Source organism: Wolffia australiana, chromosome 13 (genome assembly GCF_029677425.1).
Source record: "Wolffia australiana isolate 7733 chromosome 13, ASM2967742v1".
NCBI classification, from domain to species: domain Eukaryota; kingdom Viridiplantae; phylum Streptophyta; class Magnoliopsida; order Alismatales; family Araceae; genus Wolffia; species Wolffia australiana.
In genome coordinates, this window is record NC_135847.1 from 1,741,970 (window position 1) to 1,814,058 (window position 72,089).

Consider the following 72,089-nt stretch of genomic DNA (forward strand, 5'->3'; position numbering starts at 1 on the left):
TTCATCTTGAAATATCATCCTCACATACCATACTTAAATAAGTAAAAAAAATATTATCAAGACAAGTTATGAGACCGTAAAATAATAACAATAGTATTCATCAAACTCTTTCCTCTATTATTATTTCATTTTTATTCCATCATTTTATTTTATGATCATTTATTTTTGGTATATCATCAATTTCTTGCTAAATATTGAAAAACAAAATGGAGCGAAAGTAGTAAGTCAGAAATCACGTACAAAGTCAGAAATGTTACGTAATCAATCAAAGGTCCAGCTGATCACGATGTCTGTATTGTAAATATGCCCTTACGAAGAATCCTGCCAAAGTAATAGGAATCAGACCTAACACAATTCCAAACTTATCCACTGCTCTCGCTCGTAAACACGTGCCTTCAAGGTTATTTGAAAGATAAATAGAGTTGTAGCTATGAGTTAGGTCTTACGCGAGGAATGGACGTGATTGATACAGGAGCTCCTCTAAATGTTCCAGTCGAAGATAGAAAGGAAAAAATACTTTGGCTTTACTGTAATTTGATTGAACTCAACTCCACGATAGAAAGAAGATTCTAGTGATTAAATCTGGGTCTAGAAAGCTATTTTGTGTTAGGCTGTTTTTTCGCGAAGGTTACTATTGGTTTATTCAAATACCCTTTCTACAAGATGATGTATTGACATGAAATGATGAAATTATATCTATCTTCTAACGATCAAAGGGTTTTGATATGTGCAACTTCTTAATATCCCCATCTTATTCATTTTATCATGATCCTTTTTTTGAACTTCAATTACTTCCCAAGGCCACAAATTACATATAAAGAAATCAATAAATATGATATTGCCAAGCTCAAATTTTAGGGTGTTTAATTTGTCATAGACCATTTAGAAATTCAATAAAATTTGAATATTTTATGGACTATTAAAAAGTATGGTTAGATACCGATGATAAAGAGTCATCTCGACATCAAAGTATGATGAGAAAATTAGAAAATGGAAGGAAAATAAAGTAAGTGTGATGAATATGACAATGTAAGTGAAAAGAAACCTTACATCTGATGGAAACATAAGTGGCCAGCAATCCAAACACGCATTCCTTATCACATTCATAGTTCAATAATACAATGTATTCATTATAGTGCAATGTTCTAAAAATTTATATTTGAAGGATACTCAAGAAGGACGTCAAAGTATTGCAGTAGAATAACACTATATAGTCTAAGTCATATGATCATTATGGTTGGTTTTGTAGCCATTAGTGTGAAGACACCAATGATAGATAGTGGGTGCTTGTTAATAGAAATAGTTCACTAAATTGATGTGTACAAATTCTTTCATGATATTATACCAAATTATCAATCCGGCTATTTCATGTCACAGTTCTATAAGTGTTAGACTCGAGACACCAAAGACGTCATGTTGGATGGATGGTTATACTTTTAATAGTCTTAGTTCAGATTCAAAAAGAAGTTAACAAAGATGATTGAGTTGTCAAGATGAAATTTTTTGTCCTTGGTATATGAGGATACAGCTCAAGGAAGATCGTGCGATGAAGTCCTTGGCCAAGGTTGTGGAATTTTGGAGAAGAATTCTCAAGGATTTTAAAATGCATCAGTATTAAATTAGTGGAATACGAATAAGGGTTTAACAGTTGACCATAACCTAAGTCAGCCTAGAAGTACCAATAAAATGAGGGACAACACATACATGGTAACTAATGATAGACATTCATTTGTATCTTCTAGAGCATATGGTGTATATTGGCACCCCACAATCTAGAGACTCAACATCTGAATCAGGTTCCAAGGCCAATAAGTGTGTTATACATCACCAATTAATCTATATGATTATATATTAATTTAATTTAGAAGACCAATAAATGTCATTGGGCTGCTAGAGTCATTATCTCAACTAACACATAGGTCTAGAGGGTCACACAAACATTATTTTCTGGACGTCAGAATCTATACTCAACGTTTGGTGTTTTTTGTAAAAAACACCACTTAGTATGAATTGGGGAAGGCTTGGGATGAAATTTACCCAAACAAAAATTATTCTGGGCCCTTCCTATCATCTCCCTTTTGTTTGGTTTCTCTTCATTTTTAATGTGATCAAGATGGCGTAATGACAAGAATGGAACACAAATGGAGATCATCAAACCTGAAGCATGATATTTGACATGCTAGGGATTTCATGAATACATCTCGAGGATTCACACCTGAGAAGATCAAAATGTCTCACTTAAGTATCCAAGAAATCAGATATTTTATCCGTGCTAGGCGATTCGATCATTAAGTTTTGAACGTCATTTTGATAACGTTTACAGTCTTTTAGTGTGTAAATCACTTTCATTTCATCTAGATCAAGGGCATATAATCAGATAATATCTCCATGTGCCACCAGGACCAATAAAATCTGAAGATACTAGAAAGTCCTTTCACCTATATTTTTTCCATCAACATTAATCAATATTTTCAGCAAGAAACTTGATGGATCTCAGACTCCCTTTATTTCACAAGGCCTACCAATGTAGAAGCAAATGTAAGATGTTTTTACATACACACATGGGTCTATTAATAGATTCAGAACTATGCATAGAGAGGGAAATCATTCCTGAAAATTTTAATGTGAAACTCCCAAATCGTTAAATATCACATTTTGAAATTGGATGACTTTGAGACATTATTTATGTCTCCTTTGTTGATTCATGACTCAGATCTCAAGTGTGTAAGAAGATTCCTTATATTTAAAAAATATTCCATCACTGGCTTTTAATACATGTATCGTCGATCAAAAATATGTCCACAACTTTTCAAAAATTGGAGCACATGATTGGTGTACATTTCTCTATAGTTTTCAGTTTTCTCTCCACACTTTGACGTATTCCTACGTGGGAATTCAAATAATCAATCATCATTATGGAACATATCAATGTAAGTTGAGTTCCTCATACTAATATTGCCATCTGCTTCTCATACAGCAGCTTATCCACCCATTTCACCCTTCATCATCTCCCTTTCTCATCATTCCAATGTGCACTCTATTACATTTATAAATATTTATATACATTTGTTATTACATCATCCCTTTGCACTTTTGCATTTTTTACCTCATATCCTGGCTATTTATATATTCCCATCATTTCACACGTATTCATAATATCTATCATTTTTTACCTTCTCATCTCAAAATCATCTTTCTCTTTATTTCGTATATTATAAAATATATGTTCAAATCCCCTTATCACAATTTAAATTTTCATTAATTCCTCAATCAACGATAATTGTGGAAAAAAACCTTGCTTAGAATTATTTAATCATGTTTTTAAGTATCAATATCCTATATAAATTTTTATACATTAAATTAATTATCAATATAAAATTATGACGCCTAAATTTATTTCATCATCAAATCACCTTGTTTTCTTATTAGTGACTCAACGATTGCACATTATGATTTATCCTACAATATTTATTAAATATTCAGGATTTTATAACATTTTTATTGTTGGAGATAGATTTTATATAGAATAATATAAATCCAATAATTATTTATATACTGTCAGCTAGACACATCAATACTCCAAAATTCATCTGTTGTCAGAATATTGATCATTTTTTGCTCTTAGCTTCTGCATTAAGATGAATCCGCAGTTTTCAATCAACGGATCTCAAATTTTAAGGTTAAATTAAAATTCTTAAAGCTGCGTCATTTTTGGTATTGTGCGTATTTCATTTGGAAACAACTAGATTGATTTTGAATACTTAATAAACAAGCATTTAAAATATAATGAACATAAGGAATATACTTAATTTGACATAAAAGAAACAATAATTCTGTGAACTGTACAGATAAACTGATTCAGAATGAAATCATGGATTATTTTTGGTGGTGTATTTCATTATCTTGCAAATGATATAACAAATTCATTAAAAAATGGACATTCATACTTGTGGCATTGTCCTTTCCATTTTAATGATTTTGAAAATTTTTAATGATTTAAAAGTTTGACCAATAAGATATTACCTCATAATATTTAATTCATAAAAAAATTGATTTACAAAGTCATAGGTTTGACTTGGTTGTGTAGAAAAATAAGAAAATAAAAATAACTCATTATTTTGTTTAAAATTGCTATTTTTGTTCATTTTTAAACTCTTGAGAGGTATAAACTATTCATAACGTTTAACATGACATGAAACAAGTCTAAATGTGTTGAAAAATGCTTGAAAAGTGAATAGATTTCCACAACATTGAATAAATGCGTTTATGACTATAGGGTTTGAATAATTTCTACGACATTTAGGCACTTTCAATCAAATTCATTAGCTTTCAATGAATAGATTTAAATATATACTAAAAATGTCAAATGAACTTGAATTATAAATATATTACCTTGATATGGTTCTTGTGTCAATAAGGCATAGGATCCTAGTTAAACTAGTTCTTCGCCTGAGTGAACTGCTCCATCTCAACAGAAATATATTGGAAATTAAATCCGTTCAACATAACTAAGATAATAGATCAGTTCACATGAAATTACAATAAAAAAATAAAGGATCATTTTAAAAGATGCCTTAGAGCAAGATATAACCCATGCAAAGCTTAGAATCTTCAAAATGGTAAATCTTATAGGAGGACAAATAAAACAGACATTAGGTAATGCCTGGATGATTATGGCTTTACACACATTCAATGATGTCGAACTTTTTATTACTCCATGATGCTTATAATGTAATGTGGATATGTTGTACGTATTATGTCTCAAAAAATACAATAAATCATGCCAACTTTAAAAATTATGATTTTGAAAGACCAAGATTTCTTCAAATTACAGGAATACTGGGACTAAAATATGCGAGACTTATCTTATTTCTCTTGTACCCATTTAATCATTTTCATTTATAAGTTAGCTAACAAGGTTTTTGAGAAACAAAGTTTAATAACTAGTATTATTTTAGGTCTTAGATAATGTTCATTAATTTTTTTGGTTGTATGAAGTTCCGTGCATGATAACAGTAATTGTCTGGAGCAGACATGTCGAAGAAAGACATTGTATTAATTGTGTGGAGCAGGCAAGCTATTTGATGTTCAGTAAGCCATCATCTCTAATTATCTGGCCAATGCCATTTTAAAACCATCAGTGAGACTAGTGATTCATACATTTGAAGATCATATATTTAGCGGCTAGAATACAGTGGTTAATACTATGTTGAAGAGTTACATGTTTTCTTCAAATTAATAAAATAAGGACTTACATGTCAATGCAGCTCCGCACTATATTTGTTTGTATATGATATTATCTAAAAATAAATCAAGGTATTAATGAGAGGACGAAACCAAGAATAATAAAAAGTATAAAATATTATAAAATAATTCTATCTATACATTCATTCAAATTTATCACGACTTCCCAATATATAAAATGCAAGCTCCACAAGTTTAATCAACATATAAATCCTTTGATTGTGGAGCTTAAATTTAAAGTGAATGTAATAAATATTTATTTTAAAATCTCTTTATTTTTATAAGTTCAGATGTCATTTGTATAAGTTTATTTTCAAGTTAAACCTTCCACATAGGGAGAAATATATAATTGGAGCTTTGATTGACTCAAGCAAGAGTATCATTGACCAAAAAATGGATGGTCAATGAGAACCCGATATTTAGTTACATAAATGTATATTTTTAATTTTGTATAGTTACATAAATGTATATTTTGTATAATTTTGGAACTTTTGTATAATTTTGGAACTTTTGTAAATTTTGTATATTTTATACAATATACAAAATTTTGTATAATTTTGTATATTTTTAATTTAGTTACATAAATGTATAGTTACAAAAAATGGATGAACAAAGACAATCTAGTTTCATAAAACAAATGCCATAAAAAATGTTTTGGTACATATTTATAGCCATAAACGGGGATTTGAGCACACCCGTTGCCTTTAACATGGCTACCAAGTGGTGTGCAAGGGAGGAAAAGATAAGCATGAATCAATGTATATTTTTAATTTTGGTTTAAATAGTAATATTGAATTATTTTTAACTTCAGTAAATTATTCCATGCCATCCATGTGGGATCAAGCTTGTAGGTTGTCATTGATTTTTCTGAGAAACAAAATCCCTATTCAAGCTTGGGGTTGTCGCAAATGGCACTTGATAATTATCCTGGCCATTTTTTTCTTCATTTGGAACTTTATACATCATGAACTCTTCACTAATGATTAACATATGCATATTGGTCCCCACATCAGTTTACGATGATAGTGTTGCCTGTATTCTCTACAACCGGAAATGTTGGAACACTTTTTTTTCCATAATTAGATCGTTATTGAATGTTTTCACCAGCTTATCATCTAGTACTTCATCCACCAACTATCCTCACAACATTTGAGTGTTTTGAGACAATATTTATATTTTCAATGCACTCTAAGCTTAGACCTTTTCTACACATCACCATAGCCTACCTACTGTTGAAAGCTATGGCTTTGATTTGGATGAAAATTAAGGATTCCTATAGCATAAGACTTAAAATGTAAGCTTAACAACATTCAAAACGTATTGATCAAATCACTTGTGCTTGGATTAGATGGTCATTTCTTGGTGTCACGAGTGAAATGTGTCGAGTGGTACAAGTGTGCAACGTCTAAATGTATCCACAAGGTCTCCCAAACGTCAGCTCTCATCCTTCACTTAAACTAGCCCCATTCTTGTCCCATTGTCATTGTTATGCCATTTCGATCACATCATGAAAGATGGAAGCCAAGGGGAGGAGGGAAAAGAAGGAGGCCCTGAAAAATTTTGGCCTAGGTGAATTTTTTTCAGGACCTTACCTAATTTATACAATGGTTGTTTTCAGAAAAAACCCTAAAATTTAGTTACATCTTTCAATGTCCAAGGTTGTGAACCCATAGGCCCATGTATCACTTGCGTTAACATCTCCAATGGTCTACTAACCGTTATTGATCTTTAATATTAATTAAATTTATCATAATATGGATTAAGTAATCACATTTTCTGGCACATGGGACATTGAGATATGCGTTGTGCTCTAAGAGATACAAAGGAGTGTACCTTTTAAACCTATCTATCATCAGTTTCCTTGGACCTATTGCCCCTCATCCACTTGATGCTCTAAGGACGACTTAGGGTATGGTGAAGTAGCAAATCCTAATTGGTCATCGAAGTTAGTACTGATGCGTTTGATAATCATCAATGAACTCTTCTGCGATATTCCACTACCTTGGGCAAGGAATTCATCAGATCATCGATACTATGGATGGCCAATTCCATCTTGACCACTCAATTGTCATCGTAAACTTCTTGCTGACCCGAACTAACACCATTTATAATTCCAAGATTAGGAAATTGTACATCATAGTCGAAGTACAAGATATCTTTGGTGTCTCAGGTTTAAGTATCAATTCATTGAACCCTTTTGCAAAAGAGCATCCACTATCTATCCTTTAGTGTCTTTACACTAATCACTATGGGATTCACCATACTAATCATATGAATGGGATTAGATAGCGCTATTCTGTCTGGATACTTTGATGTCCTTGTTGAGTATATTTTTAATAAGAAAATATAAAACAAATGATTAAAGACTAGTGATTTCCATAATATGATCTCATCATAATTCATTAAATCAGATTATATATCATTAAAATCACACATGGATTATAATAAATAGATTGTACCAATGAATGTTGAACAAGAAATGAAATGTGTGATTGATTTGTCAATCACAACACAATCACTAGAAATCTCATTTATCATAGAACCCCGTATAGTGGATCATTTATGATAGATATCCATCCTCAACTTTAATATATTTTCTTCATTTTCTACTATATCATAATTTCAACTATATCATTTCAGAAAACACACTAATCTCTGGATGAATTTTGAGTTTGTTAGGTGCGACACGCAACGACACGAGGCACGACTTTAGGAGCAAAAGGGGCGTAGCATGAATGTCTTGGATAGTGTTGTGTTTTGATGGATTAAAAAAAACTCTCTTGAAAACCTTCTCTCTCTTATCTTAGGAAAGTGTGTTCACGTCAACTGTCATGTCTTGCCATAAGCTGGGCTTAGGGAACCAAGTTTACATGCAGTTGTCAACTTGCTCTTTATCAAGTGGGATAAACTAACCAGCTTACTTTCAGAACCCCTAATTTTCTCAAATATTTATACGTGATATGAATTAGATCCTAAATATTACGTTTTTCTCTTTCGTATGATAAAATCCCTCTACGAGGACAAAGTGAATGATTGTTAGTCTATACCAAGTGAGAAATATATGCATATGTTCTCTATCAGGGAGGGATAAATTATAGATTGACAGAAGGAGGGTAAATACATTTCAAGGGAAATACACAAAGGGAGATAAATAAGTTCATAAACTTGAAATTTGGAAAGAGGGATAGATGATATATATAGAAACATATTTTATATATATAGAAGGTCCTTTATTTATCTGCATATTTTTAATACTCGAAACTCGACTACTGGGGCCCACCTCAGTCTTCCCGCCTATCTATAGCGCGCAGTCAGTTTGTTGGACTCAAATTGTCATTGCTCAGAGCTCGCAGATGAATGTCGTTCATGGATCGGGGAGCGGAGCTCGTTCAATCGTTCGCTCGTTTTCTCATCCGTTGCTACTCGCAAGATCTTCGTTCGATTCTCCTCGCCGAGGATGTGATGCTTCACTATCCTCTCGTTGTCGAGTGAGTGTGATATTCTCTTGCTTTGTTCGTGCATTTTCATGAATTTGATGGCATTCTGTTCGTTTTTTCAGTTTTTCAGAGCTTCTGGAATCTGATCCTCCCTTAGCGCACCTTTTATTCTCGAAACCGAGTGGTCTTCTTCCGCTCTTTGATCAGGCTGCTCGATTGTCCCAGGTAAACGGATTTATTTTCTACTTTTTATGATTTTCGACGTGTCGTATGAAATTGTACGATGCGTGATGAAAAAGGGAGTCATCCTGGATGGTTCTAAGGAGCTTGTTGGAGCAGCATTTCCAAAGGATTTCGTGCATGTTCGAATCAACGTCTGTGGCTCCCCTTTAGAGTGCCAAGGTTTCGATCGTTTCATTTCATTGATTTTATTGATTTCTCGGCGTAATTCCTTTCCTTGGAGATCGAACGTCGTCTTTTTGAGCAGAGGCGTCACCCCGTATTGGAAGACTGAGAGTAAAGCACCGGGGAATCCTCCTCACCGTTAAAGGGACTGTCATCAGGTCTGGGGCTGTCAAAATGATTGAAGGAGAGAGGGAATATACGTGCAGGAGGTGCAAATATCGGTAAGTTCGTGACTCCTATTTCATTTCTACAAATCGCTGTCTTTCTGGTTCTCTTTGCGGACGAAAACGGCAAGCAACGATGATTACATTTCATAAATTGAGTGGAAACATGATTTCTCCTCTTATATGTTTGAGCAGAAGTCATATGCTAGTTCATGGGCCATTAAGTAGCATTGACCCGCGAATGTGAACCCCTATGTAAATGGGCGAAAAGGGAGGAGTTTCTTGAGTTCAGAAGAGAGTATCTTGACTCAAGGGATAAGGTGTGGCATTTAGAACGACTGGCATTTCTGTGTTAGTGTTGGTCGGCCACTGTGTTCTTGTTCATCTTTCTCTCGGCGCTCTCTCTACGTTCATCTTTCTCTCTACAGATATCCATCCATCTCTCTACGACCACTCTAGTTCGCCTCAATGTATTCTCAATAAAAGATCAAAGGTATCTGTGACTGGGTTCTTGTAACATTCTTACCACATTCTCTTCAAGAAGCATGCGGCTGGAAGATTATGTTGTGAATTTGTGAGATATTGATGGAAAGTTTGGAAGAATTCATGGTCGAAAGAGAAATATTGTTACAGAAGATCAAGTTAAATAGTACATTACCTAGTCTTCATTTACCCTTACCTATTTATGAATATGTGCCATTCTCATCATAAATGCGCTCAAATGAAGATCAGTGTAATGAATAGGGAGGCATGATGTTCATTGGATAGAGTATTAATGTTGAAAATAAGCCAGGTTTCTGTGTCGCTTTTATGATGTCTGTATGCACCTGTCGATGACATCAGATTTGAAGTAACAGGTCATACCTAGCAGTACTGTACATTAAGGAAATAAAACAATGCAAGCTTGACGCGTAATTCAAGAGTTACCATGACAAGATTTGGAAATATTTTTTAAATTTCTGGGCATGATAGAAGTGGGATGTTCCTGTTTTGTCTAACTGCAGGAAAGACTGTTAGAAGCTACAATGATTCATTAACTGACTTCTAATGCTTATTAAATTATAAGTTCCTTAATACACTCTAAATCCATAAGATACTGTGTATGGCATATGAGACTCATTTAAATAATTGCTCTCTGTTCACATTTTATTTTTTAATTTATTATTTTTTTAGGTTCAAAGTGCAACCGGAGCTGGAAAGTGGAAATGCGATTAGGCTTCCAACATCCTGTCCATCAAAGGTTAAATTTAGTTATATTTTGCCTGTTACTCTTCGTTGCATCTCAATTCATTTACATGGGATTTATGTTAAGATGCCATCTGTGTTGCTTGAGTCCTCATGTAAGATGCTGAAGTAACATGGGACCTCTCGCATATAAATGAAGATGGGAGCTGAATTTAGCGAATGCAGAGGATTTTGGAGAGGAAAGCTTTTGGAGAGGATATCTCTGGAGTGGTGAGGTCATCAACCGAAGAATGGCCAGTGGAACATGTGGAATATTTTTCACTGGTTATTTGATCATTCTCTTCGTTCCCTTTTTTGTTTGCCACATTTGATTGCATAAGGCTTCAAATTTGTCTACTCTGCATCTTATTTTGCTTCAAACTTAATCCTTGTATTCAATGCTATGAGAATAACGGTGTATCAAAGCATGAAAATTGGAATTCCAGGTCTTGGTAAGAGTCTATTTATGTTGTTTTCAAGGTGTTTGAATTTGAAACGTACTGTTTTAAATTCCAAAAAACAGACTCCGGTGCCTTGTACATGATTTAATTCTAGCTTTTACATCTTTGACAAGAAAGAAGGAAAACCAAATTATAATTTTAAGAAACAGCTAGCACCGCTGCTGTTTCTTCTCGCGGTGGACACCCTGGCCACCTGCACACTCAAAGCCTGCAAAGAAGGCCTACTCAAAGGCTTTCAGACAGCGAGCTACACTGTGGGCATCCTGCGTCTGCAATATGCGGATGACACCACATTTTTCATTGAAGGCTCGATGACAGGAGCTTGTATTCTATCAACATTACTTGATCTATTTGCAGACTTCTCAGGGCTGCAACTCAATCGAGCTAACTCCACTTTCGTGGGCTTCGGATTTTCGTCAAAGGAAGAGGCACAATTTGCTAGAGCTTTAGGCACACCTCGAGGCTCGCTCCCGATGTGTTACCTGGGTCTCCCGCTGATAGGGCGGCGTATTATAGCTGCTGAATGGCAATCAGTAGTTGAGAAAGTAGAAAAGCGGCTGGAGGGATGGCAGAACAAAGTACTTTCAAAAAGGGGAAGGCTGGTGCTTCTAAAGTCGGTGCTTTCCGCGATCCCAATATTTGTTATGCCCCTTCCTAGATTGTTCTGAAGAGCAAATTGATGGCACGGATTCAAGAAAGGGAATCTTGAGAGTTCCCGTCCACAATAGAAATTCCAGAAGATTGCCGATTGAAGAAAGTGTTCCAAGAACAAGAAAAGAGAAGAAGAGAAATGGAAGAACTAGGAAACCGGCGACGTTGATCTCCTCCCTCTGGTATGAGCGACTCCCGCTCTCCAGGCTCACAACCTTGTAACTGAAAATTCAAGAATGCCCTTATTTCTCATTGGGCCTTTATTTATAGGTAATGACGTTGACCGAAGGTGAGCAGGTTGACCGACGACGTTTGTTCCTCTGGTAGGTCCGAGGCAGGACCGTAACAATATTCTACTTATCAGTATTTAAAATACCAACAGGAGTGGTAAACCGACTGGAGGGGTTGATGAGACGGTTCTTCTGGGGAGGCAATGGAGAGGAAGAACGAAAGGGGTTGCCATTAGTAGCGGGGGAGATACTATGCAGACCAGTAGAGCAGGGAGGGCTGGGGATCCTTCAACTGGAATCAATGAATTTGACCCTGTTAACCAAGTGGGTGGAAAGGATTGTGACTTCAGCAAAGGGGCTGGTTTTCAACGTCCTGATAGACAGGTATGGCTCCGAGATAGATTGGGAGAGACGCTGGGCTGGAGTCCCCCTTCAGGAGTGGTCTGCGCCAAGCCATACCTCGCATTTGTGAGTTCTTTGAGCCCAGATTGGGAGATGGGGCAACATTTCATTTTTGGACTAACAACTGGTCCAATTAAGGGTTCATGAATTTGAGGTTCCCAAGGCTATTTGCTCTAGCAAGGAACCCAGAGGCCATGGTCAGGGAATGTTGGGATGAGGCTTGGGGCCCTATGCTGGCAGGAGCTTTATCAGAGCCACGGTTTGAGGAACTGTTGGGGCTGCAAGAGAGACTTCCACCACTCAGACCGTCAGTTGATTCTTGCCATGGTTGGATGTGGCAGGGGTCGTCTTTCTCGGTGAAAGATGCATGTCTGAAAATCCGAGGGGCAGCAAGGGATGACAAGACAACCAATCAGGCCTGCCACATGTTGATGACATGCAAAGTCCCCCTTAAAGTGCGGCTCTTCAGCTGGTTGCTGAGGCGACAAAGGCTGGTCACACGGGTGTATCGGTGGAGATGGGCCCCCGCGGCTCCCATTGACTGTCCTATGTGCGACAGGGGAAGACTACTCCCACCTCTTCTTCACGTGTCAGTTCACACAGGGTGTTTGGGCATCGCAGCAATTAACAGGGGTGGATATCTCCTCGGACGAGGACTTTTGGGCTTCAGTTTTAGACGGAAGACACATGAACCGACTGGAATGGGGGCGCTTGCTCGTGGTGCTCTGGAAGATATGGCTACAACAAAATTTGGTAGTTTTTAAAACGGAGGGCGGCTTCGGTGGAGAACGCCGCTAATGATGTGAAGGCGTTGATGCCTTTTTGGGTTGGAGGGAGAAGATAGCCTATTTTGGGCCTGATTGTTTATTGTTTGTACAAAATCTTTACTGTTACTGATAGTAGGTAGGCCACCGCCTTCGGGTGGTCTTCCTTTTGTTTTTCAAAAAAAATAATAATTAAAAAACAGAGCAGATCAGGTGCTGTCTGATCGTCAATCAGTACTTAAAACAGTTATATATGTGCCTCTTTCAACAAAAAAACAGCTATATATCTGTGCCCGTCTGAGATCTGGGCAGGACCCAGTCAGTATGTATCAAGGGCTTACAAAAAAGTATCAAGTTGAACCCATATAATCTGTATTAAGGCAAATTGTATTCGGTCTTATGATGACTTTTTTTATTTTCCCCACTCTCTTTAACTCTTATGGTGTTGTTATTAGGGCTTCTAGCTTTACTTGTCATGTGAGAGAATTGATGAGATACTGGCCCATCTAGTTGATTCCTGTCTTGTAGGTTTGAAAATATGGAAATATTGTATCTATTTCTTGATTTAGCCTTATTCACACTAACGTTTTGTGAAATTGATATCTGATTTCCTATGGAATGTCAGGTGATTGAGTATTACTTGTGGAAAGTGGAACACTTCAATTCTCATGGATGGGAAAGATCGCATGAAATTGAACGGAAATATGTACAAGTGAAAATGCAAAAAACAGCAAATGCCGAGTAACAAAAGTTTAGGAGTGGGGGCAAAATACACCTCTTTATACACTCAATAATCTCATCGTGATCTCTTTTGATGTTCAGCCCTAATTAAAAAATAAAGACGTTGGATGGGTACTAGGGCATTTTGAAGGCAGGATATTTTCGGAGGCAAAAGGCCTTGGGCAGATGCTGTCTGTGATCCATGGATCTTCCATTTAGAAACCATATCCAAGCTCTGTGGCTAGTCTGCTCTCTTTGGGCTTTCAAAACTTGCCAATTTGAAGCATCTAAGTAGCCAACGGAAATAAAATCATAAAAAAGACTCTATTAGTGGCATCAGGCGAGAGCATAATGGGGTTTGAATAAAAAAAGTGAGTTCTGGTTTCCTTCTATTTTTTCAAGAGAGTTGGTGTAATATATTGACATAAATGCATCTCCTTGAAGAAGCATTCAAGTTCTGTTTCAGGAAATGTTCTTGAGGAATGATACTTTTTTTTTTCGACCCCTGCTTCAGTATAAATTTGATGGTTCAAAATATCGTACATTCTGTATCTTTTCCCATCCCAGACTATTGTGATACGCTACTGTATCGAATTGGTAAAGAAATGCTGTAACAGGACGTACAGAATGTCCACGCTCTAGCTCCTCTCCTTGTAAGAACACCCTGACGTCGTCTTCAGGCTTCTCTGCAACCACATACCTGGAATAGCTCTTAGCCGAATGCAGCTCCCGCTCCTCCAGAATACCCGACCGAGAAAACCCCAATTCTTCTGTGCCTTTTCCCGTCCCCCTTCTCCTTTATTTATATCCTCTGCTTTCTTTATTTCCTTTCTAAACTATTATTCAAGAAACTGTTAGTTAGTTGGCCAGCTCAGCGCCAGCTGGCCCACTAACATTCAGCCCCTTCCTTCTTCTCCGTTCATATGTTATTATAGGGACTGTATCATATTGCAACACTTTAGACAGATTTATTTAAAGTGGTGAAGAATTCTCTACTATAATCTCCACTGTAGCTCATACAGGAGCTCTTACTGCTTGTTTCCAGCCCAAAGGGCTTGGCAGAACAGATGCAAAACGATTGTAAAATTAATTTAACAGAAACTGATGATAGACAAAGAGTTTCATTCTGTAGATCAGAGTGTATGATGAATTTGATTTTTTCCCTTTTGGTTGTCATCTGTCCACAAGCCGTAGTCCTAAAGCTGATTGGAACTATAATAGACTAACTTACATTCTACCAGTGAATACCAAAGATAACCCAGACCAATGGGAACACTGAGTGAGCAGAGTTCAGAAGCCTTGAACAATCCATTGCATCTACCAGAAGAGGCAGAGCGAACCTATTCTGAATCCCTATCCACTCCTAACCAAAGTTTAAACGATACAGACGGGATTTGTGAGAATCGGCCTCCTAAGGACTTCCCTCATTTTTTGAGCATTGGCTTTGCATTGGAAAGAGCAGCCAACAATAAATCTTGAGTCTCTGTCCTCCTTACCCTCCTTGCCTGCAGAGAGAAAAGAATTGGGGAGAGAATGAAACTCCTTCTCTGTTGGACAATGCAGACAATCTTTCCCACTCGTCGGCAGCACTTCCTCCTATCTCATGAATATCTTACTGCAGGCACTCCTCTCCTCGCACTCTCCCTCATTCCTTGTCTCCTCTCATCTTTTCTTCTCTGACTCTTGTACCATACAGTTCTGGTTTATTCAGTGGAAATACGGGGTATGTTGAGGGAGTCATCAATAGAAATGGGGGTTGTATCAATCTACCTGAAGAAGCAAAACTAATCCAATCTGATTCCTTGGGCGTTTCTAACCAAAATTCGAATGAGTCATAATTTCCTGATTTGAAGGAGCTGAGATATTCCTTCACAATTGCGATAAACGGAGAGCAAAAACTAGTGTACACTCTCATTTTCAGTTCCATCTCATGCAGGACTCCATTTACCTCGATTATGGATGTTTTTGTACACTCACTACTTCCTTATGGAGGTAGGTATGATGGCCAATGGCGGACGACACAACAAGGTGTTGCACAGGCCTGTTAGTGAAATGGTAAAAATCTGTCAGCCTATTACGTTTAGTTGCATTATTTTTTCTTTTTTCCCCTTATCATTGTTTCTCCTTTATTTTTCAAAATGCCTACGGCATCCATCTATGAGAATGATATGATCCACCGGAAGGTTTATGTCCGTAAGCGGGCCGGTAACGGGCCTGATAAGCTAGCACCGGCCCACGACGCCCGTTCCCCTACTTATGGATGGGCATCGGCACGACAAGAGGCAGGCAATCAGAATTAAGGTCTCACTTCCCTCTCCTACCTCCCTCTCCGGGTTTTCCTCACCTCTCCTCTTGTAGTTCGTAGGTCGACGCGTCCTCCTCGATGCCGAGCCGACAGCCCCTGCCCAACCATTCCCGTTTCTCTTCTTCTCTACCCCGGGAATCTCTCCTCTTCCCTCTCCTACCTGCTATCGATCGGATCAGTTTGAACTATCTCAATTGGAATTGTTGAATTACGTTGTGTTACACGATACGTTCCGGGTAGGATCGTATCAGAGAAACCCTTTTAAGGTCTGAAGATCTTTCTTTATTTTAAGCCCACTTATACACCGTGTATAAAAATCAAGTTCTGGATGATAGTCCGGGTGGTAGTATTTTTCCAAAAGCAGTTCAGTGTCTAATTGGGTTCGTGATGGAAGAAGCTGGGAACAACAGATATGCAGTTTGATCTCAAATCAGATTAATGTGGTATCAGAGCTTGAGAAACAGTTGGACTCAGGCAATCCTTATCTCTCTGCAGAATATCTGTCTACTAACAGATAACTTTGGGGGGTATGGTTATTATACCTACACATTTTTTACATATTGTGTCAGTTAGGACTCTCTGACAGAAGGGCATGGGGACATGTCTCAGATTGTGAGAATGGATACTCCAACCCACCATGATGACTGGTGGACCAATATTGAGTTTGACATCTTTTGAAGCAGCTGTTGCACAGGGAACCAACATGGAGTGGGAATCTAGATGGTGATCTCTGGGTCCCCAATCCCTTGAATACAGTAGATTTAACCTTATCAATTGCAGCGAATATATGGGTCTTATCATTGAAGGAAGAGAATAAGCTACCTCCTGATATACCCATTGTATAATGTTTGAAAGAGGGATTATCCCAGTCCATGCCTGGTTACTTATAAGGATGATGATAGGATCCTTGATAATTGATAGGGTCCTCAACCTATCTAGGGGTAGTCTCGTCGTATTAGCCCATGGGATTATCCCAGTCCATGCCTGGTTACTTATAAGGATGATGATAGGATCCTTGTTAATTGATAGGGTCCTCAACCTATCTAGGGGTAGTCTCGTCGTATTAGCCCATGAGGGCATTTTAGTCATTTGGTTACATTGTGTATTTCCTTAAAATAGGGATGCCCTCCCTTTAGGAGGGCAGCGAGGAAGAAGAATGAAGTTAGATCTCCTGTCTTCCCTCTTCACGTCTAGGTCCTATCTCCCTCCCTCTACGATCCCCGTCCCTTGTGATCGTCTCTATCTCACCACATCTTCAGGTAGCTCGTCCTCGGCCGATGCCTACCCCTCTGCTCGGCCTCCTCTCGTCCTTCCTGTTTCTCCTCTCTACCCCGGGAACTTTGACCTCGCCTCGCCCTCTACTCTCCTTCTGGTATGAACCTAGATCCAGGTTCGTATCAGATGACTGGAGAAGTTTTTTCTAAATTTCTCTTTTCAAAGACCACCCAGCAGATTTGGAATCAAGTTCATAAATGTTATTTAAAGAAGAACAGATATTGAAGAATGTACGATGTTGTTACCAAAGCAATCATTCTGCTGCTAGGTGAGAAGTCTTAAATGCATCATGCGAATGAACTAAAAGCTACCTGGAGAGAGAATGATCATTACAGTCCAGTCAAAATTCCAAAATGCTGGAATGACAATATATGATGCGAGATATATCGTAATATTTCCTGGGGGAACTCAGGAATAGGTCTACGCTATTTTGTATTTATGGATTTGTATTTAGAAGAAATGGACATCATTTTTATAGGACGTAACAGCTAAATCTGGATTAAACTGCTTCTGGTGTAGGTGCCTTAATACAGCTATTCTAGGGTTTACAGATCAGAAAACTGTCCCCAAGTTGAATCAAGTTGAATCCCTCCCTCTAGGCCTCCTCCCGGATTAGGTTTGGGAAAGTAAAAAATGAAATCGAAAATCTCAAAACCAGGAGGACAGCCGGGTCTTGAAAATCGAAATCTCTTTTTGAGCAACATTGATTATGAATGTTGATCAGCCAGATCTTCAACCGAGAAAAGATTCCAGAACTTAGAGAAAGAAATACAGCCAATGCTCAAGGAAGAAAGTATACTAAATCAGGTAACAGAGACTGTGAAGGAAGACTCAAAGGCAGGGATGGTGGCCAAGCCAATGTCCATAAAAATCAGCAAGAACAGATTGGAGAAAGACAACAGTAGTTTGCAAAAACAATAAATCAAGTATTGAGATCAAATGCTGAAAAGAACAGTTCAAAGGGAGCATATTTTGCTCGTACAATGAGAAGCAGGGCCACAACTGGGAGATCTGTTGGGCGATGCATGACAAGCTGATACGATTTTTGGTAGATATTTGTTGTATTGATCGATTTCTTGGCGTTTTTAGATCCCATTGATGAATCTTGCTCTCTTTAACCCAGGATTTCCTGAAAAGGTACCTGTTTGAAGAATTACGGACGTCAAAGAAGAGAGAACAGTATAGAGGGATAGTTTGTATGGTAGGTAGATACAAGAGAATAGGAGATGGGAAACAGGCGGGCCAGATCAGCCATATCCTCTTTGGGACATGAGGATCTCCTTGGCCAGCTACAGTCATCTCTGTGAACTTCCAAGAATCAGTCACGGCCCTGGCTCTTCCCTTCAACTGGTATTTATGGGCGGAGTTTCCTGTCTATGCAGCTCCACACATGCATCTTGAAGTAGCACTTGTGATATGTCTTTTGTTCTCTTTCCTGGTAATTCCTGGGAAGGTTCAAATCACAATCCACCCAACAAACACAAACAGTCACTTCTTAAAAATCTGAGGCAAATGGGTCACAATATCAACGCCAGTGCTTAGGAATGCAAATAACTGGCATCCATTTCTTGTCCTAGGATTCACATTTTAAGGAACATGAAATATGTTTTCGGAACTTAGTCAATATGCAATTTATGGCAAAACATTAAGTTGAGGGCCTCACGGTAACCTGGTTCCCCCGAGTTCTATATAGAGAGGGGATGGATTGACCCTGTACTGGTAGGGTTATAGGGATCTACATGTGTAAGCTTGATAGTGTTACAGTATTGCCGGGTGATTGCCTTATGAATCAATATAGAGAGGGGATGAATTGACCTTGTACTGGTAGGGTTATAGGGATCTACATGTGTAAGCTTGATAGTGTTACAGTATTGCCGGGTGATTGCCTTATGAATCAATCTTTCAAAACAATCTGTCTATATCATGTCAAAGAGGTTATTTTAGGATCATTTTTCCTTATAATATTTAGAAAATTTGGCTCATAAATTCCTATAAAGTTTAGAAAATTTGGTGCATGATTTACAAGCTGGCATTTTTTGGGATCTTTTTTTTGCAGGGCTTCTCCTGATTGGAGCCTGTAAATTGTTCAACATGAGTGTGCTGTTTATTCTGTTCAATTTTCCTTCCTAATTCTGTTAAAAATTCCTCCTTTTTTTCATAACATTCTTTTACAATATTTGTTCATTTCATCTATTATTTTAGGCCGCTAAAACATGTGATGGCACAAGTTTCCTGTTGGTTGAAAATAGCATTTTATGTCATGACTATCAAGAAATCAAGATCCAAGAGAGTGTGCAAGTCATGGGAGTAGGCTCTATACCTCGTTCAATACCCATTATTCTGATGGACGATCTTGTTGACATTGTTAAAGCTGGCGGTATCATTCTAAATTCTTTCATGTTTGTCTCCTTTAATTCTAATCATCAGCATTATGCTCGTCAGAAAATTGCACAATAAGTCTTTTTTAGCAAAGGGATTAACTTGCTTTTGGGCATCAAATGCTTCTTTAGAACTGGTCTTCATTGTAATTTCTCTGTCGAGCTCTGTGCCTTATTGGAATGTAGTACCTAAACTGGGTCTAGTTCAGTTCATATACCACGCTGACCTTTGATTATTTTGACGGGCTGAACTCAAAACTTCCTAGTAGAACAAATGCTTTAAGTTGGTAAATGATGAAATGCATTGGCCTTTCGTCCTCACAAACTGTGATCACATTGTAGAGAAGTATAGAACAATGATAGATGAGAAGATAGGAGTAACGGAAGGAATCCTAATTAGGTTCACCCCTTCTTGACCACAAGATCACTCCCGTCAGCTCCAACCTCAAGAGCTCAGTGTGGCTGCCGTTTCCTGTTTGTTTCTTGAATCTTCATACATCTCTCCTTCTGTTGCTTCTTCTGCAGATAAGTTCTATTAGAAGAGCTTATCTCTTTCCTTGGAACTAGAGGATGGGGAAGCATGCACCTCTAGTGCACCAGTTGGCGTGCCTGTAGTAAACTCAGAATAGCTGATTGGCAGAGTAGGACAGCTGCAGACGACATCTACGTAGAAAGACAACCCAAGATGGTTTTCTCCTTTCCTGACTTCTCAGGAGCCCCCAACAGTGTTTACTAGACAGTAACAGATTCTCTGCTCCCTCGCATAGACTGACAAAACTTTTGGGAATCTGATACATCCTACATATCAATCGGCGACTGCTGCTAATTATGTATCCTCCAAACAGCCGTCCTCTTTTGCTTCTTTGTCGTGCTCAGCCAGCCAATGATCTTCCGGAGGGATCCACGGTCAATCAAACCTGCACCTTCCAAATGACGCTAACCTCATTGACTGCCTCAGAATCCAGAAAGAAAACCTCCCTATTCCTGCTTTTTGACACCACTTTTTAAATCAACATCCCAAGCTTCGCATATCTAAAATTTGGCCTAGACCAATTTTGGCCCACTCAAATAATTTACGTCGATTCCTCCATTAGGATGCTGTTTTTGATATCGTTTCATTATGCCCATGACCGGGATTTCTTCTTGACGATTTGGCCTGAATCCCTTGAGCTCAGCATCAGTAGCAAACGTGAATAGGAGAAGGTAGATAGAAGAGAGAAACTTTCATTCAAGTAGATGAAAAAACGATAAAAATACAGCTCCTAAGAGCAAGTTTTTTATACAGGCCAGGAGATGGCCGTTAGCCACTCCAACGGCTAATTCCTGGAGTCTCTAACAGCTAGTTAAACTAGACGTTAGCCTTGGAATCGGGCCCGATGAGAAACCGTTAGGAGCCCGATTATAGGCCTGATTAGGAGCCCGTTAAGGGGCTTAACTAGCCGTTAGCCTTGGGAATCGGGCCCGATGAGAAACCATTAGGAGCCCGATTATAGGCCTGATTAGGAGCCCGCTAAGGGGCCTGATTAGAGACCTGTGAACCGATTAGAGCATTATCCTTGACACTTCTCTTCAAGTGTGGCTTCCTCCAATAGCTGAGGGGAGGTAATGAATCCAAAACAAGGTCTTAACAAGAGAAGCTGTTTGTAATTATTGTCTTTGTTACCACTGTTTGCTTGCTGTAAGTTTTGAAATGAGGCAACCTTCTTACTTTCTACTGTCACTATTTTCACAAAGGTCATTTGTGTCCTAGAATCAATGTAATTCAATATCTGCTTTCTTTGTCCAGATGATGTCATCATTACAGGGGTTTTATCAGCTAAGTGGTCCTCAGATCTTAAGGATGTCCGCAGCGATCTTGATCCCGTTCTACTTGCAAATCATATAAGGTATTTTTCACTTGAAAGATATTGTTTTGTAAGCTAGTAAATAGTTTCTGTTGAATGGATTGATCATGAACCACAATGCTACAGCCTCATTGGAAGCTAATGCAACCAAATTTTGGACCTTAACATCTAAATCCATCTGATTTGTTGTTTTTTTCATCTGTCACACCTTTCTTTTGAGTTCACTGACTACTGAATGAATGTTTGCAAAGGAGGGGGGAGCGAAAAAGAGAGAGAAAGAGAGGTGTGAGATCCCTGAAGGAGATAGATTTCTCTTCAGCTTCAGGAGGATAACAAGCTGTATTTCAGTCATTGTGGCTTTCAGTCCTGTTGATGGTACCTCCAGTGAACTTCCCAGTGAGCTTTCAGGTTGGGGTGATGTCATCCTCTGGCTGCTCCTCAGGCTAGGATTGGATTGTGTCTCTGATATAAATCCAATCCTCGACAAGTCGTCAGATAGTAGAATGCACAAGAAGTCAACAATCGACTTCAGAGAAATCAGCGTCCAGTTTTAGAATTCAAGAGAAGGGAGGGAAATAGAGGAATCAATAGTGGCAAGAAGGAAATGGAAAGAAGAGATTGAACTAGGGAAAGTCGGATGCAACAATCCCTCCCTCTGGATCGGGAAACTTCCGGCCTCCAGGCCAAAGCTAGTGCAACAGAATTCAAGATGTCCTTCCCTATTCCCCTGGTGGGTTATTTATTGCCTATTCCGTTTACCACTTGGGTTTTGGTTGGCCGCCAACAATTGGTCCTCTGGTAAGTCCGAGGTAGGCCCGTATCAGTCTCCTGAGAGCATATTCTTTTAGGAACGAGATTCTTAATAAATACATAAATAGGCCCACGCACATGGAATGAACTCTGCAGAGTTCCCTTCTCAGCATCATCTTCAGAGTCTAGGCACTCTAGCTATTTTATTTTCCATTTTGCGGCAAGTATTTGTCTCACTAATTTAGAACTACAATTTTACGGGGTAATCGTTATTATTTTGCTGCATGTGTTTGTAGAAACTATTATCTGCTGATATAATTCTTCTTTATTTTGTTGTGGTGAGTGTTGGTAAGGATCATATCACTACTTCACCATTGAACATATTATCTTTAAGATTCTGCTACACTAAATGCTGTGTTTAGGTGCCAAAGAATGTTGGAAATTAGTTGGGGACTAAAGAACGCGTATCTTTATTCCACTCTATAATTAAGTAAATGCCCATTGAGGTTATTAACCAATGAGTAGAGGACTTGGCCTTTGAACACATGATAGAGAGTTTTTTTGATATATTGCTCAGCTTGGATGAACATCTTTTTCGACTTCTGCATCATCAGGAGTCTAATAGATAGAAAGAAAGATAAGAGAAATTGGTGAGCCAAAACCTATAAACCAAAGAAAATAATCATTACAGTTACTTCAAGAGAGATCCTATAAATAACTTGTTATCTGTTACAATCCATCCCCTGCTTAGCCACTAGGGGCCTTTTCGTCTCTACATTTCCCTTTTAAATATGTAGCCCTCCTTGTTGGAGGCCCGGACATGAAGTTAGAGTGAGTTTTTTCATTTTGATAACACCTATCTCACCGGGGATGTCCACGCTGTCAGCTCTTGAATGCCTTGGCAACGTCCACTTTGCTACCCCCTTCATCCTAAGCCTCCTCAGCGTCATCCATCCTGCTAAGGCTGTCTCCTTCCTCTTTCACAGTACATTCCTCGGTAGGAATGTTTCATTATCCTTATCACCTTGGTCTCTCTTGTCATAATACATAGTTTCCCTGAGATATTAAAATGTTACAGTCTTAAGTGAGAAGGCAAAACAGAGGTTAGAGCTAAGGTTAGAGGTAAGAGTACATTCCTCGGTAGGAATGTTTCATTATCCTTATCACCTTGGTCTCTCTTGTCATAATACATAGTTTCCCTGAGATATTAAAATGTACAGTCTTAAGTGAGAAGGCAAAACAGAGGTTAGAGCTAAGGTTAGAGGTAAGAGAAAGAAAATTATGCAGAACACTGTGCTGAACGGTCTTTAGAGCCCTAACAGGGCCCTACATTATCCTTCAGCAGCTGGATTTTAAGACCTTTCAAAATCCACCCCATTATCCTTGTTCATGTATGGAATTTCTGAGCCACAAAGCGTCTTTGGTGTCTGTTAGACTAGTGTCATACTTATTGTTTCCTTTATGTTGTACATTCTAGGTTGACCACATGATGCTCCCCATGATCTTTGGCTTTTCAATGGCCTGGACTCTGGGCTGGGCCTTATACTGTAAAGGGCAAGTTATGACCGTCCTTGATGGATGTAACAACGACCTCTAAATCTTGCAAAGAGAACTTCAATTCTACCACGAATGGAAATTGTCTAACGCCATGTGTCATGCGGCCAAAGTCGGAGCGAAGAGCAATGTTTGGGTTGAATGTATACCGGCTACAATGCTTAGCAATCAACGTTAAGCAGCCTTCACTGGTGGAGCATAAATCTCTTTAGAATGCTTGAATTTGCGGTGGGGTTAAGGACGTGGTAGGCTAGGCCCTTGGCAGAACACCGAGATGTTTTATTACCGCAGGAGCAAAGACGAATCGGTGGCGGTAGCTAGTACTTTAGGCAGAAGGTACCACAGGAATGAAGAGACCACGCATAATCTGTGCCGTTGGGTAGCAGTGCTCCAGTGCCCTGAGGCCTGCAGCCCTGTGCGCACACGTAGGCACCTTTGCTCCAAGTGTGCCCTGGATGGGGAACACACTTGTGGACCATGGCCCTCAGCGTGTCTGCTGGTCAGTCTTACCAGCACCACCATGCTCCGAGCCCAGCTTTGATGTGGCCTCCAGCACCTCCGTGCTCAACACACCTCCGTGACACCTCTATTGCATTGGTCCTCATTGGGGCTGCCGTGCTCAACGCCCCAAGCCGTGGTGCATGTGTGCTGCAGCACTACCTGTAGGGACATGTCAAGTGCCCCACAACTGTTTCGGTGTTCTGCGGCATCCACACATCTTAGCCCCTTGGGGGGATATGGCCTTGCCCCCTGCGTGGGGAGTACCTGTGGACCGTGGCACAGGCATTGGCGGCCAGCGGGCTCTGATCGACCATAGCTGGCTCTGCTCCAGCGCACATGCGGCAGAAAGCACAAACACCGTGTGGGCATTGGTTTTAAAGATCAGGGGCATGCGTCACAACCCATGGTGTGTAGTGTCTGCGCGGTGAACTCGGCTTCCTATCCCGAGTCTAAGTATGCAGGGTTTCCCACGGGCAGATGTGCCCGCGCACTCTCCGCGATCACAGCATGCAGGCCTCTGCAAAGTTGTGTCGTCTATGTTGGGCCTTACGCCATGGGGTAGTTGAATATTTTCATGACAGAGGAATAATAATGAAGAGAGCGAGATAGAGAGAAAGATACAGAGAGAGGAGGGACATGGCTGATCTGCAGGAAAGATAGGATTATCTGTAGAGACAGAAGGGAGAAGACAGAGGATGTCAATGCGGCCTGCAGGAATAAACTCCGAGTATATGGTGGTTGATGAAGGAATAAATCAGCTAGGGAGGGGTCCAAGCGAACGGGAACAACTCACAAGATTAATTACTGATAAGATTCCCCTGATCGACCTTTAAGAATTTCCACTGAACTTCTGAAGAACGATGGTCGCTCAAGAAGGAAGATGAAATGCCGGGGAAACTCAACGGGAGTCTTGCAAAGTGGAAAAGAAAACAACACCGCGGGAAAACCTCGTGAAGGGAGAAGTAAGGACGGGGAGAGTACACTCAAGGGGAATCTATGGAGGGTTATGGCCGAATCAGCCTCGCCTCCTTCTGATGCAGAGGATCTCTCACCAGGTTGCGTTCAGGCGACCCAGAAAATAGCTCGATACCTTCCTCCTTATTTTTGTTTCTTACTTGTAGCCTCCCCTCCCGCCAGTTATTCAAAAGTGCTATACGTATTTATGGCAATTCATACGTATGATGCTTCGTCTCCTTCGGGGCGCTTGTCAACGGCCGCCTCTTTGCCTCCTCTGGTACGTTCTGGGGAGATGCTTATCAATTACTAGGTGTGGTTGACTTCCAGGAGAGTCCATATGTGCCCTGTTTATTGTTACCGGGCCAAAGGCGCTCATAAACTCAGTTAAGTATCATATCAGGCCAATCCTAGATGGTCTGATGAATATTCTATCCATCTAAATATTTCTTTATTTGAGGAGTGTGAAATGGAACCAGAACCACATTCTCAGGTTAAATGGAATAAGCAGATTGCTCTTTGACTCTCCTGTGGGGGAGTGGGACACTAGGAAACATGAAGAAGTATCATGCTCGACTGAATACTGATATGGCCCTCTACATCAAATACAGGAGGCAAAGGAAGGGAAGTCCAGATGAGATGCAGACCAAGCAGGCAGAGGTGAACACTGGTCACAGCTGAGGGTTAACCAAGGGCTGACCGAATGTAGACTGCAAAAAAGGTCACTGAAGATTGTCACATGAGTTGACACATGATGACCTAGGAATAAAAGGGCTAAGTCAGGCCCATTGAGGAAAATGAAAGAAAAGACCCATGAGAGGATCATGGCTGGAAAATAAGGATACAAGGAGAGGGGTGGGAAAGTACCAGCGGGTCTTTGAAGGGAATTTCAAGTATCAATTAGTGAGTCTTTCCCTCGAGGTTCAGGGCTGTATTAGGCCAGGCAACAAGGAGGATGACAAAGCTCAAGATTCCAAAATCTTCATCGAGGGCGCAATCTACAGGATTAGTCTGCAGCTTGATCGAGCGCTATGGGGAATCTCCATTTAGCAGGTGCAGGTGCGTTCTGTTCTTTGGATTGATTTCCTTTTAGATACTGTCGTATCTAATACTTTCGAATCCATTAGTAGACAGAAGAGCAGGCAGTTAGATATTTTACTGTGAAGACCTGCAGATATTTTCAGGAACACTTTCCTACAATGCTGGAAATAGAGGAGCTACACTTCAGTTTATGAGAGTTTTCAGATCATTGTGCTTTATGGGGATGAATTGCCATCAGCAGAAGTTATCAGTGGAGCTCCTACTAATTGGATTAGATCAAATCAAATCAGATTTTCAATTGATTAGAGAGCTCAGATTGTGATCTTATTGGTCTGATTAGATGGCTCAAAGGATCCTGATCATGAGTGGCCCATTGATGTGCCAATCAGGTGCTGCCAGGTGGGAGGACTGATTTGTCGCCTCTCATGACCCTGGTCATTGCTTTTTATGCTGTCAGTGTTTTTCTGAGGGAGCCAGGGCAGTACAGCACTGCTCTCTACCACTTTGGAGGAGGCTGTTTCTCAATGGAGGGAGAGAAGTCTTTTAATCAAATAATGATTCCTTAGGACTATTCAGAGATAGATCATGATCTGAAGAATAAATGATTGAAAGAATAAAATAGTAATCTTAATTTAATCAAGCTCTCTGTATGTAGTTCATGTTGCTGGTAAAAGGTCTTTCTGAAAATCTGGCAGGACCTGAAGATTCTATGGACCCAAGGTTTAAGGTGAGGAAATCAGAAGAGATTGTTCACTTATGGTTATATACACAACGTCTTCAGATATTCATGAGAAATTTCACCTTTTCATTTGTGACGAAGTTGTTGGATCAAAATCACAAGACTCAACAGAATTGGACAGGATGGTCAATGGATCTATGACAGGGGCACTAAAATTACTTGAGTGTGATAGGTCAGTAGCATTAGATATATTAATATGGACCTGTCAATCATCCAGACTCTGGCGAATGATTGAATTCACTGAAGAAAGAGGATGTATACATTTCTCATTTCTGAATCTTGACCACAAGTAACTCAAGATTAATGCTATAAAAAAGGGAAATAAATATTATTCAGATTAATTTATTCAAATTATGAGAGTGGATGAAAGAAGGTTCAATCTTTCAGAGGTCCCTTATCCTCGGCAGGTTTCATTATGATCTTTTGCAGAGTCTTCCTATATTTTGTTAGCATATGCTCCTGTTAGCTAAGGCATGTTCCCATAATGGACTTGTATGCCATTTGTATTTATACATGTCCATTATGAGATTTGTATGAGACCCATAATAGACCCACTAAGGTGTTGCCCATTCTCATATCCCTTTATATATGGGATATATCTGGTGCAGTTTTCGATGAACTAATTATTGGAATGCTCTAGCTATTGTTTTTTGTTCGTCATTTTGTTGGGTAGGGTTTGGGAGCTGGAGTATGGGGATCCACCAGTAACAGTTCCTTTCTTTTGTCTTTGCCTTTGTCTCTCAAAAAGTGTTTATCTTTTGTCATTGGACTGGTGTTTTTGGAATTTTCTTCACTCGCTTAGACATTGGATCTTATGGCATTTCAGTGACTAAATCTGGGATTGAGTTCTCTCATATGAATCTGGCTTAGGCTTAGGGCGTCTATAATTGATTTTAATAATGCTTCTGCCCATGTAATTTTTTTTTATGTACATTGATGTCACTGGTGCCTCCTACAATCATGATGGCTCTCAGAACAATAAATGGAGACAAAAGATAGGAAATTGATATGATAGAAATGATTCGTGTAATAAGATATGAAGTTGATAATAATCTTGAATTGTATCAGTTGATCTTGAACAATTTAACAATATCCTTGCCAACGATTCTTGAAATATCCAGAAATAATGTGCAAATTCCAATCGGCTGAGTGATGTCACTGCGAGGAGATGAGTAAAGTGAGCTAGCGAGAGAAATAGAGAATAACTTAGGTCCCTCCCCTGGTGCAAGTCGTCCACTGATCGATGGGAGAACTGCAACATACAGGAAGAGAGACAGAGAAGAGGAAAAGGTCAAGAGAGAGGGATAGTTTTTTTTTTTTGACTAACGAAAGAGGCAGTCACCCGAAAAGGGTCGGTAACCACCTGCCGATTACATGCCTAAGCCTTGAGGCTCTATTACAGAGGGGTTTATCCTCTCCCCTCTCTTTTCCTGACTCAGGGGAACCAAGCTGCCAGAAGTCCTTCCACCTCGTGGGCTAGCCCATCAGTAGAGGCCGTCCCCCCACGAAAGATCGCGTCATTTCTATGGCGCCATATTCCCCAGGGCACTGCCAATGCTTTGCTCCCCGTTTAACTTTGTCTAGAGCTGAGTCTCTGTATCGAGTCCCAGAATGCTTCCTCTGATGTCGGGTTCACTGCCATCTGAGTTTGAGTAGCCCAAATCGTGTTAGCGAAAGGGCATTCTAAGAATAGGTGATTACAATCCTCTTCCTCCTGTGCACAATACGCATTCCGCCGGTGCGTCGGGATACATCTTCTTTCAGAAGACTCGGGCCGTCACTCTTTTTTGAAACACAAGCCACCCGAAGATCTTCACTTTCAGAGGGACCTTTAGGCGGCATATCACTTGGCATGTGTGCGCCATCTCTATATTTTCTATGTTTGTGATAAGATCCGTGAACAAAATCAATTCGGACAAAACGCCGTTTGGTCCAAGATAGTCAAATATGGAAATGTAGAATCAAGAAAACCACCGAATGGGATAGCGTTCCACCAGAGGTGGGAATTGTCTGATACAATTGAGAAATGAGAAGATAGCAAACCAGGATCTCTCGATCCAAAATCTGGACGCAGGCCTCTCCTGCTCTCCAGCCCTCCTGCGCGCTGACGGGCCTTTGACTTTCTTGAATCTTGATGCTCCCTTATGCTGGCGTCCTTCTTTATTTATAGGGTGGTTATCCCCTAATGTAGTTGGGCTGACGTGGCATGACTAGAGCGATTGCTCCTTCTCCTTTTATAAGTTCTTGGAAGGAACTTATCAGTTTGCCTGATGGATTCCTACATATGCTTTCCGCACTGTAAAGGGGGCATTGGTCCAGTCCCAGCCATCCCTTACGGCATCTCTAGGTCTTCAATGCTTGCTGCATGTCCAAAAACTCTGTTCGTCTTCGGGCTGAAAGAGCGCCCACAAACCTGGGGTTCCATGTGCCGTCCCAACACTCTCCTACTGTGCCCTCGGGGAGTTGTGCTAGGGCTGATAGCCATGGAAATGCTGCTCGCAAAGGGCCACATGTAGACCAATGATCTGTCCAGAAACAAAATTGCGAGCCATCTCCTATTTGGGCTGAGTAGAATTCCCGAACTTTGGGAAAGATTTGTCTAAGGACTTGCCAGAATGGGGACGCCCCTCCTGACTGGAGCTGATTTCTCGTCCCAGGGATAGTGGAGAGGGATAGTGGGAAACTAAGATGACGAGGGAAGGAAAACTCATGACGATTTCTTGCTGCCAGGCAGATTTCATTTCTATGTATTATATGTTTGCCAAATAATGGCCCTGTGTCTCCTTGGGCTGATAGAAGGGTTTTGTCATGATACTGGGCCACCTTTTAATGTAATATCAGCCCAGTATTATATCAGAAGTGGTCCTGCATGTGTTGCACACAATTGAGGAGCTCCTGTTCTAGTCTGAGGCCCTTGCCCAGACAAGAAAAAAAATATTGAAAATGACAACACGAGAATTCAAAAACCTCAAATAGAAAGTCCAATAGGGAATAGATGACCGAGTTCAGGATATGACGGGGATGGACAGTAAAGTCCAGACACAAATATCCTGAAGACCCTTAGAAAGAGTAAGATTTGATTCTGAACTTGATTTTTTAATATGCTCATATTATTTTGAGGGTACAGAGATCAAATATGTATCTATTCCTTTCCCTTCTGTGTATACTGGTGAAATTTAAGATTTAAATTTAACTAACTTAGTTTGGGACAAAGATTATATGTTTTTAAATGCTTATTTTTACTAAAAAATTCCTCTTCTAATTCAAATGAATCAAATTGTATTTCACTGTTGTGTTTTTTGACAGGAGAACCAATGAACTGAAGTCTGAGATGGATACTCCAGATGATATGGTTAAGATGTTTGAGCAGTTCTGGTCTGACTTCAGAGATAAACCACTGAAAGGTCTCTTTCCTGATTCCTACAAGTCACACTCGTTTTCCTCTTACATATCTAGATGAGACTTCAGATCATCATTTCTATAAAAGCTCAAGCAGAGATTTCCTTGGCATTATGACACCGTTATCCTATCAATTTTGTTTCTCTCCATTGTTCTCCCACGCTTGCACTCCTGTTCCCTTCATCCCTATCCAGTCAGCATTGTCTTACTGCTACTGTCTATGTCTATACCATTGTCCTAAGGTTAGGTTTTTGCAAGGTCCATCGTCCACAACAGCGCGTGGGGCGCAAGGCATGTATTATCCAGTCATCCATCTGAAATGCCTCCCTTGTCTGAACCAGCAAAATTTGAACCATCATAAGATTCTAGCCTGGTTCAGCCTACTTTCCAACAGTGCTCTAGTCTGCTCCCCGTTGCAGTTCACCTGCAGCCAGCTTGTGGCCCAGTGCAATCCAGACCACTCCTTAGACATGATTCAGCTACAGTCTATCCCAGCCCAGCCTTGTCCATAGGACAGCTCTAGACCAGTCATTTGTGGACCTGTCCTCATTAAGAACCAATTGTCAATAGTAAAAAAAGTACAGGCCAATAGTTTCTGACCCAGTTTATTGTAAAGTGATCCCTGCTTGTTTTGTTGCCCATGTGGTCCCTTTGTCTTCCTGTATATGGGGGTCATTTTGGTCCCTCTCATTATTGCACATCATTTGGCTGGCAGAAAATACAATAGATGTGGTAAGGCAGTTTTTCAAGGGCCTTCAAAAGATAAACATGAGAGAGTGAGGATGCTGTCTTGTGTGCTCATATTCTAAATTCTTTTTAACTGAATATTGTGAATGTGGTGTCTCAATTTGCTATTCCAACAACATTTGTTGTCCGAATGATTTGATAATGATCTACTGCGAGCTGAAGAAAGGGGACTATTGTGTGGTTTGACCATTCTGACAAGTTTACCGAAGAAGAATTGTTTTCTATAATTCTTCTGTTAATGAATATCCAGATGAGGTATAAGTAGTGAAACCAGATGACTGTGTGGGCTTCTTTACAGAGTTAACCACACTATTATGAAGTATACAGCCAGATACTGTTACTGGTGGATTAGGCATCAATGTCAGTTGTCATTCAGCAGATCAATCAGCCTAGTTCTACCACTGGTGATCCAGTCATGCCATCTATAGCTGCAAATGCAATGACTTTGGCTGGCATCTTGGTCCTTGGATACTTCTTCTTGCTGACAGGAATGGGGGATCACAGTCAGGCAATGATCCTTGACAGGGGCGTGGTCTAGAATACGGAGATTGTGGGCACTGAAACCTCTCACCAGCGAGATGTGTTTTGATCGTCGTGGTTATGTGATGAGAGAAACCAAGGTCAGAAGGCAGTGACGAGAGGAAATGGAATGAAAATATTGCAATGGCAGAAGCGAAGTATGACGATCAGGCCTGTGTGCTAATAAAAGTGGTGCCTCCCGCTGAAAACTTCTTCAAAATATGTGATGCCCTTAACCTGCAAACTTCCTCTGCCTCTTCAGCCCCTGGCTGTTCCTGCCTAATTATCCAGTGGAACCTGTCTCATGGAAGCAGCTTTGGGCTAGTTGGTGTGGTTGTGATTTGTTTAGCTCAATATGCTTTGTTCTGTCATGTTGAACAGGGTTGTGGGCAATGTCAATTGCTGCTTTACTGTAACAATACAAAACAGTAGGTTCCTTTTGCTCCAGCCCAAGTTCAGTAAGAATGTTTCTAATCCACAATGTCTCACAGATACCTTTCACCAATGCTCTATATTCTGCTTCAGCGCTGGATAATGAAATTTCCTGTTGCTTCTTACTCCTCCAAATTATTAAATTTCCTCCCAGAAATGAGCAGTAGCCTGATGTTGACCTCCTGTCTATCAGTGATCCTCCCCAGTCAGCATCTGTGTATACTTCAATATCTGCTCCTCCATGGCGTTGATAGAAAATTCCATGGCCTGCTGACCCCTTCAAATACGCCACTACTTTATAAGCGGCTTCTAAGTGAGATTTCTTGGGATTGTCCATAAATCTACTCAATAGCCCAACTGCGAATGCTATATCAGGTGGGGTATGATTGAGATAGATCAATTTTCCAATCAGTCTTTGGTATTGCCCTTTGTCCACAGACGATTCTTCTTCACATACTCCCAATTTCACATTGGAATCAATGGGTACATAAGACGGCTTACATCCCCCCATTCTGGTCTCTTTTAGAAGATCAAGGATATACTTATGTTGTGATAGAAATATCCCATTTGGAGAATACGTCACCTCAATTCCAAGAAAATATCTCAGTCTTCCGAGTGCTTTTATTTCAAAGAGTTCTGATAGTTTGCCACTTAAGGCTCTATTCTCAACTTCATCGTCCCCTGTGATAATTATGTCATCCACATAAACAAGTAATATTGAGATTTTTTGTGACGTGGAGCGTTTCACAAAAAGTGTGTGATCACCGTTGCTCTGTTTGTATCCCATATTGATAAAGCTGCATGAGAATTTTCCGAACCAAGCTCTTGGGGACTGTTTAAGTCCATACAAGGCTTTCTTCAACTTGCATACCTTTTTTCCTGATTCTGTCATATAATATCCAGGTGGTAGCTCCATATAAATCTCTTCATCCAAATCACCATGGAGAAATGCATTCTTTACATCATACTGCCATAACCCCCATTTAAAATTAGCTGCCAATGCAATAAGAATACGTACCGTATTGAGTTTAGCGACTGGTGCAAAGGTCTCTCCGTAGTCTATTCCATAGGCTTGTGTGTACCCCTTGGAGACAAGTCTAGCATTATATCTCTCTAGAGTCCCATCAGCTTGATATTTCACAGTGAATACCCATCTACAACCCACAGGACGTTTACCAAGTGGGGCATCAACAATATCCCAGGTGTTATTTCTTATTAGTGCTTCCATCTCAATATCCATAGCCTTCTTCCAGTTCCTCTCTTTAAGTGCTTCAGCATGAGTTCTTGGAATAGACACGGAATTAAGAGCTGTAATAAATGATTTATACGCACATCCCAAATGTTGATAGCTTACCACATTGGAAAGTGGATATTGGTGCTTCTGAGTACACTGCCTTTTTCCTTTCCTCAGAGCAATAGGCCATCCACTATCATCTTCTTCAACCTCAGCTGTTGTATCAAGAATGTTGATTGCCTCCCTCTCTGAGGGTTCTTAAACTTCACCCTGTCCATTCTCATCAACTTCACTTGATGATTCTTCCTGATCATATTCTGTCCTTGGGAGCCTTTCATTTCGAATGTCAGATATGATTTGAGGCTTGTCCAGGGCGCTAGGAGAATCACGACTCATGACTATCTCTTGAATACCAGACAGAGGTGGCTCACGGATTTCTTCATTCAGCTTTTCTTGTGCCTTGAAGAAACTCACACTTTCATGGAATGTAACATCCGCCGATATCAGCATTCTCCTTGAAGGCGGATCATAACATTTATACCCTTTTTGAGTATGAGAATAACCCAGAAACACACATTTCACAGCTCGAGGACTGAATTTATCTCTCGGATTATGAATGTGTACAAACTCTGTACAGCCAAATATCCTTGGAGTCAGATTAGTCTTCAACCGAGCATGTGGATAAAATTTTATCATCAGGTTTACGGGACTTTCGTAGTCCAAAGATTTTGATGGTAATCTATTAATTATCTGCACGGCTGTCAGGACAGCTTCCCCCCAGAAACTCTTGGGCACTTCATAATGTAAGAGCAATGACCGAGCCATTGTAGTTACATGACTGATCCTTCTTTCTGCTACCCCGTTCTGCTGTGGAGTATACACACAGGACGATTCATGTACTACACCCTCCTGAGCAAATAGAGATGACAGGGTCTTGTTGAAAAAATCCTTGGCATTATCCGACCTTAGTCGCTTGATAGAAATATCAAATTGATTCTTCACCATACGAAAGAAATTGCCAATTACTTCAGCAACCTCAGATTTGGATTTCAGTAAATAAACCCATGCTAGCCTGGTACAATATTCTACAAATATTAGATACCATCTTGCTCCCGTTAAAGTTGTGGTTGAGGATGGCCAATAGCATATTGACACGTATCGCACAAGACATGAGAAGAATTTACTTTCTTAAAGAACACCGGAAACATAAGTTTCAAAAGTTCAAATGACGGATGTCCACGACGATAATGCATCAGCTTAATATTCTCCAACTGACTGCTACACTCCAGCTCCCGAGCATTGCAGTTCGATGTATAGGCTTCCTCAACATGGTCGTTCAGGTACACCAGCCCATTCTTCTTGTTAAAAGGTGAAGTCCTCAGGTTCTTGGCCTTGTCATAAACAAAACATCCATCAGACGTCATTATAAAAGTAATATGTAAATATTTAACAAGATTCTGAGGAGATATGTGCTGTGCCCGAAGTCCTGGGACATGCAAGGCTTGCTTAATAATACCCAGATTAGCGATTTTAACATCGCCTATCCCATTAACCAGCAACATCTCTCCTCCTGCAGTAAACACCCGTCTACTCCCTTCATAAGGAGCATAATGATGAAACTTCTTATAGCAGGGAGTCATATGATCCGTGGCACCTGTGTCAATAATCCACTCTGAATAAATATTAGAGTAAGAAGTTGTCTCACCCACTCGGGCCATAGATGTAGAGCTGATCATAGTCTTCAGCTTGTCGAATTCCTCCTTCAATTTATCATATTCTTCCATCTGAACCGTTCTGACACCGTCTCCTTGTCCTTCTCCAGCACTTGAATCTGCTTCTTTAGCATATGTAGCATGAGCTTGGACAGGCCTGAGGTGTGGATTTAAAATCCAACAGTGTTCCCTTGTATGATTTCTCCTCTTACAATATGAGCAGTGAAGATTGGACTTATATTTGCCACCTTGACCCTTCTGACTTTGAGTATCTTCTCCTGGTTTCTTGTCATATTTGTCACTTGCACCTTAACGTCCAGATGATGCCCCCCTTGCTTGCTTTGCCTTTACCAAGAATCCTGCTCCAGCTTCATCTTTCCCAACACCTGGAATTAACTTGATGCGGCTTTCTTCATTAAGTACAATCTGAATTGTTTCTTCCAAATTGGGTTGAGAATCTGACTCCGTAAACTCTCGTATTCTTTGTTCAGTCCCATCAGGAATCTGAACATACAATCTTGTAGGGTTGACTGCTACTCCTCAGGATTTTTGATTGGTCTGAAATGGTCAATTGCTAGCCACAGAGTTTGAAGTTCTTCGGCGTATTCTGCAACTGACATCTCACCCTGCACCAGTGTAGTTGCCTTAGTAACTAGCTCAAATATTCTCCAGGTGTGGCTCTTTCTCACATTACTCTTCTGAAGATGATCCCAAATTTTCTTCGTCGTCTTCAGATATAAATATTTCCGGAATCGATCTCCTGCCATACTGCTCAGCATCCACTGACGTACATTTGCATCTTCACGTTTCCAGGCTTTATATCTCGGGTTACTCGAGTCGACCTCATGAGTAAGGTGATCATCGAGTCCCCTGCTCTCAAGAATCATCTCAACATATTCGCTCCAATCAAGTAGGTTGAAGCCATTGAATTTGACTGTCTCCGGCACAATAGGAAAGATTACCTGGTTCAAGATCTCTCGTCCAGCTTCAGTAGTCTGAACAATAACCTCCTGGTTTGCTTCCCCAGCCATATTTGAGACCCAGTCGCCTGTGTTGATAGGACCTTCTTGAGCCAAGTCGATCTTTATGTGGTTAGCCTCCTAAATCGGAAGTACGTATTGCCAGTGGTGCCTTGAATGGCTTTCTGCCACTCAGCTGTGGAACATTTCCACCACAAGTACTCGACAGAGCTTCGTTTTTGACTTCTGTCGAAGTTCGACTCTTCTCCTGCGTTGGCAGATGAACCACAGATGAAGACGATCCTGCTGAAGAGCTTCCTCACCGTGGCGGGAACTGGGAGAGAAGCAGAAGAGAGATTTCTCCTCTGGGCATCCTACGCCTGGAGCTCTGATACCATGTGAGAAACAATGTCCAGATCGCTCACGGTCGAGCTTCCTCAGCAGAGAGTCGTCGGCTAGGGTTTTGGAGAGAAAAAAGACTTACTTTTCTAATTCGTTCCCATAGTCTTATGGGTACAAGGTGGGCCCCACTTACTGGGCCTAAAAACACCCGTACATAGAAAGTACTTAAAAAGGAAATACAAATAAGATAAAAGGAACATAAAGAAAATATATTAGCTTGATGAGATCCCTCGCTGACAATTATTATCTACGTGGGGCTTTAATGCAATGGGTAGAATCGATCCAGTCAGTCACTTGCCTTATCTGAGGGGAAGATTCAGCACATCATTTAAAGGCAACAGACTCCTCAGGCTGCACGATAAAGATACATAGAACATGACTATGCCATCAAAGATGGAGACTTGTTCTGGGCCTTTTGGATGCCTTAGTCTCGATTATCTGCATCATCAGTTGCCCATTCACAAATAAATCACCCAAAATCCTCAACTTGTCCGCGACCCATCACATCAAATGTACCTGCTATAAATTCACCTCATATTTAACAAGTTAATCCTACGGCACACATCAAATGTACCTGTTATAAATTTATCCCCCCCCAACCGCGCGGCGGTCCCCTTCGCTGTGCGAGCCGGCGTCTTCTTCGGCATCGGGGATCGGCGCTGGGGATTGTATGTGCCGCCGTCTTCCTTGGCCGCATCGCCCTCGACGATCTGCAACGGTGGTGCAGGGAACATAGACGACGAGGGAAACAAGTTCCTATTACTGTGAGGAAGACCGGCTGACCCCAAAAAGTCTTCATCTGAGATTATGGTTGTTCGGAAGGAATGTGGTGAGAACGGCATGGCGAGAGTGTTATTGCGGGATGGAGAGCTCGCGAGAGGGAGAATGTGCAGGGGAGATTGCGAAGTTGGGAAAGAGAAGACGTGAGATCATGGTCAAGATGGAGGAGGAGGGCCGACGGGACACAGCGTGGCAAGGGCAGATGCGACCTTGGGCATATATGACCGCAACATCACGCGCGAGGTTGAGGCCATGGACAAGGAGGCTTGATCATGCCCGAGGGCGAGAGAAGTCGGGCCAAAAGGCAAGAGGACCGGTCAGGTTCCGTGCCTCCTCGGGATCTCTTGAGCAAGGCAGGAGTTTTTACTGTCAGGTGGGGAGAGGAATATGGCCAAAGGGAAGGGAGTTTTTGCAAACACCGGAGAACTCGCCCTATGTGCATCCTCCACATCATCAAGCAGACCAAGAAAGGGGAAATAGTCGAGCTCGCAACAATAACTTTGGGGTGTATCTGCCGGCATCCCTCACAGAGGACGCGAGAGTGATGTTGTACTTCGTGCGCAGACACGGGAGGGACTCCGACGACGAGCCACAGGTCACCACCAGAGGGAAAATTGGACAACATTACAATGGGTGCGCCCCGCGAGCAAGCTACCACCAAGTAAAAAAATCGTCGGGAATTTAGCACCACGCAAGCGCACTGAAGTGAATGCGCACACCGGAGGCGACAACAAGCCTTGCCAGTTGCATGCAACTGCCCTAAATGTTGGGGAAACACACACACTGACGGATTACGGTGGGGCCAAGAAGACGAAGAAGCTGGCACCTCCCCGCACAGAGAGAAAAAACTGGAACTACAGAAGGGTGTTACAAATGTCTAAGAAAAGGACACAGAGCGAGGGAGTGTCGGGGAAGTGTGGTATGCCTCAAATGTAAAGGGGTGGGACATCGGAATGCAGAATGCGCTAGGAGAGCTAGAGAAGATGCCAGGTCTCAAACTACCGCATCTGCAGAGGGCAAGAAAGCCTCCCAACCTGCAGCTCACGCCCATCTGCCGGCCGAAGAGATGAGCAGACAACAGGGGGCCCACATAGGCTGCCCACATCACCACTCAGGGGCTGGAGGCTTGAGTCCCAGGGTGAGGTGGAGACATCACAAATCAAGGCAAGGACGGCTGACAAGCCCGAGTGCACAGACACGATGACCCACGCAGAAGAGGCAGTGGAAGGGACAACCCCTCCGCACGAGGCCATGACGGGAGTAAAACGCCAGAGAGCAGGCTACAGCAGCACTTTCGACAGGGACCTGAGGCCAAGCAAAAAGCGAGAGAAAGGCCCGGATAGCCTTGTCTACAAGTGCAAGAAGCTTGGCATTCACCAGGATAAGCGAATCATCGCATGGGCCAAAGCATGTAAAAGCGGGCAGGTGCAACTGGCGGCGGAGTTTATGACAAGGAGAAACACAAAAAATGAGAGAGGAGGGAAAGGAGACAATGCGGCACGGGGGAAAGGCAAAGAGACTATGGGTCACCCAGCTGCAGGGACACAGAGCCCGCAGAGAAAGAAAAAGTTGCTGTAGAGGAGCCGCTTATGACCCCTCGTGCCCAAGTGATCGCGTCAACGGTGGGGTTGAAGCTGACTCTGGGCGACGGAGGGGGTGGAAATAAAAGTTAAATATGTAGTGCATATCATGGAACGTTCGAGGCCTCGGGGATGAAGGACGACGTCGAGTAGTGGGAGGCTACTTGAGAGAATGGGGGCCATAGTGGTATGCTTACAAGAAACCATGCTTAAACGTTGCCAGGCTAAGGAGTGGAATTCAGTGGGCAGAGGTTTCCTGGAGGGGTTCCTAATGGTCAATGCGGTTGGACGGTCTGGCGGAGCACTAATAGCATGGAATGAAGCCATGTTCACAAAAGTGGCAACATGGACTGGACAGTTTGCAGCAGCAACCAAATTGAAGTGTTTGAGCGACAACTTTGAATTGGTCGTAGCCTCGACATACAGTCCAGTCAATATCCAGAGAATAAGAGGCTTATGGAGAGCTCTGACAGAACTAACAATCACTTTCAGCGGGTGCCCTATGCTTCTGGGGGGTGATTTCAACGTGACACTAGAGACAAGGGACAGACCAAATGAAGCTAGAGGGCAGGATGCTGACTCAGAAGACATCACTACAGGAAATGGGGCCCACTGACTGCACGTATACGTGGAGAAACACATCGGGACGCAAAAGAATGTCGCGTGTAGACCAATTTTTATGCTCAATAGAGCTCGCAGAACGCTTCCCTCTAGCAGAAGTGCGATCACTTCCCCCCCCCCATGTCCGATCATACACTGACAACATGGGTCGGCAACGAGATGACCAGGAGACCCACTTATTTCAAGGTGGACAAGTCGTGGCTTCACGAGGTGGGCTTCAAAGAAGGTGAAAGACAAGTGGTTATCACAACCCCGACTGCGATCTGAAGTGGAGACATTAGCTGCCAAGTTGCAGGCTCTTAGACGTCACTTGTTAGAATTTCAGAAACGAGTGCACGGGCAGCGAAAGATGACCAGAAATGATGCCCTGAGCAGAATCAAATGTCTGGACGACCTAGAGGACACGTGATTCCTGGAAGAGGTACTTGAGAGAAGAAAGTGGAGGGTGGTGGTAGCTTCGGAAGACAAGAAGCTCGGGATGGACTGGAGACAAAGATACAGGCAGTTGTGGCTAAAGATCGGAGATGCGAATTCAAGATTCTTTTATCTAACTGCAAACGGGAGACGTTGGACAAATAGTATATGGAGAGTGTCAATGGGAGGCCAAGAACATGTTGGAGCGCAACCGGTGGGAAAGGGAGTTGCAGACCATTTTCATGCCTTCTATAAGAAGGCATACGCAATTCGTGGACGTGGTGTGGTCGGGGGGCTCGGCGACTAGACCCTTCGCACAAATTGGAATTAATCCGTCCCTTCTTGGAGGAAGAGGTCAAGGAGGGAATAAAAGGTCTCAATGGTGAAGGAGCGCCAGGTCCGGATGGCATGCCATTTTTCTTCTATAGAGAATTCTGGGAGCTGGTAGGTTCAGACGTCATGGCCACGCTCGAAGAATTCCATCAAGGGACGGGCAGCATGGAGAGGCTGAACAGGGCCTATGTGATCCTTGATTCTTTCGCCCTATTTCTCTGTCCAACTTCATCTACCTAATCATCGCAAACGTCTTGGCCAACATACTGAGGGGGGTGATCGGGGAACTTGTAGTACCCTCCCAATCAGCGGTTATCCCAGGGCGGCAACTAGTCGACAGTTGTGTTGCAGCAGGCAAGATTTTAGCGGCTTGGAAAAGAAAAAAAATCAAAGGCGTCATGTGGAAGGTAGATTTGCCAAGGCATATGACACTCTGGACTGGGGCTTCCTTTGGGCAAACATAAAAAGGAGGGGTTTTCCTAATGAATGGATCACAAGGATGAAAAGATACATCACAACACACTCCTTCTTAGTGTTAGTGAACGGAAGGCCGGAGGGTGGATATATACAACCGCAAAGGGGAGTGAGGCAAGGATGCCTGATTGCACCCCTTCTATTCGTACTAGCAGTAGATGCATTAGCCACATGCACTAAACTGGCCTACTCACACAGTCTCTTGAGGGGATTCCAAACGCTGAGCCACCTCGAGGGAATTCCGTTACTGCAGTACACGGACGATACCATTTTCTTTATTGAAGGTTCGGTGGAAGAGGCAAAATATCTGTCGACGCTTGTTGACCTGTTTGTAGACTTTTCTGGCTTACGTGTAAATTGGGCCAAATCAGCATTTGTGAGTTTGAATTTTCTCCAAGAGGAGGCAACACAATGTGCCGAGGCATTGGGTACACCGATTGGCAGCCTTCCTATGAGATATTTGGGACTACCACTGACCTGAGGGCGGATGACTAAGGCGGTGTGGCAGCCAGTGATAGAAAAAGTCGAGAGGGGGCTGGAAGGATGGCAAGCTAAAGTGCTATCCAGAGGCGGCTGGCTGGTGCTCCTGAGATCAGTACTGTCAGCTATTCCTATCTTTCATCTTTCTATATACAAGCTGCCAGCCGGGATCAGCCAGAGACTGGAGGGCTTGATCAGACGCTTTTTCTGGAAGGGGCACGGTAATGACCAGAGCCGAGGACTAGCACTATTCGCATGGGATACCATTTGCAAACCCCTCCAGCTAGGAGGCTTGGCTGTGCTGCACATCCAAAGCATAAATACGACCCTATTAGCGAAATAGGTAACAAGGATCATGCAACCAAGCGAGGACCAAGTCATCCAAATCTTGAGAGACAACTATGGCGAGGGCTTAAACTGGGCTGAGAAAACGGCTTCAGTTAGGGGGCCGTCACCTTTTTGGCAAGGTCTCAGACAAATATTCCCCAGAGTTCAAGATTTCTACTCAGCCCGACTAGGTGATGGCTCGGTATTTCACTTCTGGACAGACCACTGGTCGTCATGTGGCCCCCTGAAAATAGCACTTCCGCGGCTATTTGCGCTAGTGCAATGCCCCGAGATCACAGTTGGGGAGTGTTGGGAGGCACATGGATCCCAAGGTTCGTGGGCGCTCTATCACACAGAAGAGGGGCGAACCTCTTGGAGATGTAACACGCTTTGAACCAGCTTTGCCCCAGTTACGGCAAAAAAGATGGGTGGGACTGGACCAATGCCAATTTTAAAGTGAGGAAAGCCTACGAGGAGATTCGCCAGGGAAACACAGAAAATGTAGAGAGTGTTCGGGCATGCTGGATGATATGGCGCCTAAAGATACCTTTGAAAGTGAAGATCTTCGGGTGGCTACTACTGGGCAATAGACAGGCGACCTGAGTTTTCCGGAGGAAAATGTACCCTGACACACCGACGGAATGTGGTACTATGCACAGGAGGAGACGAGGACTGTAACCATCTATTTTTTGGATGCCCTTTTGCTCGAACGTTGTGGGCCACATGAACTCAGGCGGTGGTGACACGACATCAGAAGAGGCCTCCTGGGACTCCATGCGGAGACTTGGAACCAGACAAAACGAAGAGGGGGGCAGAGTGTTGATAGTACTCAGGGGAATTTGGCGCCACAGGAACGAAGTGGTATTTCGAGGTGGAACAGCTTCCACAGACTAGCTAGTTAATCCACGCGATGGAGGGACTTATGGCGGCATGGTTCCCCAGAGCCAGGATTGGAGGGGGACGAGGATAAATACCCAAGTAAATGAGCCTTAGGGCTTGAGTCATGTATTCGCTGGATGGTTACCTATTTTTTCGGGAGACCGCCTTTAAGCATTAAAAAAAATCATTTATATCTGTGGATATATTGTAGCAATTTGGGCTGTTTCTCATATTTATCTCATAAAGTACTAAGAAGCAGTCTTCTGTTCCCAGGTCAAGTACTCAATCTTGATAGCAGCTGTCTCTATTTATTTGGTTACTGAGATACTGTGGGTTCAGCATTTCCAAAGAACTGGAGGTCTCTCCATCTGGTCCCATGCTTGATATGATCCCCATCGTATCTGGGTTTCTCTCGTTACTCCAGCCCAATTGGAACATTCAGGTCATTTGGACCTTTTGTAATTCCTTCAAATAGGACTGCCCTCCCTTTAGGAGGGCAGCCAAGAAGTATCAGGAAATGTGCCTGGCTCCCGGGTGATGTCCATCCCGCCACTATCTTCCCTCTGATGACATCCACTCTGTTGGACCTCTTCTTAGGCGATATCCACTTGCTGCAAGTCCACCCCGGTATTTCATGTGCATGTGCCGACGACATCCAGGTGTCTTTTTCCTCCCTTTCTATCCTTTCCTCCATATGAACTTGCAGGTTTGCACCGATGCTGGAGTAATGTGACAACCAGTCTGCCCTTTCTATTGCATCCTTTCCAATATTTCACAAATGCCTTCAACATATTTAAATGGATCATCATTTCATCTATGAGGGTCCATGGTGGGCTTCTTGAACCTGCTGCTGTTTCTTTAGAAGATCAACTTGTAGATCTCTTCACAAAGGCCTTTCCCGGCTTGTAAATGGTGTTCCTCTGCTCAGAGATTGGTGGTTATAATATTTATGAAAGGCATTCCTCAGCTCCAAACTTGGTTCTAATAATCATTACTGATTATTAGAATCAAGTTTGTATATGCCATTTCCAGCTTTTAAACTTGGTTCCCTCTTTTCATCAAAAAAAAATGTCATTTGAACCAAGTTTGCACCAGTGACAGGTATGCTGTTGAAAAATGGTGATGTGTCATTTCTATATGGGATAAGGCTCATCATCTCTCTCACTCCGCTTTATCTACTCTTGTTTGTATACTAGAACTGATACTCATAGGGATTGTCCGTCCAATATCTGGTACCGGACATTCGATATTTGATATCCGGAAGAAACGGGATGGTGTCTGATATCGGATATCGGACGATAACCGTCCGATAGGTGAAAACGGATCTCGGAGACAGATATGGAATGTGTAAGGACGAGACGGATATCGGCGACGGATATCGAATGGGTAAGGACGAGACGGATATCGGAACTGGTATCCGGATATTGATATCCGGTATCAACAAAAAAAATCAGTGTTGATCATCATTTTAGATGATTTATGTTAACAACCCCATGTGTTTTTGATATATATCCTACCTCGTATAAGATATACAGCTCAAACTTTTTGTATTCTTCCATGTGGGATAACAGGATTTGGAGTTCAACATTAAACTCCGAATCCTATTGTCCCATATGGAAGAAAACAGAAATTTTGAGCTGTATATATTAAATGATTTGATTATACAATTAATAAATAATTACTATAGTAAATGATATATAGTAAAGAATTTGATAATATATTTAATAAATAATTACTATATAATTTCCTTGTTTAATACATAATATATGTAATATATTACTTCGTCGTTTAATATATACAACTCAATATTTTTGTTTTCTTCCATATGGGATAACATGTTAATGGTATACTCCGAATCTTGTTATCCCATATGGAAGAAAACAAAAAGCTTGAGCTGTATATATTAAACGAGCTACTTAATAACTTAGAAAGCTCTCTGCTTACCCCCTGGCTCACATATTTCCTCTTCACAGTACTGTTGCACGATGACAACTATGACGATTAAATTATACTTTTACAAGCCTTCTATGTTGGATATTGAAATCCGATATCCAACTCCGATATCCGATATCGTCATCCTCCCCGAGAGATGGAGGCGGATGATGACATCGAGATGGATACTGATATCGGATATCAGTACTGTGGCAACCGATATCTGATATTGTTATCCAGTATCCGGATATCGGAAAAAACGGATACCGAAATTTTGATTTCCGGTATCCAGTACAGCATCCGTCCCGATACCATAATTCGATGTTGATATCGGGACGGGCGATCCCTAGATACTCATCTTTGAAAGAAGACACATCTTTTTCCTTTATTGTCAGATTAATATATTTTTTCAGGAAGGAATTTTATTTTGCAAGGAATCTGCCCCCAAGTTTTTGGGCTTTTTACTGTTAAACTTGCAGGCAAGACATTTTAATTGGCTTCTGAGTATCCCATACCTTTACTCAGTTGTGTCATTTTGATTAATTCAGTAATGTTAACCCTGGTGGGAGGTGTTCAGCACATTGGGCCCTCAGGAACTAAAGTTCGTGGTGAATCTCACCTTCTTTTGGTCGGCGATCCTGGTATGTTCTTGTGGGAAGGACAACCATTTGAGTAACTTCATAGATTTCTTGCAAAATATAAACTATCTTATTAGATGTTTTATTTTGGTTTGGAAAATAACCTATGTGACAATTGATTTGGAAACTCATCTGACAAAACTACTAGTTTTGAAATACAGCAGTATCTGCTGGAATATTGCATTTTTTAAACATAACTGCTGACAATAGATATAGTGTGGCTGATGCTTTGGGAGTGAATGACTTCTAGGGACTGGAAAATCGCAGTTTCTAAAATTTGCCGCCAAGTTAAGTACTAGATCTGTAATAACTACGGGGCTGGGGAGCAGTAGCGCAGGACTTACAGTTACCGCTGTGAAAGATGGAGGTATCCTTCAAAATATTTTCATCACTGTTAAGTTTTTTTTCATCATTGTTAAGGACACTTCTTATTTTAGAACTCCGCAATGGCGAGTGACTGAATCTTGGGAATATTCTAGACACAGAAGGGAAAGCTTGGCCAATGAGGCCTGGCCTTCCAGTTACCTTCGCTTCCTTCTTGATTGTGATATATTCCTTGACTCTTTTTTTTTCATCAATGTTAAGTTTCAGAGTAACACTTAACGTAATTTTCAGTTCAAGAGCATTTGGCTACATTTATCTTTCTATTATGCATTTGTGGCACGAAAAATGGAAATTTATCTTTTCAAGATTTTATTGATGCAGTTGTCTAGAAAAATGGCACCCCAGTTCGACAAAAATTTAATGCATTATTTTTCTGTTGTGTTACTCTCCCAAGTACTCTAGTTTCAGCTCATAAAGGAACAATTTCCTGATATAGATGTCTCGAGCCATCTATTATGAAGACTGCATTCTAAAATTCTTCAGAAAAAAATCAAATTATTTTACCATTATCAATGTTATTCAGAGGTTTCTTCTTTATGACGGAAATGAAATTATAATTTTCATCACAGGGGAATGGATGTTGGAAGCTGGGGCTCTTGTATTGGCAGATGGTGGGCTCTGTTGCATCGATGAATTTGATAGGTCCCCTTCATTTTTAAATTAAGAGAGCAACTCATGACATGAATCATTCCACGTCATTGGACTAATACTTCTGATGCTTCAAGATGATATCTAGACTCGTTTCATTCAGGACAAGGATTTTGCGGGATGATGAGGGAGAGGGTTAGGATTAGGAGAGGAAAAGACGCCCCAAGGTGGGCAGAGAAAAGTCAGAGAGAGCATGAACTTTTGGAATATGAATGAGAAAGAGAGGGCACAACCAAGAGAAGAAATGTGGGAGAGAGAGGGAGAGGAACCAGAGGCAAAACGTTGCATTCTTCTTCTAAATGGCTTAAGGCCCCCAGTTTCTTCTATGGGTACTTGGCGCTTATTTGGCCCAAGTTGGCTCGATTTAAATGGTAGGAGATAGACCAGTTGGTCCCAGGTGGCTAAATGGGTCTGATTAAACTGATAAAGCATAGTAGAGGAAGCAAAAGGCCTTTTGCTATTTTCAAGAAAGAACTCTTAGAGTTTCCAGTGCTTCCTCTCCAGGCTATCTTGCTGTCTCTCCTGGGTCTCCTGCATCTCTCTCATCCCCTCCATTCGCTGTTTCTCCTCCATTCTCAGGGTTTCTTCCTCTCTCCTAGCTTTCTCCCTCATCCTCACTCACTATCTTTTCTCCAATAGAAAGGTTTTGAACAACTTGATATAGAAAAATGGTTCAATTGAAGTTTAACAGTAAAATGAGAGTGTTTCTGGCCGATTTGATCCCTGTCAACTATTTCAGATAGCATTATTTATTATTAGACACCTGGTTTGACCTCCTTCCATTCATCGTGAAATTAAAAACCTAGTGTTAGCATCACCTTCTTTCAGCCACAGTTACCATGCTCTTTGCCTCTATCTCCATTTTCCCATATTTGCCTAAGGTGATCTTCCCTATTTTTCTTCAAAAAAAATAGTATTACATATCTTGAAATTAATGACACTTTATTTTGCCAATTTTTTGTTTTTTGTTCTTGATGTTGATTTCTGGCTTACAGCATGAGGGAACATGATAGGGCAACAATACATGAAGCAATGGAACAGCAAACAATCAGTATAGCTAAGGTAAAATATATTTACGTGATCTTGAAGATTTATGTAGGCACACATGGTATATCTTTGGTCCTTTTATTAACTATACAAATAAATTATTTAGTTAACAAGCTTGGGCACAAATGGAAGTACTTCAAATTGAAGCTCCAAAAGTGACATCATGAAAAAATATTCATCCAAAAGTGACACTATTTCCTAGTTATTGAACCAACATATAACGTTGTTTTTGCTTTATGTATTTTATTTTGAGTTTGACTTATATTATTGTTCTTGCAGGCTGGATTAGTTACTACCCTGAGTACGAGGACAATCGTATTTGGCGCCACAAATCCGAAGGGCCAGTACGATCCGATGCAACGTATAACACCATGACATACAATATTAGTTTTAAAGCTCATGTTTTGTATTTTCTCAAAGTACTATTTTAAACTCCATGAAGAACTCCATAGGGATTAGCGTACAGAGGTAGCAGAAGAGAGGGGGGGAAGACATGAATAAGAGAAGAGAAATAAGATAGAATAGGGCTTGTGGAGGATCCTTTTCGCACTTGGAGTATCAGGTAGTTGGATATTGTCAGAAAGAGGCAGCCAAAGGGAGCAGAGAGAGAGCAAACTGGGAGGAATGGAGGAAGAGGAGAAGGGAGGAAGAGCTCCAGCCTCAGGCGGCGCTTTTTGGAACAAAAGAAAGGAGAAAATGTCATACTAAAGCGGCTAGGGTTTGGGGCCCCTTTAAAGGGGCCCCTTTACAATCTCCCACGTGGGAAGATTTTAAGTGACCTCCCACGTGGGAGGTTCTTTAAAATAAGGTCCCACGTGGGACAGTCCTGCGCTCAGAATAAAACAGAGAAAGAGAGGAGAAAGAGAGAGAGAGGGGAGGCCTCTTGGTGGGCCACTTATAGGCTTGTGGCCCACCTACACTTAGGCCGTAGAGAGAGACAGAGAAAGAAAAAAGAGAGAAAGAGTTAATGGTTGCTGGGCTCGGTCCAACACCCCCCCGCAAGCTAGGTGTGGATGTTGACCATGCCTAGCTTGGACACCAGCAACTGGAATCTGGGACCCGGCAGCGGCTTGGTGAAGATGTCCGCCTTCTGGTCTGCAGAAGGAATGAAGACTGGTCTGATGATCCCGCGCTCAATGTTCTCTGCCAGATAATGTCGATTCAAGGCCATATGCTTGGTTCTGTCATGCTGAACAGGATTTTTCGCAATGGCCAGAGCAGACTGGTTATCACAATGTAGTACGATTCCACCACCGTCGTACAAACCAATATCTTCCAGGAGGTGTTTCAGCCACCGGCATTCTGAGACGCCCCGTTTAAGAGCTCGTAACTCTGCCTCTGCACTTGACAGAGAGATTTCTTTCTGCTTTTTGCTCCTCCATGTGATCAAACTACCGCCTAGGAATGTGCAGTAGCCTGACGTGGATCGACTGTCGACAACAGACCCCGCCCAGTCAGAATCCGTATAAGCCTCCAGAGATAAGCCTCCGTCACGTGCAAAGAAGAGTCCCTGCCCCACTGTAAATTTCAGATAGGCAAGTATGCGATACGCCGCTCGTAGGTGAACCTCATGGGGCTCGCTCATGAACTGACTTAGCAGGCTGACAGCATACGATATATCTGGTCTGGTATGATTGAGGTAGATTAACTTCCCAATTAGTCTTTGGTATGATGTTCTATCAACTGCTGCCCCCCCATCAGCCTTTCCAATCTTCATATTTGCATCAAGAGGGGTTGAAAATGGCTTGCACCCCAATTGTCCTGTCTCCTGAAGGAGATCACGAATGTATTTGTGCTGACTGAGCATGATGCCTTCTTTTGAGTATGCCACCTCTATTCCCAAGAAATACCTCAACTGCCCAAGATCTTTCATATCAAATTGTTTGGATAAGGATGCCACCAGCTGACCAACTTCTTCACGGTCCCCTCCGGTAATCAATATATCGTCCACATATACTAACAAAAGAGTTACTTCACCAGTCGAGCCTCCTTTTATAAACAGTGCATGATCTCCTCTCGCCTGGCGGTAGTTCAATTCGACCATCGCCTTAGTAAACCGTCCAAACCATGCCCTGGGGGACTGTTTCAGTCCGTACAGTGCCTTCTTGAGTCGACAAACTTGATTTGGACTATTGGTCAGCAAATATCCGGGGGGAGGCTGCATATAGACTTCTTCTTCCAGCTCCCGTGAAGGAAAGCATTCTTCACATCGAGTTGGAGAATTTTCCAATCACACTTGGCTGCGGCGCAATCAATACTCTCACCGTGTCAAATTTGGCCACTGGGGCAAATGTTTCATTATAGTCTATGCCTTCCGTTTGGGTATACCCTTTAGCAACCAATCTGGCCTTGAGCCGCTCTAATGTTCGATCGGATGAAAACTTCGGGGTGAATACCCAGCGACACCCAACTGCTTTCTTGCCTTTGGGCAATGGCACGATCTCCCATGTTTCATTTTTCATGAGGGCACTCATCTCTTCATCCATAGCTGCTTTCCATCCAGGATCTTGAAGGGCCTCCTCCACCTTATTTGGAACTCGGAAATCTCCCAATTGAGACAGAAAACTCTTATATGGCTCACTAAATCGCCCATACTTAACATAGTGACTGATAGGATACTTAGCCCGTACTCGGCATGTTCGTACTCCCTTTCGAAGTGCTATCGGCCAACTAAGATCATCATCCACTGGTTGACCGGGAACAATATCATCTGATTTTTCTTCACTTTCTGCTGATGCTTCACTCACCTGCTCATCTTCTACCACAGGCTGGTCCACTTGGCCGTCTTCTTTTGACTGTACTTTGGTGACCTCATCAGCTGATGGAGATTCAGGTGGATCATCTTGGATCGATGGCATTAGTGGGACCGGAGTGGCCATGACTGTGTCCCTGTGACGAAGGAACTCAAAAAACGGAATACTGTCATCTGAGGAGGCACTTGGAGGTGAATTTTCTGCCTGAAAGTAAAATTCGGACTCATTGAACACGGCATCGGCGGAGACATAGAATTTCTGAGATGGTGGGTGATAAAATCTATACCCCTTCTGTGTGCTAGAGTAACCAACAAACACGCACCGAAGTCCCCTTGGATCTAGTTTTCCCATATTCTGATGGATGAAACTCACACACCCAAATACACGAGCAGGAAGTCCCGAGAAGAGTCGCACCTTGGGAAAGAACTTTTTAAGCAAATTTAAAGGGCTTTCATAACCAATCACCCGCATAGGAATTCGGTTTATCAGATGAGCTGCTGTCAGGACAGCCTCTCCCCAATATCTCTTTGGAAGATTACCTTGAAACAATAGCGTCCTGGCTGTCGCAAGTGTATACCCCAAGCGCCTCTCTGCCAGCCCATTTTGCTGGGGTGTATTCACGCACGACGTTTCGTGAACAATTCCCACATCTGAGAAGTAGGATCTAACTTCAGAATTCTGAAATTCTGACCCATTATCTGATCTGAGCCGCTTAATCCGCTTCCCGAACTGATTTTCAATCATCTTGCAGAATTCGACAATTACCCTTGGAGCCTCCCCTTTAGACTTCAATAAGTATAACCACATCACTCTTGTGTGATCATCAACAAAAATAATGAAGTAACGGCACCCCGTCATACTTTCCACTGGACACGGTCCCCACAAGTCACTATGGACACAATCGAATGGCGAAAGAAAACGATCATCCATTAACTTAAACGTACTTCTCCGAAGTTTTGCCATATGGCATGCTTCACAAAATAAGTTCTTAACAAAAATTCCTCGAAACAATGAGGGAAAACAAGTCTTGAGGAGATCGAACGGAGGATGACCCATCTGCTGGTGGAGACGGATCACTTTCTCCTGCTTCAAGCTTGTCCTCCGGGACAGCATGCATTGTCCGGTTCCACCATCCAAGAGGAGCAAGCCGCCTTCCCTTCTAAAGGATAAAATCCTCTTCCCGGAGTCCTTGTCACATAAAAAACACCCGTCACGATCTAAAGTAAACCTCCATCCATAGTCATCAACAATTTTCTGAATGGATATCAAATTAGCTCTCAGGTTTTCAACATGGAGAACATCTTTAAGCTCGCCAAGTGGATGAAGCAAAACACTTCCAACCCCTTTGACCGCCAATAATCCTCCTCCGGCTGTCTGAACTTTATGAGATATGGCAGTGGATGAATAATGATTGAAAAACGACTTATCGGGAGACATATGATCTGTGGCCCCCGTATCCACGATCCAACTATTTGGAGAGGATGTACCTGATTGAGCGAGGGCAGTAGAACTGAGTTTCTCCTGCACCTCCTCAACTCCGGGACTGATAACAGTGGGGCCAGATTGTTGTGGTTGCGACGCTGCTACAAGAGCCTTCTTTCCCGAATTTTGATTCTTCCAGGCAAGTTTCCAGCAAGTTTCCTTCGTATGACGACGCTTCTTGCAGTAGTTGCAGAAAAGAGAGTCTCGATTGTCTTCCCCGTCGCCACCTACTGCTGAGCTCGATGGGGTTGGTCGGGCAGTGCCACCCCCAGGAGGATTCGTCCGACCCTCAGGACGCTTTGTAAGTAGGGCAGCCGAATTCTGGCCCTGTGAGTCTGACGAGACAGCCAGTCTGCTCTCAGCTTGTAGGATGGCGCCAATGGCTTCCTCTAGGGACGGCAGCTTCTCTCGATGCAAGAGTTGACTCCTCACCGATTCGAAGACCGGGTTAAGTCCCATGAGGAACGTGAAAATGCGCTGCTTCAGGATGTATTGCCGCTCTATTGACTGTGGATTCTGTACTGGCCATAAGTAGTCAATTTCTCTCCAAATTGCCTTCAGCCGGGAGGAGTATTGACGGATATTCTCCCCGCCTTGACGCGCCATCGATTCCTGCACTTTCAACTCGTAGATTCTCCAATCATTTGACTGCTCAGACGTGTACTTCTGGATTTCATCCCATAGCTCCTTCACTGTTGTACAATAGAGAAAGTCCCTCATTTCAGGCGTCATTGATCTCAGCATCCATTGCAAAATAAGAGACTCCTCTGCTTTCCATCGCTTGTAATCTGGATCTGCAGGAGTTCTGGGTTCATCAGTGAGATGATCCCCCAGAAATAATCCATAAACTGTCAAAGTCACCATCTTTGACCATTCAAACATGTTTCCCCCATCAAACTTTACTTCTGCAGGGGGAAACACAATTGTTCCTCTTCCAACCTCTGAGTTTTGGGATGTAACCAGCCCACTGACTTCTCCTATCATTGCCTCAGAGTTTTCTTGGACCACCTGGGAGTCTTTGACTTGAACTCGCCTCTTCAAAGCTTGCCATGTCTGAGGAGGTGGTAGAAAGGTTGTACTCGAAGGCAGGTGGTAGGGACAGGCCAAGAAAACACACTTCTGGATTTGCTGCTCCAGCAAAACTTCTCTGCTATCCTTGGTCGATGAAGCCCTAGGCTTTACTGCTCTGATACCATGTCAGAAAGAGGCAGCCAAAGGGGGCAGAGAGAGAGCAAAATGGGAGGAATGGAGGAAGAGGAGAAGGGAGGAAGAGCTCCAGCCTGAGGCGGCGCGTTGTGGAGCAAAAGGAAGGAGGAAATGTCATACTAAAGCGGCTAGGGTTTGGGGCCCCTTTAAAGGGGCCCCTTTACAATCTCCCACGTGGGAAGATTTTAAGTGACCTCCCACGTGGGAGGTTCTTTAAAATAAGGTCCCACGTGGGACAGTCCTGCGCTCAGAATAAAACAGAGAAAGAGAGGGAGAAAGAGAGAGAAAGAGGGGGAGGCCTCTTGGTGGGCCACTTATAGGCTTGTGGCCCACCTACACTTAGGCCGTAGAGAGAGACAGAGAAAGAAAAAGAGAGAAAGAGTTAATGGTTGCTGGGCTCGGTCCAACAGATATTCCCCTAAACTCAACTTAGCTAGAGGTTTCCCATCCTTATATAGTGAAAGGAGTGCTAAGAGAGAATACTACATTAATACCCCAATTTTTAAACTATAAAAATCTAAAAGATATATCACATAAGTGATATGAAATGAAAATATTATTCAATTAATAATTTAAAAACTAATTCAAAGTGAAGTATAATAGAGTAACCAGAATCCAGTCCCTTCGGTAGTTTATTAGATTACAACTCTCCTCCAAAAGTTTGTTCTGATGTGTTACATCACCTATGTTTTGATCAGCCCTATCTGTCAATACCACTCTATCTGGACCATTGTTGAGCAGATTTGACATAGTCCTTGTGCTCCTGGACACAAGGAACCCAGAATGGGATTCTGTTGTCTCTTCCCATATTCTATCTGAGGTAAGTAAACTCAAAGTTTGTCCTCCTTATGACAACTCAAAGGAAACCATGTGGTAACAATCTGTCTTGGATTATCTCCAAACCATTAGAAGCAGGAAAAGGAACATGGGAACGATGAGGACTTAGCGAAAATTTGGTCTCTCCCAATGTTAAGAAGGTAAAGGTTTTGACTGTTACAGAAACTTCCAGATTTTAAACATTCAGGTGTTTTTATCATTTCCACTAATTTTTTTATGTACATTGATGAGCATGGCCCAGGTACATCCATTATGTTAAAGGTCGATTTAAACCAGTTCTCACTCCAGAGTCAGAAAGTATCATTTCAAACTATTACCAACTCCAACGAAGATCGGCAGTCCACAATGCAGGTGATATCACACAGTTATGTGCATCTTAGCTGTTTCTAAGTATACTGACAGTTCCCTTGTGACCAGCTAGGACCACTGTCCGCATGCTAGAGAGCTTGATTCGTCTGGCTCAGGGTATCCTCTCTCGTTCTCTCTCCCTCCCTCTTTCCCTCTCTGTGTGTGTCCCTCTCTCTCCCTCTGTCCCCCTCTTTCCCTCTGCGCGTGTATGTCTCTCTCCCTCTGTGTGTGTGTCTCTCTCCCTCTATCCCACCCACCCCTCTCTTTCTCCCTCTCTCTCTCCCTTTCTCCCTCCACCCTCTCTCTCTCTCCATATCTCCCTCTCTTTCCATTTGCGTCTCTCTCTCCCTCCCTCTCTCTCTCTCTCCCTCCCTCTTTTCCTCCCTTCCTTCCTCCCTCTCTCTCGCCCTCTCTCACTCTCTCCCTCTTTCCCTCTCTCTCTCTCCCTCTCTCCCACCCTCCCTCTCTCCCTCCACACGCTCTCTCTCTCTCCCTCTCTCCCTCCACACGCTCTCTCTCTCTCCCTCTCTCCCCCTCTCCCTCTCTCCCTCTCTCCCTCCACACGCTCTCCCTCTCCCTATTTCCATCTTTATCTTTACCTCTCTCTCTCTCTCCATATCTCCCTCTCTTTCCATTTGCGTCTCTCTCTCCCTCCCTCTCTCTCTCTCTCCCTCCCTCTTTTCCTCCCCTCCTTCCTCCCTCTCTCTCGCCCTCTCTCACTCTCTCCCTCTCTCCCTCTCTCTCTCTCTCTCCCTCTCTCTCCCTCTCTCCCTCCACACGCTCTCCCTCTCCCTATCTCCATCTTTATCTTTACCTCTCTCTCTCCCTCCCGCTTTCTCTCACCCATGGCATATAAGTACCTGGGATTGCCCTCAAAGGTGAGAATGATTGGCATCTTTGAGACTCTCTCCCTGCACTGTGCTCCCTGCATATCTCTCTCACTTCTTCCCACGGTATCTCTGTGTTTTAATTTATCCATCCGTCTACATTCGCTTTGTATATTCTCTTTATATATTTAATTATGATTATTCTTCTGGATTAATATTTATTTGTTGGTCCTCCTCTCCCAACTATTGATTTATGTGTCCATTAATTATGATTATTCTTCTGGATTAACATTAATCAGTAGTTTTATTAATTTTATGAAATTTGGTCTGTGGGGAATGCAGCACATGCAAGGGTTATGTTCAGGAATGAAGTCACCCGACTGGATGCAATCACAGCCATCCTCTGCATCGAGTCATCCATGACTTCCTCAGCCATTGTAGACAACCTTGGAAACGCTCTCCATTCCAACTTTGCCCCAAACCCAGATGAAGAATGTATCCTTTCTTTTCTTTTACATTTCAAAAAATGGTATTCATCAACCCAAAAGTTAAGATCCAATCATGTTCATAGAGATTTTTTAATTATGGCCCATTAATATTTGAATTTTTTGATCTTATCTTTATAATTAAGAAGTGTCATGTTTCTGTTCAGCATCTTTCGGGGATTCATGGTCACATTTTGTGATAGCATCTTAAAAATGAAGAAGTGTCATGGCATTCATCACATGGGAATTCCCAAAGTTTAATATCCAGTTTGATCCATTGATGTGTTTTCTTCTCTGATTTTCTCTTTAAATTCCAGAGGGTTTTGGTCTCTCTTGAGCTTCATTTGGGGGTTCTTAGTGGTATTTCCCATCTTGCCTAGGTGTTCATCACACGGGAATACGCAAAGGTGAAGATCCAATCTGGCCTGTTGAGGTGTTTTCTTTTTTAGCCCATTAAGACTTGCCTTAATCAATTTTATCTAAAATTTGTTTTGGGGGGGGGGGGGGTCTCGTTTCTCTTAAGCCTCATTTGGTTCTTTGTCAAATGCATGTCATGTCGGATCAAATGGGGAGACCCAAAGGTCAAGATCCTACCCAGTCCACAAAGATTTATTCTTTCTGGCCTATTAATATTTTGCTTTCAGCCCATCAAGACATGTCTTTGTTGGTTTTCTCTCTAAATTTGAGAGGGCTCCCGTTCTCTTGAGCATCATCCGGGGGGGTTTTACGTACAGTCATCCTTGGCCAATTGTGTTCTGCCAACTTGGCTTCAAAATGCATTTAGGTTTTTCATGGAAGCATTCAGGATAATCTGCCATTTTGAACAAGAGAAAACAAAAAATATGAGAGACAATATCTGATTTGCGACCTTTTTTCATGGTGTTTTTGGATTTCCTTTGACCCTTCACCAGATGCTAAGCAGGAGGCGCTGATCCTAGAGAAGCTGAGGGCTGTCTGTTAGTCCTTTCCATCCTCTCTCCACTCGTCAGGTACAACAGATCACCTTAGATGTACTTAGATAAACCTGGAGAGAGCAAGAGAGAAGTTGGAGTTTTATCCATCAGCTGAGGTTTTACATGAATTTGAGTTGTCTTGGTTTCCTAAAAAGGTCATAGAAAGCTAGACTGCTATTCTTTTGCTTGCTCCAAGGTTATGTTTGAAAATGAGTTTTGACCTTCAGGCTCTTGACCAATAAATGTTAAGAGAAGTTGTCATGTGGGACATGATTATAATAATAGAAGATGTGTCAAGGTAGATAGATGGAGAGAGCTTCATTATCCTATCCTCTGTATCCTTTAAGGTTCCCTTATAATTTGGGATTGTACCGTCGTTTTTTTTTTAATAGATATACATAGAGGCAATAATCTTTGACCATCAGATTCTTGGTTGAAAGCATAAAGAGAGAAGTTATTGTGGCAGGTTTTGGGGTTGGGTCCAGATGCAGTTTCCTGGTAGCTCAACGAGCACGGTCAGATGGGGAAGGGCCATCCTCAGTTCTTTCTTGGCCCATCTGCACATGAAGACAGACAGGTTTTTTGGCCATTCAGTGAGTCTCTCTCTCTGTTCCTCTCTTTGACTATCACCTGACCCTTTCCCTTTCTACTCTCAATATCCCATGGCTACTCTCTACGGATGATTTTGGCTCCCTTCCCCTCCTTGCCGCCATTCGTATAATTAATTTTCATCTTATACAAGAATTTTTTGTGTAATCGAGGTTTTTTTAATTATATCCCATGAAAGCATTGGTATATAACCAAAGGGTCCTATCAATTTGTATCAAAGTTGATCTTATACCCCAGTGCCAAACGAAATCTTGCAGATTACAGTCAAGGGTGACAACACAGCATCATGTGTGACTGACAAACACGTCTCGTTAGCAGCACTTTGCCAAGCATGTTATAGTCAACTTCTTGGTAGACTGAATTACCCGTATCGTGTCTCAGTTGTAACAGCCTCACCAGCTCTGCCCACTCCAGTGCTCTCTGCAAGCCGAGACCCGAATCCCCACAGGTGTAACACCCCTCCTAGATACTCAAATTGTCCCGTCTACACGTTCCAATCCCAGGGCCACTTGTTCTTTCCCCCCCACCATGATTACTATTGTTGTGGCCTCATAGTACCAATCCTGTTGCATCCCCTGACTTGGGTTATAAAGCCCTCCTACAAGACTTAATGGGCTGCCTAAGTTGCATAGGCCCTCTCCTTTAAGCATATAGGCCCATCAGACCCCCCGTGAGACAGAGGTCGTGGGCCAACAACTAAGTTTACAGCAGGCCCAAAATTCAAGCAAACTGCCTCTCATGTGGTCCCACAACAAGTATCCTACTCAACTGCTAGCATCAGCCCCAATAGGCCATGCGACCCACCCAACTTGCATTGTCCACTGCCCTTTGAGGCTTGCTGCTGCTGGACGTGCTCAGAGTGTGTTGTCAACCTGTAACTAAGACAGGCAAATCCATCATGCATCAGTATCTGGGGATATTGGTTAGTGGGGGACAACCTGCATGAAATTATTGGTGTTCACACTACCCTTGGGATTAGGGCTCGACCTGCCAACCATACAACACACTAATACATGTATGCTCCCAGCACATTTGCCTTTATTTGACCCCTCTGTCACACTTCCCCAGCAATCACAAACCAACCAGTCTAAATGTGTGGTTTGAGGCGTCAGACAAGGATTGGCATCCCCATCAGAAATGGGCAAGAGACAGGGCATTGTGCATCAGGAACCTCTTGGCCATGTCAAAATAATTGATATTCATTAATTCTCATGGGGAGATAGACAATTTTGGCTTTGAAAAGTTGAGAAATATTTTAGATGGTACCCAGCTGATGACCAGTATCAGCTGACAAAGATTGATGCTTACGTGAAGGGAGAGAAAATTTTCTTTGTTGCTATGATTCCATTTTCTAGTTCAAATGTCTGATGGATTTTAAGGACCAACTTAATGAGTGATTGAGCTTCACTTGCCTGGATGACTATGACCAACTATACTAACTAGCACATGCGCTAAGCTCATCCTCACCTATGAACACAATGTGGGATCTCTCTCCAGCATATCCTTTGAGAGAGTGATGACAACATTGCAACCTACCATTTTTAAAAACATCTGTAATGACATAACGTGCTACAAGTCTATTGAGCCACATGTCGTTTGATGCAACAGTTGATGGGCTAAGCAACACTTACAACCTACACATCTCATTTTCAGGTGGCAATGTACCTCATTCCTTTGCCGGAATCTATACCTCCATCATCATTGCCAAGATTGAAAAACCATATGTAGATACTTCACCACATCCCTATAAGAGCAAAGGACAGCCACGCTACATAGAATGTTTAGCTCTCACATATGAGGATTTAATGACTAACGAAACAAAATTCCATCACTTCAATCCAATGATAAGTTTGTGCTCAGGAAGCAAAGTTGTAAAAACTTTTATGCCTATTACCTTATTAGTCGTGAAGGTGATTAGCAGCCCCGTGATGATGAGATAGAGCACTTGTTTGGTTGAGAGGGGGTCAAAATCAGAGTAAAGATTCACGCAATGGATGGAAAGACATTTTAAAAACCTTAAAAAGGAAAATTTGATGATCACATCACCTGGTGCAGAATTGAATCTGCAGTAGTTGGGTTCTTTTATCAAGTTTTTTAAAAGTCATGCCAGTACTAGACCTCTAGATGTATGAACATGATTCTTAACAAGTTAGATCTCATTATCTTCTTCTTGTTCAACCATTCTAAAGATCTTTGTGGATCATATCACCATTCCATCACGAGGTAGGGCACCTTATGAGAATATATAAGAAGGGAGTATGTGTCCAAAGAGATGGTTGTAGTAGTGCTTATCACGTGGGACTTAGTGTCATTTTATACATGATGGAGTTTTCATAAAAGAATCATGTAATTTAAGTACATGTTGCAATGTCAAATGAAAATTATCTATGTGACCCTCAAGACCTGTATTAAATTGTAGTTGGTGGCTATTCTAGTAAATGACTATCCCAAGTAATTAGTCACATCTGACATGAAATCAATTATCTGGAGTTAATTTTACCAAATCATTATGTTCAATTGCTAACCCAAGAGGTGGAACCTACAATGTGGATTCTAGAATGTAATGGGACTTTAATAAACTCTTTCATAAACCTCTTTTCTCAGTGATATATGGAATACGTGCTACTAAGTATCTCTAAAGTTGGCACTATTAAACTAAATATCTATTATGTTGCAGATCCCATAATGAAATAAATCATAAAAATTATACCCAATATTCACTTCAAAATCTAAATCAAATTCACATCAAAATTTTGACAAAGTTTTAATCATTTTATCGTAAGTATTTTATCTCCAAAGTATTGAAAATGAAGTAGAAAAGGGATAAAATTGTAAAATCTGGCTGAAATAGATGATTGAAGGTATTTGATACTTCCAAGAATCTTGAATCATAATAACAACCAAAATGTGAAATGATTGGGGGTGATATATTATTTTAGTTTATTCTATGTCTTTAATTTTAGGAAGGAGTTAAATGTAAGCTATTAAGCAATCAAAAACTAAAATGGCACCCCACAAAAACTATGGATTTTTGGGGGATCTTAAATTTTCAATCATTCCTGTCCATAGTAGAGCTCTTGATTTAAGCTCATGTTTTGCTCTTCCCTCTCAAAAAACATAAGTGCTCTTACCCTTAGTGATTTTTTTGTGACGTATGCTTTACATTAAGCACAATAATATGATCTATCATTGATAAGATTTTTCAATCACGTTAACTGATGAACCTAAAATTAGCTAAACACCATGTTTAAGGCATCTGGTTTATACAACAATATTAATGATCTGCTTTACGAGCATAGACACCACTAATTGTGATGGATATGATGGTAAATATGGGGTTACAAGGGGAAAAGTGAGGGCTACTGATGATATTTTTACTATTGCTGGTGCGACGGAGATGGAGCATACAATATGATGAGTGGAGTTGGAGGTGGCATGCATGATGGTAAAAACCTAGGCTATTGGTAAAAATAATCCAGAGAAAGGATAAAGCTCTGGGTCAAGAAAAGACAGAGATCACACAAACCTCACTATCATGTTCCAACGAGCCGAGTGGTGTTTTGTCTTTGTTCACATTTGTTGATATGAACATTGTTCCTTCGATCCTTTTCTTTTGGAGTAAAAGAACAGACTTAGATGAGATTTTGAATGAGCAAAGGACTCTACTGGGGGACCCTTTTACAAGGATGTGTTTTATATTAATAGATGCAAGATGGTGGATGGATAGAGGGGAGAGAGACCAAGCAAATCTCACAACTTTAGCCCAAAATTCCTTTTGGATCATCCAATATTGCCATTTGACTTTGCAGCTATCTTGACCCTTCATTATTTATCTCCTCAACTTGGATCACCATTATGGCATAGATTCATCATATTTCCCAAAGATTATGCGTAGTAGTCTGCTGTTAAAATGCCTTCCAATGATGTGCTGACATGTGCCATATTTTTTGCCAAAAATCATTTTATTGGCATGATTTTCTATGTTTTATTTGATGTGCACAATCAGAAACCGCCACATGTACCTACACAAAGGAGAAAAAAGAAATCGTAATGTTGCAATAAATGTACATTTTTCTCCACTGATGTTTGTTCTACCCCATTCCGTTTTTTAACCATCTTTGATTCAATCTCCACAGCGAGCTCTAGACCACCAGATTTATCTTGTTCCCAATACCATATCCATCAGTTTGAGACCTTACCTTTATTCCCATCTACACAAGAATGAGCTAGAGCTATTGATCTAGGAATTACTTTAATTGAAATTCATTCGCCATTCTAGTAGCCCTTTTTCTATTCCATCCTTAATGGTTAAGAAGTAAGATGGGGGATGGAGAATGTGTGTGGATTACAGAGCCTTAAATAAGCTGAACTTATCGAATAGATATCCAATTCCAATGGTGGATGAACTACTGGAAGAACTACATGGAGCCACCATCTTTACCAAACTAAACCGCAACTCCGGCTATTAATAAATTTGCATGCGCAAAGATGATGTACATAAGACTGTAATGCCTTTTTAATTTGACTAATGCACCAGCAACATTTCAGGCGCTCATGAATTCAATTTTCCAACCTTATATGCGCAAATTTGTCCTCACTTTCTTTGATGATATCCAAATAAATAGTCATGATTCTCAACAACATGAGCAACACTTACATTCAGTTTTTCAAATACTGGAAAACACCAACTTTGGATCAACTTTAAAAAGTGTCACATTAGTCAAAATCATATTAGTTATCTAGGGCATCACATTCAGGTAGAGGATTTGCGATAGATAATGAAAAATACAAAGTATCGTTCATTGGCCAGTCCCTAAAATACAAAAGCAGCTCAGAATTTTTCTTGGACTGACAAATTATTATAAGCGATTCGTTGCTCATTATGCTTCGAATGCCCAACCTCTCACTTCATTACTCAAGAAAAATCTCTCACCTGGAACCATGAGGCCACCCAAGCGTTCAAATTAATGAAAAAACTTTTTCCACAACTCCAATTCTACAATTACCGAACTTTACTAAGACATTTATCATTGAGACAGACACATCCAACTTTGGCATTAGAGCTGTCTTCACGTAAGAGGGGCATCCAATCACATACTTCAGCAAAACATTATCACATCAAGGAATGTTAAAATCAGCCTATGAAAGGGAAATGATGGCAGTATTTCTTCTGTCAATAAGTGGAAACATTATTTATTTTTCTAAAAAATTACTATTTTTACTGACCAATTTATTCTTAAGTTTTTGAATGACCAGCAAGAGGTTCCTCAACAATATCATAAATGGATGTCAAAGCTGTTGGGTTTTGACTTCGACATCAAATATGAGGCACGCAAATCAACATAGTGGCTAATTTCTTATCTCCTTCCATGAATGAAAATGAGCACAAGGCATTTTCTACTGAGGATATTACGTGCAATTCAATATCAATGCTACATTGGTTGGACAAACCAGTCCTCGTAAGAGAAATCACTGCTGATCCACAACTTAGCAAGACAATAGAGGCCCTTCATCTGAATAGTTTGGCCAACCCATAATATACACTCCAACAAGAACTTCTTTCCTATAAGAAGAAACTGACCATTCCCAAAAACTCCACACTCATTCCTCTCATATTCCATGAGTTCCACGATGCCAAGATAGGAGGCCATATGGGATTTCAAAAAAGTATAAAAGAATTTCCGTAGAACTCACTTGGTCCGCAATGAAGAAGCAGATAAAGAAATATGTATCTGACTGTCTAGTTTGCCAAAAGAAAAAAAGCATCAAATCTTATTCCAGCAGGACTTTTACAATCGTTGCCTATACCAGAGAAAATTTGGGAAGACATTTCTCTTGATTTTATTGAAGGTCTTCCTATTTATAATGGTTTTAACGCCATCATGGTAGTAGTGGATCGTTTGAGTAAATATTTTCATTATATTGCACTTAAACATCCCTTTTCAGCTCAAGGAATAGCATTACTTTTTATCCCCAAAATCATCCAGTTGCATGGCATTCCAAAAGCTATCATCTCAGACCGAGGCAGCATTTTCACTAGTTCATTTTGGAATGAACTTCATAAATCCCAAGGTACAACATTAAATTGAGCTCTTCCTATCATCCAGAAACTAACAACCAGACATAGGTCTCTAACATGGGATTGGAATGATACCTTCACTGTTTCTCTTTTGAATGTCCAAAACATTGGTCAAAATGGCTACCTTGAGCGGACTTTAGCTATAATACTTCATATCTCTCCTCTATCAAAACAACACCATTCAACGTGGTCTATGGCAGATATCCACCAACCTTACTCAGATATGGGACTGAATTATCACCAAACGACTCTCTTGACCGTCAATTATTAGATAGAGACATCATACTCGACATAATAAAGACACATGCAAGTGTCAATATACCATCAAGAAAAATGCTGGCAAACATTACAGAGATATTGAATATCAAATTGGGGACCAAGTCGACATCAAGATTCGTTGCTATCGCATGAAATAACTTGCTAAAAGGAACTCCAAAAAGTTGACTCCAAAGTACTTTGGCGGCTTCACTATAATCAAGAAGATAGGCCCTGTTGCTTACAAATTTGGTTTACCATCTACTGCCATCATTCATCCTGTAGTTCACATATAAAATCTCCATAAGGCAATTCGATGATAATATTGTCTCTTCTTTGATACCAACTAATCTGACTAACGATTGGGAACGTCAGGTATATCCAGAATTCGTTAGATCCTACCGATTCAACTTTGATGGCATGCAACTCTTAATCAAGCGGAAGAATCTCCCACATCATGAAGCTACATGGGAAGATTTACAAGTTATCAAAAGGCCATTTCCAAATTTTCCATTTGAGGACAATTGGATTCTAGAGGAGGGGAATAGTATTACCAACCACAAAAAATGTACAAGAAACACCTAATAAAGGAAAGATATACAAACATCCACTCTTAGAGTGGGAGATTGGGCAGGAAAAATCAATATAAATAGGTTGTTCAAGTAGGTTGTTATGCTTTTCTTCAAGTAGGTGTCGCCTTTTCTTCACGTAGGTTGTTATGCTTTTAACTTCTTATTCTCCTCTTGTTTTCATGGAAGTGTAACCTAGTGACCCATAAAAGAAAACACAGAAGAGAATAAAACAAAAAAAACAAAAAAGTGAAAGTTAAACTTACTAGGCTCTTAGTGATGGTTTATTGCTGCATCGGGTGGCTTCTCTAAAGTGATGTTAATGAGCTCTTGGATATGATCATGCTGAAGATAGGTCTTGACTCTTTTCCCATTAAGCGTGAAACTTTTCTGAAACTTAGGGTGGCTTTATTCTTTTAACTCTAGTGGTAGATGACATAGTTTCCCAAATATAAGCCTAAAAGGGGACATTCCTAGTGGTGTTTTATAAGCAGTCATATATGCCTATAATGCTTCATTTAATTTATGTGGCCAGTCTTTTCCATTGGGTTTAACTATCCTTTGAAGAATCTTATTAATTTCCCTATAGCATAGTTCGACTTGACCATTGGCCTGAGCATGGTATGAGGTGGTGACTCTATGATGAACTCTGTGCTTTTTCAAAATATGAAGAAAATTAAAATTATTGAAATGAGAGCCTCCATCACTAATAATTGCCCTTGGACATCCAAATCTACAGAAAATGTGTCTCTAAAAAATCAATCACGATTTTACTACTAATTCTTCTAGTGGCAATGACTTCTACCCATTTTTGAAATATAATCAACAGCCATCAAAATATATTCATATCCATTTGAGTTAGGTAATGGACCCATAAAATTGATTCCCCATAAATAAAAATATTCTACCTCTAAGATGGGCTTGAGGGGCATATGATCCCTCTTATTTATACTTGTAAAAGCTTCACATGAAAGACATGTTAAATAAAACTCATGGGCATCAGTAAAGAGAGTTGGCTAGTAAAACCCAAATTCTAGTACCTTGTGGGTCGTTAACTTAGCACAATAATGTCCTCCTCCTAGTTTGGAATGGCAGAATGATATTGAGTTATTCTTCTTCTGGCATGCATCTCCTAAGAATCTGGTCAATCCCTTCCCTAGATGAAAAAATTGTGGCTCATCCCAGAAGTAATGTCTGATATCCTTGAAGAATTTCTTTCTCTCATTGCATTTCCAATCAGAAGGTACTTTACCTGTCACCAAAAAAATTACAATATTTGCAAACCAAGTCACATTCCTTGTTTGGATGACTAAGATTTGCTCATCGGGTAATGGCTCTTGGATAAGTAAGGAGTCAGCACAAGTAATCATAGAGAGGTTATCTACCACAACATTTTCATACCCCTTTTCATCTTTTATTTCGAAATCGAATTCTTGTAATAGTAATATCCATCTAATGAGCTTTGGTTTAGCTTCTTTTTTAGACATCAAATATTTGAGGGCAGCATAATTAGTATAGATAGTGATCTTGCTGCAATGTATATAAGGCTGAAACTTCTCTAAAGCAAAAATGACTGCCAACAGTTCTTTTTCAGTAGTGGAGTAATTAATTTGAGCATCTACAAAGGTTCTGCTACCATAGTAGATGGCCACAGGTTTCTTGTCTCTTCTCTGAGCTAATACTGGCCCTACAGCAAATTCAGAAGCCTCACACATTATCTCAGGAGCTTGCAAGATAGGAACCTGTGTGAGAGCTTATTTTAAGTCATTAAATGCAACAAGATCAGTTCTCTCTAAAATAATATCATTATTCTTATTTAAGAGAATGTTAGTTAGAGGTTTTGAAATTTTGTCAAAGTTGAGAATAAACCTCCTATAGAAACCTGCATGGCTAAGGAAACCACGAAGGGTTCTTAGGCTTGTGGATGGTGGAAAATCCCTGATGACCTGCAGGAGCATAAGGGGCGCAGCGAAGTCAATTCAGATTCATGTTACGAAGTCAATGAAGATGAAGATGCTAAGAAGTCAATTCAGATTAAGATGAATGTTACAAAGTCAATGAAGATTAAGATGAAGAAGAAGTTCTGCAAGGCGCGGAAGCGGTGAAGATGAAGATTCAGACGAGCGAGCAGGCGCGAGGATAAAGAAAAGAAAGAAAAGAAAGAAAAGAACTGAAAGAAAGAAATCTTATGAAATAAAGAACCTCGTGGCATTACTTCTGAGACATCTCATATTCCACTACCAATTCTTGTATCTTCGTATTGATCGGTTAATAACATCGTTCCCTACTTCTCTCGAAAGAGTAGATCACATCCACTTTTAAATGAACCCTACTCACCTCCATAAACATTTCCAGAAAGTGGATGGCAGCTTCGCTCCAGAAAGTACCGCTAGACAGCAACATAAATGGATAACCTTTGAATTAGTAGTGTCGTCGGGATAAGCTCCTGCTTTGATGCTGGCTAGGAGTAGGTTCTTTCTTGCAGTTTTTTTTTATCTGCTCACTCGCTTCTGCTCATAAATCGCTCCCTTATGCTCCTGCTCGCTCGTCTTCATCTTAATCTTCATGCTCATCGTCAATCTTGGCCTTGTCCACTTCCAGCCCACGGGTGCTGACCATGTGTCCTAGCACCACTCCCTCTTGCACCTTAAAATGAGATTTTTCCCAACTTAGAACTAATTTACAATCGATGCATCTTTTAAGTACTTTGGTGAGACTTAGTAGGCAGTTTTCAAATGTCTTTCCAAAAATAGAGAAGTCATCCATAAAAATGTCTAAAAATTCACCTACTAAACCAGAAAATAATGCATTCATGCATCTTTGGAAGGTGGCAAGAGCATTGCATAAACCAAATGGCATGCGTCTAAATGCATATGTGCCTATTGGACTATTGAATGTAGACCTTTCCTGATCTTTAGGATGGATGTTTATTTGATTGTATCCTGAATATCCATCAAGAAAACAAAAGAAACTTTTTCCTGATATTTTTTTCTAAAATTTGGTCTATAAATGGGAGAGGGTGATGGTCTTTCTGGATTGCTTTGTTCATCTTCATATAATCAATGCAGACTCTCCATCTAATGGTTAATATTTTCTGAATCTCTTCAACTTTCTCATTAGTAACTACGATTATTCCTGATTTCTTAGGGACTGTGTGGACTGGGCTAACCCACTGGCTATCAGATATTGCATAAATTATTCCTGCTTCCAGCCATTTAAGGATTTCTTTCTCTAAAAATCCTCTCATGTGTGGATTCAGTTGACGTTGAGGTTCTCTAGTAGGTTTTAAGTTTTTCTAAAAAGATCCTATGCTCACATATTGAAGCAGGGATCCCTCCAATATCCTCAAATGTCTATCCTTAAGTCATCTTATGCTCTCTTAATACTTCTAGTAGTTGAAGTTCTTGGGGTTGAGTAAGGTTTGTAGAAATAATTACACGTAGATTTTTCCTAGAGTCCATAAATGCATATTTGAGAGTCGATGGAAGTGATTTCAGTTCAATAGGACGGCTTGGAGGTGACTCAAGTGGATCAAGCTCTAGAATCTCATAGTGAATATCTTCCACTCCTAAAAGCTCAGCCCTAAATGATTCTATATCTTGTTCCTCTTCAAACATTTTCAAGTCCTCAGCACCTCCTCGAGAGTACTTGATCATCCTTGATATATCTATTTTGACTCTTTCATTCTCTACTTTTAACTATATCATACCCTTCTCCCAATCCATGATAGTCCTAGCAGTTACTAGGAAGGGTCTTCCTAGGATAATGGGTGCTAGGTTAAGATCTTCTTTGACTTTAACATTTGTCACAATAAAGTCAACCAAAATCTCACAATTTTCCATAGTGATTATAATACCTTCTAATCTCCCTTCTGATTGTCTAATTTTCCCATCAGCCAACAGAAAATCCATACAAATTTCTTCTAATTCCCCAAAATTATAATGATCAAATAGTACTTTTGGTAAGATTCTAATGATTGCTCATGAATCTAAATGTACTTTGAAAGTCTGTCCACCAACCTCACATGTAATAAATGGAGCTCCATGATCAGTTTTTTTTAGAAATATGGCATTTAAGATGCTAGGGGTATTTTCTGATAGTTTGACTACTTCTTTAGTCCTCCTACTAGTGCAAGAGTCTTTGAGATATTTTTTAAAGGAAGGGCACATTTGATCATGTCATCTATAGGTATGGCTATTGTGGCTTTCTTAAAATTCTCTGGTAATCTTTCCTCATGCTCAGGTGATGGTTTGAGGATTTTAAGTGTTTTAGGATAGGTGGTAGGAGGTCTATAAGTTGAAGGTTAAGGATCAACACTAGGTGCATGATCCTCCTCCTTGGCCTGACTTGCATTTCTTAGGTGGGGGTCTTAGAGTTCCTTATTCGTGAAATGTTAAACAAGTCCTTATCCTCCCTTTCTTCGATATGACTTATATTTCTTGGATTAATAAAAGGTTGAGTAGGAAATCGACCTGCGTGGGTGTTGGATTCAACTCCCTTACCTCCACTGTCCATTTGTGTTTGTTCTTGGTGCATCATCCTTTGAGCCTCTCTCTTGTCCATTTCTTCTACTATCATCTTCCTCTACTGCTCCATCATTTGAGCCATCATCTGCATCATGGAGTCTTGAGGGTTAGAATTAAAATTCTGACCTTGCTGCATTCCATGATTGGTGTAGATTGGAGTTGGAGGGGGTTGATGGTGATGTTGTTATGTTTGGTATGGTCGAGGTTGCTGGCCATTAGGGCCTTGATATTGACCCCATTCTTGGAAAGATTTGTTGGGGCCTCGGTTTCTATAGTTTCTTTGCCAGTTCCATTGAGGCTTAGAGTCAACCGCATTGAGTTCATGCTCATCATCATTCTGACATTTCCCCTGAAAATGGCCATCTCTAAGGCAAATAGGACAAGAGCCATTAGTGGGGTTAAGTGAGTTAGATCTCATTAAAATATTTTTCATTGTATTGTTTTTCTATTCTCCCTATGTTCTGCTTTACCCAGGTATATCAACATTAGCTTCTAGGTCATTGACATTGAGGACTCCTCCTTGTCTTTCTCCTCTTGCCTAACACTTCTAGATAGAACATTAATCTGTAAATCGTTCTCAGAAACTCTTTCAATTATACTGATAAGATCCTCTTCATAAGTATTCAATAAACTTCTATTACATCTATTATCTAGCTTGGTACTAGAGATCTCATTTATCCCCTCATAAAATATTTGAGCTACCTGAGTTGTGGTCCTTCATGATGAGGTCACCTTCAAATTAGATCCTTAAATCTCTCCAAAGCCTCATTAAAGGTCTACTATCCTCGTGAGAAAACTAGAATATTTTTTCTAAGGGAATTAGTTTTTCCAAGAGAGTAGAACTTATTCAATGGGCAGTTTTCGATTTCTTCCCATGATTTGAAAGTGATCCCCAAGTTCCTAAACCATTCCTTAGCTCTATATTTGAGGGTTAGGGAAAAATATTTCATCATCAAAACTTCTAGGGAGATTCCAGGAAGTCAATAGATGGAACATTTTTCAGAAAATTCATCAAGGTATGATAAACCATCTTCTGAAGGTAATCCAATAAAGGTAGGTAAAGAATTTTGAAAACCCATGTCAATTTTAAAAGAAACATTAGGTCCATATATCTTCTCCGTGAAATGATGACCGATGGATCTCCCTATAATGAGGGTGGATGATCCCGCCTTGACCACTCAATCATCTTCGTGAGCTTCTTACTACATCTAAGCTATGAATGGTTTGAATCCCAAGATTAAAGTTTGTAAGTCCTAATCAAAATGTAGTCATCCATTCACGAGATGTCCTTGGTGTCTTAGGTTAGTGGATCCCTTATGCAACCATGACGTGAATCAACCTGATTGACATTTAGGTACAATACCATTTAGGGATTCATACGGATCAATTCAGTGAACTTTTTCTCCAAAGAGCACTCACTATCTGTCCTTCGTGTCGCCACACTAATAGCCACAGGATCAGATATAAACATAGTATAAGTGGTGGCGACGACGTCAACACACCATCTTCGGACATGCCACCACTTCATCCGAGATGTCCAGCATCCTGACTCGTCATCAACGTCAACCACCATGATGGTGATCACATCAACACACCGCCGACAGATGCACCTCCACTAACACATGAGACATCCCACGTCATGACACGTCACCAACGACAACTGCAGAACCACCCGTAACGTGATAAGTCGACATGCCGCCTCGCCTTTGACGGTTATTTTATTTCTTATTTTCTCTTTCCTCCAAGGCCTATATGTAGGCCAAGTTGCAAGAAACACTTGGTGAATCATTTTTCAAGAATTGAAGTTTTCCTTCCTCGTGAAGAATTTGCCCATATTCTCCTCGGTTCTGATCCGTCACCGTCGACGCCGCTTGTCGCTGCCGCAACCCACGCAGGTCACCACTACCCATGCCACCCTACACCCGGCCGCCCGTGCTCCGTGCCCTCGGCCGCCCGCACCCTTGGCCGCCGCCTTGTGCCCCAGTCGCCCGCGCCCTAGACCGCCTACGCTCGACTTGCCCTCGGTCGCCCGCGCCCTTGGCGGCCTCCCTACGCCCCCACCACCTGCGCCCGCCGTGCCCCGGCCGCCTGTGCCCGCCGCGCCCCCGACCGCCCTCGCAGCCACTTGTCGTCGTGCATACCGTTTAGGTTTTGGGGCACTGCCCCAAACCCCGCAAGAGGGCGACCTTGACCCCCCACCAACTGACCGCACAGTTGGATCCACGACACCCTGTCGAAGCGCACATCAATCACCAGCGCCGACAACCCATCAAGAATCTCTTGTATCGCCACGATGCACTACTCTAGTGCCAAGGTACTCTCTGCACTCTTTGGTGATCGTGTTCTTCATCAAGTATTCTTCAAGTGTTTATACATCGCCGTCTGATTAGATTTGGATTTTGAATCTTCAAGTGACTAGTTGAATAGGCCTTTGAATCTTCTAGCGATCGCCGTTCGGATTTATTAAACGTGTTGCTTTGTTTTCACCATGGTGGTTGAAGATAGTACTCCCTCCCTTGATGAGGAAAGGGGTTGCACCACCATTATTTTCATCAGATTTAAATTCTCGGACTCGATCATGTGATTTGTGGTCTGTTTTATCCTAGCCCTCCCCTAGTTGTCCTAGTACCCAGCTCCCATCGTCATCCTGCATCCTGTCTCCCCTAGTCATCCTGCATCACTAAGAAGGATTAGTTTATGATATTCTATTTGGATAATTTGATGTACATTTGACTATCCATCGAATAGGAGTATCCAGAATACATGTTTAAAGACTAGTGATCTCTATATTATGATGTCATCATAATTCACAATGTCATTGCACATATTCATAGACTTCATTATAAGCATCACACTAGAATAATATTGAACGTAATATTTAATTCAATGAACTTAAATAAACATGGTGATGTGATTTGGCATGACGGCCACATAATATCCCTCAGATGGAAGGTCTTATTTTGAATATTTTGCGTCTTGGGTGAGCCACATGGCAGGGTCCACATGATCCATGCTCAAGAGGCTTTTCTAGACCCATTAATGGCCTCCTTTTTCTTTGATTTCACTATCTTCATTGCAAAAAAAGAGGCATAAGATAACTGTTGGGTTCTAGGGACCTTGACTTGGATGAATAAATCTAAAACGATGCGCAGTGGAAGACTTTTGCAAATCGAACGGCATCGACAAAAATCATTAAAACAATGTACCTTGCACGAATCTCATTCGTGATTTCTTCGATCCCAGAGCGAGACGAGTCGAGCTGCTCAAGTGTGCAGCCTCTAGATGTATCCACGCGGTCCTCGGCGCGTTGGATCTCCTCCTTCTCGTTGACGAGCCCCGTTCTTTCTCCGTCGGCGTCGTTATGTCGTCCTGATCACATCAGGGATGGAGAGGGGGTCTGGGGAGAGTGGAGAAGAAGGGGAAAGTCCCCTGAACAATTCTGGCCTAGGTGAATTTCGTTCAGGGCCTTCCCCTATTTATACTAAGTGGGTATTTTTCATAAAAACCCCTAAAACTTAAGTATATCTTCCAACGTCCAAAAGACCATTTGTGTGTGACCCTCTAGGCCCATGTATCAGTCTAGTTAACGACTCCAGCGGCCTAATAACCTTTATTGGCCTTCCAAATTAATTAACTGTATCATCATTTAGATTAACTAATGTCGGATCGATTTAACCCAATCGATAGGTCGAGACTCCAACACGTGGGGTGCCAAGCTACACCTCGTGTCCTAGAAGATACAAAGGAGTGTGTATCGACTCACTCATGGAACCTGTTCATCATCGGTTACCGTGTATGTATAATCCCTCATCCACTTGATGCTCCTTGGACGACTTAGGGTATGGTCAACTGTCAAACCCTAATCGGTCATCCGAGTTAGTACTGATACATTCAGAAATCATCGGAGAACTCTTCTCCGATATTTCACTGCCTTGGCCAAGGACTTCGTTGCATCGTCTTCCTTGAGCTGTCACCTCTTATACCGAGGGTGGACGATCCCATCTTGACCACTCAATCGCCTTCGTGTACTTCTTGATGCACCCGAACTAAGACCGTTTAGAATCCCATGATTAGAGACTCGTTGGCCATAGCCAAAGTACAACCGTCTGTCCACAAGACGTCTTTGGTGTCTCAGGTCTAAGGACCACTTACACAACCGTGACGTGAATCAACCTG

At 41.5% G+C, this 72,089-nt stretch overlaps 2 protein-coding genes and 1 non-coding gene across 4 annotated transcripts; 2 read left to right on the plus strand and 1 right to left on the minus strand.

The window, feature by feature from the left end:
* The first annotated feature begins 8,389 nt into the window (after positions 1 to 8,389).
* Positions 8,390 to 56,653, plus strand: MCM9 (minichromosome maintenance 9). 2 transcript variants are annotated; one of them, XM_078584848.1, is made up of 21 exons: positions 8,392 to 8,732; positions 8,804 to 8,906; positions 8,981 to 9,083; positions 9,169 to 9,307; positions 10,424 to 10,490; positions 19,485 to 19,659; positions 21,447 to 21,546; positions 30,350 to 30,447; positions 44,681 to 44,746; positions 44,816 to 44,908; positions 45,156 to 45,272; positions 45,859 to 45,931; positions 46,933 to 46,999; positions 47,264 to 47,345; positions 53,124 to 53,245; positions 53,335 to 53,402; positions 53,504 to 53,613; positions 53,680 to 53,727; positions 54,780 to 54,932; positions 55,834 to 55,911; positions 56,342 to 56,653. In XM_078584848.1, the coding sequence occupies exons 1-20, from the start codon at positions 8,602 to 8,604 to the stop codon at positions 55,881 to 55,883; spliced, it is 1,965 nt and encodes a 654-aa protein (XP_078440974.1). In that variant the 5' UTR covers positions 8,392 to 8,601; the 3' UTR covers positions 55,884 to 55,911; positions 56,342 to 56,653. The 2 variants fall into 2 exon arrangements, with proteins under 2 accessions (XP_078440975.1, XP_078440974.1); XM_078584849.1 differs by lacking the exon at positions 44,681 to 44,746 and having other exon boundaries at positions 8,390 to 8,732.
* On the minus strand, positions 50,644 to 52,203 carry LOC144710992 (uncharacterized). Its single transcript, XM_078584879.1, has 2 exons — positions 51,225 to 52,203; positions 50,644 to 50,925 (listed from the first exon to the last, which is right to left on the minus strand). The coding sequence occupies exons 1-2, from the start codon at positions 52,201 to 52,203 to the stop codon at positions 50,897 to 50,899; spliced, it is 1,008 nt and encodes a 335-aa protein (XP_078441005.1). The 3' UTR covers positions 50,644 to 50,896.
* Positions 56,654 to 68,627: 11,974 nt separating the features above from the next.
* Positions 68,628 to 68,731, plus strand: LOC144711569 (small nucleolar RNA R71). Its single transcript, XR_013583614.1, has one exon. It is a non-coding gene; the product is annotated as a small nucleolar RNA R71 (small nucleolar RNA).
* The last annotated feature ends 3,358 nt before the right edge of the window (positions 68,732 to 72,089 follow it).

Coding starts and splice junctions, on each gene's coding strand:
- MCM9 (XM_078584848.1), top strand. CDS start 8,602: ATGTCGTTCATGGATCGGGGAGCGGAGCTCGTTCAATCGTTCGCTCGT. Junction 8,907..8,980: donor AGGCTGCTCGATTGTCCCAG/GTAAACGGATTT, acceptor GTGATGAAAAAG/GGAGTCATCCTGGATGGTTC. Junction 53,246..53,334: donor CTTCCCATATTCTATCTGAG/GTAAGTAAACTC, acceptor CCAAACCATTAG/AAGCAGGAAAAGGAACATGG.
- LOC144710992 (XM_078584879.1), bottom strand. CDS start 52,203: ATGATAGGAGAAGTCAGTGGGCTGGTTACATCCCAAAACTCAGAGGTT. Junction 50,926..51,224: donor TACTGCCCTCGCTCAATCAG/GTACATCCTCTC, acceptor TTATGTGACAAG/GACTCCGGGAAGAGGATTTT.